The sequence below is a fragment of the Haemorhous mexicanus genome, chromosome 9 (genome assembly GCF_027477595.1).
Source record: "Haemorhous mexicanus isolate bHaeMex1 chromosome 9, bHaeMex1.pri, whole genome shotgun sequence".
Lineage (NCBI taxonomy): Eukaryota > Metazoa > Chordata > Aves > Passeriformes > Fringillidae > Haemorhous > Haemorhous mexicanus.
The window spans coordinates 7,146-78,829 of NC_082349.1; the positions used below are offsets into that span (position 1 = coordinate 7,146).

Consider the following 71,684-nt stretch of genomic DNA (forward strand, 5'->3'; position numbering starts at 1 on the left):
AAAGCGGTTAGGGTTAGAGTTGAAGTGAAGGCTTGGGCTAGAGTGAAAAACAAAAAGAGTACGAGCGAAAAAGACGGACCGAGTAAAAAGAGAACGCGGAGCAGAAAAGAAGGGAGAAGAGTTAAGGTTTAGAGGGGAAAGAAAGAAGGTGCAAATTATAGACGACGGACGGAAAAATGAATACGGTCAGAGACAAATAGTGAAATGGACAAACGGAAGAAAGGAAGCGTATGGAAACGGAGTTACAGAGGCGGAGGCGCAGAGCTAGAAAGGGTGAGAAACAGAAACAGAAGGTTAGAGACAGATGGAAATGAAGTCAAGTCAGAAATAGAAAAGTAAAGTGAGGAGCAAAAGGAAGAAATACAGTGGAAAAGAAAAAGACAAAACCACACCACAAGGAGGCAGGGGCCGGGGTGGGGGTAGGGGTAGGGGTTGTCTTTATTGGGGTTGATTCAACTTTATTAAATGAATATTTTTATTTACACTTCAGCAAAATACATGGAAACGGTCTATACAAATGCAAGTACGGATACAATCTATAGACACACTGGTAAAAGTCTAATTTACATACAGAGCAATACGGGGAAAGGCAGCAGCTGATGCCAACACAGAGCAATACAGAGCAATACAGAGCAATACGGGGAAATGCAATACAGAGCAATACAGAGCAATACGGGGAAATGCAATACAGAGCAATACAGAGCAATACGGGGAAATGCAATACAGAGCAATACAGAGCAATACGGGGAAATGCAATACAGAGCAATACAGAGCAATACGGGGAAATGCAATACAGAGCAATACAGAGCAATACGGGGAAATGCAATACAGAGCAATACAGAGCAATACGGGGAAATGCAATACAGAGCAATACAGAGCAATACGGGGAAATGCAATACAGAGCAATACAGAGCAATACGGGGAAATGCAATACAGAGCAATACAGAGCAATACGGGGAAATGCAATACAGAGCAATACAGAGCAATACAGAGCAATACAGAGCAATACAGAGCAATACAGAGCAATACAGAGCAATACAGAGCAATACAGAGCAGCACACTATGATAACCTTTTTCATTTTTTCATTACAGGTTGATTTATTGTTACAGGAAACCCAAAACAACAAAAGCACATTGAAAACAACGCTCATCCACCATTAACACCCCCTTCCAACACAAAATCACCGTCACTCTAAGCGCAACTGCTAAATTACACACTGGCAATCTTTGGTCCTCGGGAACGTGGTTCCCGGGAGCCACCAAAAAATCCTCCTGCCTGACGAAAACCCCGGCCCCTGGACGGTCCGCGCCCAAACTTTGGCGATGAACGTCGCCTCGCGGACCGACCGGGACCGAGGAAAAAAAAACCCAGCCGGGGGGAAAAAAAAAAAACCCCCCGGCTGGGGATTTTTTATTCTAAATTTAAAAATGAGTTGAAAAACCTGAAAGGCAAAAGTCATACAAGGTGTTAGAAACCTTCAACACACACACTTCCTTCAGCTTACACACAAAACCGCCCTCGCTCACACCTCAACAGCTCTGCTAACCCCTGGCACTCATTCGCAGCGCTCCTCAGGAACACGGTTCCCGGGAGCCTCCAAAAAAATCCTCCTGCCTGACGAAAACCCCGGTCCTTGGACGGTCCGCGCCCAAACTTTGGCGATGAACGTCGCCTCGCGGACCGACCGGGACCGAGGAAAAAAAAACCCAGCCGGGGGGAAAAAAAAAAAAACCCCCCGGCTGGGGATTTTTTATTCTAAATTTAAAAATGAGTTGAAAAACCTGAAAGGCAAAAGTCATACAAGGTTAAAACCCTTCAACACACACACACACACGCTTCCTTCAGCTTACGCACAAACCCACCATTGCTCACATCTTATTCACTCTGCTAACAACCGGCACACATTCGCACGGCTCCTGGGGAACGTGGTTCCCGGGAGCCTCCAAAAAATCCTCCTGCCTGACGAAAACCCCGGCCCCTGGACGGTCCGCGCCCAAACTTTGGCGATGAACGTCGCCTCGCGGACCGACCGGGACCGAGGAAAAAAAAACCCAGCCGGGGGGAAAAAAAAAAAACCCCCCCGGCTGGGGATTTTTTATTCTAAATTTAAAAATGAGTTGAAAAACCTGAAAGGCAAAAGTCATACAAGGTTAAAACCCTTCAACACACACACACACACGCTTCCTTCAGCTTACGCACAAACCCACCATTGCTCACATCTTATTCACTCTGCTAACAACCGGCACACATTCGCACGGCTCCTGGGGAACGTGGTTCCCGGGAGCCTCCAAAAAATCCTCCTGCCTGACGAAAACCCCGGCCCCTGGACGGTCCGCGCCCAAACTTTGGCGATGAACGTCGCCTCGCGGACCGACCGGGACCGAGGAAAAAAAAACCCAGCCGGGGGGAAAAAAAAAAAAACCCCCCGGCTGGGGATTTTTTATTCTAAATTTAAAAATGAGTTGAAAAACCTGAAAAGCAAAAGGTCATACACACAAGGTTAGATCCGGTCAGCATGCACTCACACGAGCGGAGACGAGCGGACGCAGACGGCCACGTGCTCTCACACTCTTCCAACTTGGATGCTCACTGCGGCCCTTACTTGAAACGCTGGAGAACGTGCTTCGATGCATCCTCTGGCTGCTGCTCCTCGATGTCAAATGGTAGATTCTGGGGAAAATCGGTAGCCTCGGGGACCTGCGAGACAAGAGGAAGTGGTCAACAGGGGGCTGACAACTAGGACTTGTCCCCGCTCCAGACCAATAAAATTTCTACCCACAGTCCCATAGAAGACAGATGAGTGGTAAAGTTTTTGTAACTGTTCTACCTAGCTGTGACTACGTGCCAGGGCAGGGCAGCTCCAATCGTAACAGGTACAAAATAAGTAAACACGATATAAGCCGACGCGTACGGTGCAAGTGTACGTATGGTGTAAGTACAGACGCTAAGTACATAAACTATAAGCCAACATAGGTACAGACACTATAAGCCAACATAGGTACAGACACTATAAGCCAACATAGGTACAGACACTATAAGCCAACATAGGTACAGACACTATAAGCCAACATAGGTACAGACACTATAAGCCAACATAGGTACAGACACTATAAGCCAACATAGGTACAGACACTATAAGCCAACATAGGTACAGCCACTAAAAGTACAGACACTATAAGCCAACATAGGTACAGCCAACATAGGTACAGACACTATAAGCCAACATAGGTACAGCCAACATAGGTACAGACACTATAAGCCAACATAGGTACAGACACTATAAGCCAACATAGGTACAGACACTATAAGCCAACATAGGTACAGACACTAAAAGTACAGACACTATAAGCCAACATAATTACAGACAATATAAGCCAACATAGGTACAGACAATATAAGTACATACACTATAAGCCAACATAGGTACAGACAATATAGAGTACATACACTATAAGCCAACATAATTACGGACAATATAGAGTACAGACAATATCGAGTTACGTGTAACTCGTTAAAAGAAGTTAGCGCCGAAGCGGTTAAGAGGACGCTCGAGAGGCTCGGTGGGCCTAGAGAAGGAAGCGGAGACCGCCGGTTGACCGTGGCCGTGGCTCCGGACCTGAAGGCGAACTCCTCGGGTGAAAGATCCGTGACGACGTCGAGTCGAAGGAGGCTGACGACGCAAAGTTTACGACAATGTGGAGATGGGTCGGAACTGCCCTGCCCGGCAAAGGCTGTGGTGAGGCTGAGGAGAAACCCTCTCCCTTTGCTTCCGGAGAGCCCGTCCCGCTACGGACCTCTGCGCTAAACTGACATCAAATTGCCCCCGTGATAGTAAAGGTTTTTCCCCTTCTCCCAACTACCGGCCGCGACACTTAGCTTTTGGAAGACGAGCGGACGAAATCCATCGTCGGTTGTACGTGGACGTCGGGACGTTCTCCGTGTTCGCTTCGGCGCTGCCGTTTCCGAACTTTGGCTGCGAACCTCCTCCGGGTACCTAAGACGATACGGAAAAGGTGACTATTGCCCTCAAAAAGAGTAATCCCCGGGACTCCTCTGCACCGCTGGCCCGGCTCACCTCAAATCCTGATTCTACTCCAGAGGCTGCTCAAAGGATACCTGCAAAAAGAAAAGGTACAGGCTTAGCATGCTGCTGCATAAAACTCACCTATGAGTCACCCTGCCTAAACACAGACTCACCTGCTCTCCTCTGTTCTTTGGCATGCCTGGAGCGGTGACAGCACCTGGAAAAAAGCAAAGCAGAAAAGCATGCTGAGATACTGAGAAAAGATAACCTCCCTAATCTGACAAGTATGCCATACTGATACCTTAAGCTTGTACCCACCTGACATCGGGCATGCTCGGCCAGGAGAGATGGCAAGTGGACCACCTAAAATAAAAAAATTAGGAGTAGATGTTTAGAGCTGCAGTGGAAACTGAGACCTCAGCAATACCTGCTTCTGGAAACTACTCAATGCTCACCTTGCCTACTTGGCCTTGACTGTGGCTCTCTGCCTTGACTTCCGAAAAAGACAAAGAACAGCGCTGTAACAGAGTCACCATTTACACTTCTGCTGCAGAGACAAACAGTGACGGACCTGCTCCGCGGGACTCCCAGACCCAGGATGGGGCCCTCGTGCACAGATATTATCCAGATGAATCTGAAAAACAAGTAAGAACAAACGTCAAAGGTCTCCAGGATAGCTTCCCAGCTGCAAACATCTTGTGTCCATCTACAAATGCCATCTAGAGTCCAACCACACCCCACATTACCAACTACAAGGCCCCGGGACTTCCCCTATTGCACCAGGCTATGCGGCAGGGCAGAGCGGCTCCGGCACAAATGCGTGCAGACACCCGTGACACAGGACGGGACGTGACAAACAAGGGGGACACAACACGGACAGAAATCTCTTGGCAAGGAAAATGACTGCAAGGACTGAGAGAATGAAGAATGAGATGACCGAGGTGAGACCGATGGAGAGCTGATGAGGCTCAGAGAAGCCTGGAGGAAGAAGATGCTAACTGAATGATTTATCTCAAGAACTGCCAAGATGGATGCCTGGGAATCCTACGGTCAGAATCCTCTGCCTAGAGCTCGCATTCTGACAAGTCCTAACCTGCCGTAATGGATCCCTTGCAGGGAGCGGCTTCCCGTACAGCTCGGGACAAGACCTGAGAAGACATCTGACTGGATGCTTCTAAAGAAGAGATGCGAGTCTGATGGCAGTCTGAGCTCCTAAGTCAAAAGTTCTATGGCATTGGTGCCAGAATAAAGAACGCGGATCACAGATGCCAAGAATGGTTTCTGATAGGCCCCTCAAAGGCCTGAGGTAATAGACATGACATATACAAAAAACACAGAATGCACGATAGACAAGTGACACGATACACACCGGACCTGCTCTGCCCTGTGCACCTTGGCACTCTGATCAAAAGCGATACTTTCCCTTTACAGGGCCTAAGGGGGCACTGCTTGGACATCCTCGTCTCCAAAGACAAATCGAAATCCCCTCCCTGTGAGTTGTGACCCAGACCCCGCTTTCATCCCCTCTGTGGGTCGTAGCCCTCTACTTATCTCTCGGACAGGTGGGCGTGCCGATCCGTGCTGGGTGGAAAGAAAGCGGACCCGCTGTCTGGGAAGTCCCTGCTGACACCAGGCTGTTGTCTCTGAGTCTGCCAAGAGAAAGGAAACCAAATGTGAGCACACAATCTTAGCAGCACGGCGGTCAAAACGTGACAATTTTCCCACTCACCGTTCTCCTGTGAGGGCACAGCTCCTCGGGCCGCACGCTTCAGGCCTGCTCGGCAGCTGACACCGTCATCACACCTGGGTTAAAGTGAAGACAAGGTGACCTGGCATTGCTGAGACCTGAATGGAGCCTCCTTCCTCCTCCCCGCCTCCTTGACTCACCGCAACTCCTTGGCCGTTCCTGAGGGCTGCCAGGATGGGACCATGAAATAGCAAAGTTGAAGGCTTCATCATCACAGACTCCTGTAATACTTCCACGGGGCTCACATTTGCAGGAAACCAGGTGCATCGGCCAGTTGGTGACGGGGGCTGGATGTACGCCGAGTCGATTGCCTAAAGTGCATGAACGAGAATGGATGCTTAGAGTTGCACCAGAAATTGAGACGTCAGCAATAACAACTGCTCCTGTACACTGCTCAATGCTCACCTTGCCCACTTGGCCTTGACTGCTGCTCTCTGCCTTGACTTGCTAAAAAAAAAAAAAAAAAGACAAAGAACAGTGCTGTAACAGAGTCAACATTTACACTTCTGCTGCAGAGACAAACAGCGAGTGACTGACCTGCTCAGGAGGATGCCTGCACCCAGGATAGGGCCCTCTGGGACAGATTTGATCCATATGAATCTGAAAGGAAAGTTAGGACAATAGTCAAACTGTTGAAAGATAACTTTACCTGCAGAGCTCCAGACATCGTGTGCCCATCTAGAGTCCAACCACACCCCACATTACAAACTACAAGGCCCCGGGACTTCCCCTATTGCACCAGGCTATGTGGCAGGGCAGAGCAGCTCCGGCACAAATGCGTGCAGACACCCGTGACGAACAAGGGGGACACAACACACACAGAAATCTCTTGGCAATGGAAATGACTGCAAGGACTGAGAGAATGCAGATTGAGATGACCAAGGTGAGACCGATGGAGAGCTGATGAGGCTCAGAGAAGCCTGGAGGAAGAAGATGCTAACTGAATGATTTATCTCAAGAACTGCCAAGATGGATGCCTGGGAATCCTACGGTCAGAATCCTCTGCCTAAGCTCGCATTCTGACAAGTCCTAACCTGCCGTAATGGATCCCTTGCAGGGAGTGGCTTCCCGTACAGCTCGGGACAAGACCTGAGAAGACATCTGACTGGATGCTTCTAAAGAAGAGATGCGAGTCTGATGGCAGTCTGAGCTCCTAAGTCAAAAGTTCTATGGCATTGGTGCCAGAATAAAGAACACAGATCACAGATGCCAAGAATGGTTTCTGATAGGCCCCTCAAAGGCCTGAGGTAATAGACATGACATATCCAAACACAGAGAATGCACAATAGACAAGTGACACGATACACACCGGACCTGCTCTGCCCTGTGCACCTTGGCACTCTGATCAAAAGTGACATTTTCCCTTTACAGGGCCTAAGGGGCCACTGCTTGGAAATCCCCATCACCAAAGCTGAATTAAAATCCCATCAAAGTGAATTGTGACCCAGACCCCCCTTTCATCCCCTCTCTGGGTCGTAGCCCTCTACTTATCTCTCGGACAGGTGGGCGTGCCGATCTGAGCGAGGGGGGAAGGAAAGCGGACGCGCCGTCTGGGAAGTCCCTGCTGACACCGGGCTGTTGTCTCTTAGTCTGCCAGGAGAAAGGAAACCAAAGGTCAGTGCATAATCTCAGCAGCACGGCGGCCAAAATATGACAGCATTGCTACTCACCCCTCTCCTAAGAACGCCCAGGTCCTCGGGCCACACGCTTCAGGCTTGCTTGGAGGCCATCGCCATTGTTGCAGGGTGCAGCTGGGTTAAAGTGGAGACAAGGTGATTTATCATTGCCGGGACCTGAGTGGAGCCTCCCTCCTCCTCCCCGCCTCCTCCACTCACCGCAACTCCTCCGCCGTTCCTGAGGGCTGCCAGGATGGGACCATGAAATAGAAAAGTTGAAGGCTTCATCATCACAGACTCTTGTAATACTTCCACAGGACTTGCATTTGCAGGAAACCCGGTGCATCAGCCGGCAGGTGACGGGGGCTGGATGTACGCTGAGTCGATTGCCTAAAGTGCACAAACAGGAATGAATGCTTAGAGCTGCACCAGAACCTGAGACTTGAGCAATAACAACTGCTCCTGTACACTACTCAATACTCACCTTGACCACTTGGCCTTGACTGCGGCTCTCTGCCTTGACTGGCTAAAAAAAAAACCACAAAAACCACAAAAACCACAAAAACCACAAAAACCACAAAAACCACAAAAACCACAAAAACCACAAAAACCACAAAAACCACAAAAACCACAAAAACCACAAAAACCACAAAAACCACAAAAACCACAAAAACCACAAAAACCACAAAAACCACAAAAACCACAAAAACCACAAAAACCACAAAAACCACAAAAACCACAAAAACCACAAAAACCACAAAAACCACAAAAACCACAAAAACCACAAAAACCACAAAAACCACAAAAACCACAAAAACCACAAAAACCACAAAAACCACAAAAACCACAAAAACCACAAAAACCACAAAAACCACAAAAACCACAAAAACCACAAAAACCACAAAAACCACAAAAACCACAAAAACCACAAAAACCACAAAAACCACAAAAACCACAAACAAAAAAAAAACAAAAACAAAAAAAAAAAAAAAAAAAAAAAAACACCAAAAAACAGTGCTGTAACAGAGTCACCATTTAAACTCCTGCTGCAGACACAAAGAGTAACTGACCTGCTCAGGGGAACTCCCTCACCTGGGATGGGGCCGTCTGGCACAGATTTAATCCATCTGAAGCTGAAACAAAAGGTAGGACAATAGTCAGTGTTGCAGGATCACTTAACTTGCAGAGCTCCAGACATCTTGTGTCCATCTACAAATGCCATCTAGAGTCCAACCACACCCCACATTACAAACTACAAGGACCCGGAACTTCTCCTATTGCACCAGGCTATGCGGCAGGGCAGAGCGGCTCCGACACAAATGTGTGCAGACACCCGTGACACAGGACGGGACGTGACAAACAAGGGGGACACAACACGGACAGAAATCTCTTGGCAAGGAAAATGACTGCAAAGACTGAGAGAATGAAGAATGAGATGATCGAGGTGAGACCGATGGAGAGCTGATGAGGCTCAGAGAAGCCTGGAGGAAGAAGATGCTAACTGAATGATTTATCTCAAGAACTGCCAAGATGGATGCCTGGGAATCCTACGGTCAGAATCCTCTGCCTAGAGCTCTCATTCTGACAAGTCCTAACCTGCCATAATGGATCCCTTGCAGGGAGCGGCTTCCCGTACAGCTCGGGACAAGACCTGAGAAGACATCTGACTGGATGCTTCTAAAGAAGAGATGCGAGTCTGATGGCAGTCTGAGCTCCTAAGTCAAAAGTTCTATGGCATTGGTGCCAGAATAAAGAACACAGATCACAGATGCCAAGAATGGTTTCTGATAGGCCCCTCAAAGGCCTGAGGTAATAGACATGACATATCCAAACACAGAGAATGCACAATAGACAAGTGACACGATACACACCGGACCTGCTCTGCCCTGTGCACCTTGGCACTCTGATCAAAAGTGACATTTTCCCTTTACAGGGCCTAAGGGGCCACTGCTTGGAAATCCCCATCACCAAAGCTGAATTAAAATCCCATCAAAGTGAATTGTGACCCAGACCCCCCTTTCATCCCCTCTCTGGGTCGTAGCCCTCTACTTATCTCTCGGACAGGTGGGCGTGCCGATCTGAGCGAGGGGGGAAGGAAAGCGGACGCGCCGTCTGGGAAGTCCCTGCTGACACCGGGCTGTTGTCTCTTAGTCTGCCAGGAGAAAGGAAACCAAAGGTCAGTGCATAATCTCAGCAGCACGGCGGCCAAAATATGACAGCATTGCTACTCACCCCTCTCCTAAGAACGCCCAGGTCCTCGGGCCACACGCTTCAGGCTTGCTTGGAGGCCATCGCCATTGTTGCAGGGTGCAGCTGGGTTAAGTGGAGACAAGGTGATTTATCATTGCCGGGACCTGAGTGGAGCCTCCCTCCTCCTCCCCGCCTCCTCCACTCACCGCAACTCCTCCGCCGTTCCTGAGGGCTGCCAGGATGGGACCATGAAATAGAAAAGTTGAAGGCTTCATCATCACAGACTCTTGTAATACTTCCACAGGACTTGCATTTGCAGGAAACCCGGTGCATCGGCCGGCAGGTGACGGGGGCTGGATGTACGCTGAGTCGATTGCCTAAAGTGCACAAACAGGAATGAATGCTTAGAGCTGCACCAGAACCTGAGACTTGAGCAATAACAACTGCTCCTGTACACTACTCAATACTCACCTTGACCACTTGGCCTTGACTGCGGCTCTCTGCCTTGACTGGCCAAAAACCACAAAAACCACAAAAACCACAAAAACCACAAAAACCACAAAAACCACAAAAACCACAAAAACCACAAAAACCACAAAAACCACAAAAACCACAAAAACCACAAAAACCACAAAAACCACAAAAACCACAAAAACCACAAAAACCACAAAAACCACAAAAACCACAAAAACCACAAAAACCACAAAAACCACAAAAACCACAAAAACCACAAAAACCACAAAAACCACAAAAACCGTGCTGTAACAGAGTCACCATTTAAACTTCTGCTGCAGACACAAAGAGTAACTGACCTGCTCAGGGGAACTCCCTCACCTGGGATGGGGCCGTCTGGCACAGATTTAATCCATCTGAAGCTGAAACAAAAGGTAGGACAATAGTCAGTGTTGCAGGATCACTTAACTTGCAGAGCTCCAGACATCTTGTGTCCATCTACAAATGCCATCTAGAGTCCAACCACACCCCACATTACCAACTACAAGGCCCCGGGACTTCTCCTACTGCACCAGGCTATGCGGCAGAGCAGAGCAGCTCCGACACAAATGCGTGCAGGCACCCGTGACACAGGACGGGACGTGACAAACAAGGGGGACACAACACACAGGCAGAAATCTCTCGGCAAGAGGAATGACTGCAAGGACGGAGAGAATGCAGATTGAGATGACCGAGGTGAGACTGATGGAGAGCTGATGAGGCTCAGAGAACCCTGGAGGAAGAAGATGCTAACTGAATGATTTAGTCCAAGAACTGCCAAGATAGATGCCTGGGAATCCTACGGTCAGAATCCCATACCTAAGCTCGCATTCTGACAAGTCCTAACCTGCCGTAATGGATCCCTTGCAGGGAGCGGCTTCCCGTACAGCTCGGGACAAGACCTGAGAAGACATCTGACTGGATGCTTCTAAAGTAGAGATGCGAGTCTGAGCTCCTAAGCCAAAAGTTCTATGGCATTGGTGCCAGAATAAAGAACGCAGATCACAGATGCCAAGAATGGTTTCTGGTAGGTCCCTCAAAGGCCTAAGGTGAAAGACATGTGACAGAGGATACCCAAACGACGCATAAGACACGATAGACAAGTGGCACAATACACACCGGGACTGCCCTGCCCTGTGCACCTCGGCACTCTGATCAAAAATGACACTTTGCTTTTATGTAACCTAAGAGGACACTTCACGTACACCTCCGTCTCCAAAGCGGACTCAAAAACTCCTCCTGGTGGGTCCCTGCCCAGCACCCCACTTTGGTCCCCTCTGTGGGTCATAGCTCTCTACTTATCTCTCAGACATCTGGGGATTCCGGTCCGTGTCAGGTGCACAAGAAGGCGGCCTCGACATCTGGGAAGTTCCGCTGGCACTGTTGTTCAACAACTTCCTGTTGTTACTTAGTCGGCTGCATTAAAGGAAACCAAACATCAATGCGTGATCTCGGCAGCACAGCGGCCAAAATCCAATAATTCTTCTACTCACCGTTCTCCTAAGAATGCCCGGCTCCTCGGGCCGCACGCTTCGGCCGCGCTCGGAGGCTTACGCCGTCCTCGCGGGGTACGCCTGGATTAAGAGGAGACGAGGTGATGTGGCGTTGCTGAAACCTGAGTGGAGCCTCACTCCTCCTCCCTACTTCCCCGACTCACCGCTACTCCTCGGCCATTGCCAAAGACTACCCGGGTGACACCTTTAAATAGAAAAGGCAGAGGCTTCGTTCCCGAGTCCCGTAATACTTCCAGAGGGCTCACGGGTGCAGCAAACCCAGCGCGTTGGCCGGTCGGTGACGGGGCCCGGACGTACTCCGAGCGGATCGCCTAAAGCGCACGAACGAGAACGGATGCTTAGAGTTGCACCAGAAAGTGAGACTTGAGCAATAACAACTGCTCCTGTACACCGCTCAATGCTCACCTTGCCCGCCTCACCTTGACTGCTGATATCCGGCTTTACTTCCTAAAAATAAAAAGAACGGTGCTGTAACAGACTCACGCTTCACACTCCCCCGGCAGAGACAAACGGTGACTGACTGACCTGCTCGGCAGAACCTCCTCACCCAGGATGGGTGGATGGATTTTTCCCTGGATTTCATCCTTCTGCATCTGAAAGAAAGTGAGGACTAAAGTCAAAGGGCTGCAGGCCAACTTCACAGCTCCAAACATCTTGTGTCAATCTAGGAATATCATCTAGACTCCAGCAATACCTCACAAACTGCAAGTCCCCGGGACTCGTCCTATTGCACCAGGCTATGCGGCAGGGCAGAGCGGCTCCGGCACAAATACGTGCGGACACCCGTGACACGGAACGTGACGAACAAGAGGACGTTAAACACGACACACTATGCTAGAAACGGTGTGACGCAAGGATGAGAGAAGAGTTCCTGGCAAGATTAATAATGGCAAGGACCGAGAGGATGCCAAAAGAGATGACTGATGCTAAGGTGATGGTAGATGGAGGAGGCTCGTCTAAGGAGCAGAAGAAAAGACTGGAACAGAGTGGCCTGTTAGAAGAACTGTCGGTCACGATGATCGAGGTGGCTCTGAGACAATGCTACGTTTGGAATGCTCTCCGTAGCATACAATGTTATAAGGCCCCGAGTGTTATGACTCGGGCTGGAAAGGATGGATGGTGATACGCCGCAAAACAAAGCCTCAAAAAACATCTGACTCGATGCATCTGAGATGTGACTAGGACAGGGCCGAGCCTGCCGGTGAAGAAACAAATGATATCGGCATTGTGCCGAGAAGTATGAGCGTTTGAAAACCTAGAGATGATGGCTGATGCTTGTAGTAAGAGCCTCGAGAGGAAAAGCAGAGCTATCTGATCAAAGGACCCCAAAGACACGCTAGGTAACATGGTACACCAGACAACACGACACAGACCGGAACTGTTCTGCGCTGCGCACCCGACAGCTGCTATCAAAAGTAGAGCCTCTCTCTCTTTAGCTGTTCTAAGAGGCCTCTTAGAGGACATCCTTTTACCCTCTACTAATTTTTACATCCGTTCCAGGAATTTCCAACCCCGTACTCGCCTATCCTCCCATCTACCGGCTGTGGCTCCTGACTTATCTTTTGGATGATCGGTGATGTGAATCCACATTGGACCTGAAACGAGTCTGCCTCTGAGGGCCCCGTGATCGCCTCTTAGCCTCTCGGTCAGCTACAATAAAGAAAACCAAAACCAATGTATGAGTTCGGTGTTATGTGGGCCGCATCCCAGCAAGTCAGCTACCTGCCCTCTCCTGAGTGTGCCTGGGTCCTTGATTCTCCAGGTTCATCCCGATTCCAAGGCTGCAGCCGTTATTATGAGTAGCACCTGCATTAGAGAAAAGCAAGGTTAAATGGCATTCCTAAGATTGCAATGAGTGACCTTGTGGGCTGTAAGGCATGTGAATGCCTCTGCTATGCTTCTGAAAAGCCTTGGGGGGGAGGTTAGGGGTGAAATAGACACCGTTTCTCCCGCTGCTGCCTTAACCCTCAACCCCAATAACCCCTAACCTGATACCTGCTCACCCTCCCGCTCCTAGGCACAATCCTCAACTCATCTGAAGCCTCATCTTCAAACATCATCTTGTACACTGGGCAGATCCCTCTTGTGATAGGATGGATCTGCCGAAAGAAATGTTGTATTTAAAACAACCTGGAATTTCTGCAAGCTGCACTCTTCCTAGAAAAAAAAAAAAAAACAAACAAGAACAAAACCATAATTAAAAATACGCTTTACTGCCCCTAAACACAAAACCCAAAAATGTAAACTTAAATACTCCCTGTAATCAATGCTGTTTTCTTCACAGTATCTTCAAAGCTGCTGCTGCTGCTGCTTTAGATACCCAGAAGCACCTGCTGAAAACAAGCTGAGATAGGCTGACAGAGTCTCTTCCCTGCAGTGAGAGGAGACCTCTTACCCTAGCACACCCCAGAGAGGGAATGAAGCCCCTTAGCAAAGGCTGGGGTTAATATACCCCTGATTGTGCCCGCCTCTCTTTCCCATGATGCCCGGGAAAAGGGAGGGGGCAAATCCCACCGGGTATAAAAGCCCTCAGAGCTGCTGCAGCTGTTTGGCTCCTCTGACTTGAATTTGAGGGGAGTAAAGGGCTTGTTATAGAAGAAAACTCTTCAGAGAAATTAACAGCGCTTTCTTTTTTGCTACGACTACTTGGAGCAGAAGAACAGAAAACTGGTAAGAAGTAAAACTTTGTGTTTAGGTAGTATAGCTAGATAAATTGGGTAATTTGCTGTTAACTTACATAATTAGTCCTTGGTGATTATTAAGTAGTACCTCACGTGTGACTAAGCCGAGTGGAGAAAATGACTAATGACATGAATAGTCAAAGTCTCCTTGGGACCTCTAATTAGAGCTATCTACATTGTAAACAAAAATAAGAGAAAAACTCTCCTGGGCAGCGTAAGGATTAAGTACGTACCAGGCTGACCCTTCTCTGAGATATCTAGTCTAAAGGCACAGAAAGAAGTGCCCAGAAATGAATATATAAATCCTTAAAATGCTGAAAAAGACAGAGCTTCCTTCAAGTGAACCCCTAAAAATGAAAAAAACAGGGCAGTTATCTCCACTGAAACTGATAAAATGGGCCAAAAAACTGCTTCTGCCCTTTAATTTATTCTCCAAAAATATTGTGAAAAGAAGGGTTCTCCTCAACTTAAATCTCTCCAGCAATGAAAAAAGAGAAATTTTTCCCTCAATCAAAACCCTAAACAAGGAGGGACAGCTGGAGAAGACTTGCAGGAGGCACTTGGGACCCACAAAGCAGCCCAACTTTGTGGTGGTGGCAGCTGGGGTCTGGGAGGCGTCCCGTGCAACGCGGAATTTTCAGCGTGCGGCCGGCCTCTCTGGGCACCGGGCCCCTGAACGACGGTGCCGGCCCTTTTTCCGAGTAAGCGAAACTGACTGTTCCGGGTTCCCGATGGCAGTTTGCAGGAGGCGCTTGGCATTATCAAAGCACCTTGAGTTGGCACTGGTGCTGGCTTGGGTCTGGGAGACATATTTCACAATGTGGAATTTCAGCAGGGAGCCGGCCACTCTGGGCTACAGGCCCCCGAACACCAACGTCAGCCCTTATCCCTGGCAAACAAAACTCACCGGCTGAGGTTCCTGATGTCAGTTTGCAGGAGGCACTTGACACTGTCAGTGCAGCCCAAGATGGCGCAGGTGCCAGTTTGGGTCTGGGAGGCATCCTGTGCGATGGGGAATTTCAGCAGACGGCCGGCTACTCTGGGCCGCGGGCCCCTGACCGTCCGTGCTGGCCCTTTTCCCTCGAAATCAAAACTCACTAGCCCAGGTTCCTGATGGCAGATTGCAGGAGGTGCTTGAGGCTGTCGAAGCAGCACGAGTTCCCAGTGATTACTGTGTGAATGCATTATACCAAAAGGTTTTGGGAAAGCTGCAAAAGGCAGTTCTCGGAGACAGCGGAACTGTGATTAAAAATAAGCGGTACCCTTGAGGTAGGTCAGCAGAGAAATTATTTAAAAATAGAAAAGTATGGACAAATAGAACAATGGTCTGTGTATTAATGCTTGTCTAGCATAACTCCCTAAGCTGCAGAGAAGCATTTCTAGGAAGATATTAGGAAGTTCTAAGCTTAATAATGGAGCTCTGTGCATTGTGTTTTAAGGCTTACAAGCAGGTATTGTATTTAAAATAAGCAAGCAATGTTTTAACCAAAGGTACCTGTGCTTATAGTGGCTCAATAGAACTACTGTCAATATGCTTTTGCTTTGTGTGTCTGGTCAAAAAACTGTTAAAGTAAGTTGTAACAATAAGTTCTTGGTCTACTGCCTGGGATGTGAGCTGCTGGCATCTTCCCATTGTCATAACCATGTAATGAGACTGATGCTGAAAAATAAAACAGCTCAAGGCACATTCCTAGCAGTCTCATCCTGTTTTTGATTTGTACATAGCCCCCAGCCGGTGATAGTGGCAGCTTGGGTCTGAGAGGAATTCTGAGCCGTGTGGAATTTCTGGAGGCGGCCACCCGCTCTGAGGCACGGACCCCTGAACACCAACTCTGGTCCTTTTTCCTGGGAAACGAAACTGTCCTAGGTTGACTATATGATGCTTTTATCCCCAATCGTCTCATTCCGTTTATGCTGAATAGTAAGTTTTGCACCTTTAAGACTTGCTCCAAGGATTGAGGAGGGGAGAGGAGGCGCGCAGTTTGTTTTCAGACACTGAACTCACTCCTACACATTCCTGCTTCTGGACTGTGTGTTTTCTGCGGATGAACAGACGGCGGGACAGGGCTCTTTTTTTCCTTGCTTTTTAGTTAGTTTAGCTAGCTGAGGCAAAGAAGTTCCCTGGACTGCGCTTTTTTTCCCTTTTTTCCCCTTTCTCTGGACCTGTTCACACCTGCTCTGGACTGAACAACCATAAGAGCACCAGCAGCTCGCCTCGGTGGGCCGGGCCGGGCCTGGGCCACGGCATTTCCAGCGCCGGAGGGACTGATGAGGGACTGAGTGAGCTGAACTGGAATCTGGGGAGGGGACTTTCTGGGTGTGTCATCTCCTTTGGAGCAGCAAGGGGTTTTATTGTTTAATATTAAGTTTTCTTGTTTAATAAATAGTTTTTTTCCACTTTTCTCCAAGGAAGTATTTTCTCCTGGACCGGTTGGGGGAGGGGTGGTAGAATCCGATTTCCTAGGGGGGCCCTTTGGGGGTTCTCTCCCAAATTTGCCCTGAACCAGGACAAGCACATCAATTGGCGCCCAACGCGTGGCTCGAGAAAGTGGAAAAAAGCATTATTGATTGCATGTTGGTTGTGCTTGCTCTGTAGTGAGTTAAAGCAGTCAGTAGCCATGTTGCTTGATTTCGTAATGTCTCTTGGGGTGGAGGCCTTCATGTGGTTCTGGTCTATAAGCCTTTTTGAGGTTTCAGTACCTTTCTGGTCACTAGGATTACTGTCCCTAAGACGTAAGTTTCACAGTACAGGGGCACGGATTGGAATAGCTATTTTGCTGGCCTTGGTGATAATGATTTATAGGGCATTTACAAGGTTGCTGGAGTCTGCTTACAATATGTATGGTGTATGGTTTCTTCGTCCTACCCCGCGTCCTAGTTCCGGCAGTATGTTTTGGGAATTCGTTAGTAATTGCACCCAGTTTGTTAGAGGAGGAGCAGGGAATGAGACTTTCCAGCCTTTCCTTTCCTTCTTCTCCTCTGAATCTGTTATGTCACTTTTTGAGAATGTTCAGTTTCCCCTGACTGTTAAGGAGACCATGTTTCTGGCATTTAATGTGGTAAGCTTCCTCTATATGGTCTGCAGCTTCTCTAGAATGAGGGCTGAGATGTCCAGAGGAGCTGACAAGACCCCTGACCCAGAAGTAGACTCAGGCATGAAAAATGATGAGTGGTGTGGAGAATGGGAAAATATGGGCCAAACCCTGAAGGAATTTTCTGATCCTGTAGACTGGGATTTTCCATGTGAACAAATTCAGAACCCAGCTGAGGTGGGAAAATACCTGAAAGAGAAATGCCATGGTGACTGTAAGGAAAAAAGTCTCATTGCAATAAGCTGGGCCCTGGCCTACGCTTATCGCACCCTGCTAGATACTGTAGGGCAGCAGACAGAGGCAGGCAGGCAGGGAGATAAAGCAGCAGCTACTCCAATCACTCAGGCTGCAGCCAACACTCCAGCTGCTCAGGCTGGAGCTGAACCAGACAGTAAGCCTAAGCCACTGGCAGTTGCTGCAGGAAAGAAGTACACAAGCAAAACCAATCGGCCAGTGACTGACGATGATGATCCAGGGGAAGGACCCTCACCACCAACTACTGATAAAAAGCCCAAAGTTAATGAAACTGATACAGCCTCAGAAGCCAATATGGAGTCCTATTCCCTGAAGGACCTTCGTGGCTTAAGGAAGGATTATACCCGGCGACCTGATGAATCTATAATTAGTTGGTTAGTCCGTCTCTGGGATGCTGCAGGTGAGGCTACAGTTTTGGATGGTAGTGAAGCCAGGCATTTGGGATCCCTGTCACAGGATCCTGTCATTGACCAAGGAATGATGAGGGGGGCTAACCCTCACAGCCTCTGGGCACGGGTCCTGGGAAGTGTTGCACAAAGATACCTGTGTGCAGACGATCTCTATATGCAGCAAACACAGTGGAAGACCATAGAGCAAGGGATCCAACGCTTGAGGGAAATGGCAGTGGCAGAGATTGTCTTCTCGGATTATGTAAACACTGTAAATCCAGACTTGGTACCATGCACTTCTGTAATGTGGAGAAAACTTGTACGACTCGGGCCACATGAATATGCTTCTGCTCTAGCAATAATGAAGCGAGATGACGGTGAGGAGACCGTGCTGGATATGGCAAAGAAACTCCGAGCGTATGCAGACGCTGTGCATGGCCCGACACGTGCCAGAATCGCAGCGGTGGAAACACGTCTGCAGAGGTTAGAGGATAAGATAGAGGAGAATCACAAGAAGCTCAGAGAGGAGATTAAGGAAGACCTTCTTCAAATCTCGGCAGTACAGATCAGAGGTTCTGGTGCCCAACGCAGACGCTCCCCAGATGGAGAGAGAAGGTACACCCCACGAGCTGAGCTGTGGTTCTTCCTGCGTGATTGTGGAGAAAACATGAGGAGATGGGATGGAAAACCTACTGCTGCTCTGGTACAACGGGTGCATGAACTGAAGACTCAGAGAGGAAGTTCCAAAAGGGAAGCAGCTCCAGTAGCCAGTAACCGAACTGTCATATATGATGATAATGACAATATTTTTGATGCCCTTGAAGGAACCTCCAAGACATATGTCCAGGGAAAGAAGGATAACCAGGCTTAGAGGGGCCCTGCCTCTAGCCAGGTAGAGGCTAGGGAAAACCGTGTTTTTTGGACTGTGTGGATTCGTTGGCCTGGCACATCTGAACCACAAGAATACGAAGCTTTGGTCGACACTGGTGCGCAATGTACATTAATCCCATCGAGACATGTGGGGGCAGAGTCTGTTTCTATTGCCGCTGTGACAGGGGGATCCCAGGATTTCACTTTGGTGGAAGCTGAGGTGAGCCTGACTGGAAATGAGTGGAAGAAACACCCTATTGTGACTGGCCCAGAGGCCCCATGCATTTTAGGCATAGACTTCCTCCAAAGTGGGTATTTCAAGGACCCAAAGGGATTCAGATGGGCATTTGGAATAGCTGCTGTAGAGGCAGAGGGCGTCAAGCAATTGAACACCTTGCCTGGACTGTCAGAAGACCCATCTGCAGTAGGATTTCTGAAGGTGGAAGAGCAACAGGTGCCAATTGCCACCTCGATAGTGCACCGCCGGCAGTATCGGACGAATCGAGATGCCGTGATCCCCATCCACAAAATGATCCGTGAGCTGGAGAGCCAAGGGGTGGTCAGCAAGACCCACTCACCCTTCAACAGCCCCATCTGGCCTGTGCGTAAATCTGAGGGAGAATGGAGATTGACTGTGGACTACCGTGCATTGAATGAAGTGACTCCACCACTGAGCGCTGCTGTGCCAGACATGCTGGAACTCCAGTATGAGCTAGAGTCCAAGGCGGCGAAGTGGTATGCCACCATTGACATTGCCAATGCATTTTTCTCCATTCCTCTGGCAGCAGATTGCAGGCCTCAGTTTGCTTTCACCTGGAGGGGAGTGCAGTATACCTGGAACCGATTGCCCCAGGGGTGGAAGCACAGCCCCACCATCTGCCATGGACTGATCCAGACTGCACTGGAAAAGGGTGAGGCTCCAGAACATCTGCAATACATTGATGACATCATTGTATGGGGGAAGACGGCAGCAGAAGTGTTTGAGAAAGGAAGGGAAATTATCCAGATTCTCCTGAAAGCCAGCTTCGCCATCAAAAAGAGCAAAGTCAAGGGACCTGCTCAAGAGATCCAGTTTCTGGGAGTGAAGTGGCAAGATGGACGGCGTCAGATTCCCACTGATGTCATCAACAAGATCATGGCAATGTCTCCACCCTCCAGCAAGAAGGAAACACAAGCTTTCCTAGGTGCCATAGGCTTTTGGAGAATGCACATTCCTGAGTACAGTCAGATTGTGAGCCCCCTCTACCTGGTCACCCGTAAGAAGAACAAGTTCCACTGGGGCCCTGAGCAGCAACAAGCCTTCACCCAGATCAAGCAGGAGATCGCTCATGCAGTTGCCCTGGGCCCAGTCAGGACAGGACCAGAGGTGAGGAATGTGCTCTACTCTGCAGCCGGGAACCATGGCTTGTCCTGGAGCCTTTGGCAGAAGGTGCCTGGGGAGACTCGAGGCCGACCGCTTGGATTTTGGAGTCGAAGCTACAGAGGGTCTGAAGCTAACTATACCCCAACAGAGAAGGAAATTTTAGCAGCCTATGAAGGAGTCCAAGCTGCCTCAGAGGTAATAGGCACTGAAGCACAACTCCTCCTGGCACCCCGACTACCAGTACTGGGGTGGATGTTCAAAGCAAAGGTTCCCTCTATGCACCATGCCACCAGTGCCACATGGAGCAAATGGATTGGTCTGATCACACAGCGCGCCCATATTGGAAAACTGAATCGCCCTGGGATTCTGGAAATAATTACAAACTGGCCAGAAGGTGAAAACTTTGGTCTTGCTGATGAAGAGGAAGAAGTGACACGTGCTGAAGAAGCTCCACCATACAATGAACTGCCAGTGGAAGAAACGTGCTACGCTCTTTTCACTGACGGTTCTTGTCGCATTGTGGGAATGAAACGAAAGTGGAAAGCAGCCGTATGGAGCCCCACACGACAGGTTGCTCAAGCTACTGAAGGAGAAGGTGGATCAAGCCAACTTGCAGAGCTCAAGGCCGTTCAACTGGCCCTGGACATTGCTGAGAGAGAGAAGTGGCCAAGGCTCTACCTTTACACTGATTCATGGATGGTAGCCAATGCTCTGTGGGGATGGCTGGAGAGGTGGAAAGAAGCTAACTGGCAACGTAGAGGAAAACCGATTTGGGCTGCCGATGAGTGGAAAGACATCGCTGCCAGGGTAGGGAAGCTACCTGTGAAGGTCCGCCATGTAGATGCCCATGTCCCCAAGAGCAGAGCTAATGAGGAGCACCAAAACAATGAGCAGGTAGACCGGGCTGCAAAGATAGAAGTGTCAAAGATAGACCTAGATTGGGAACACAAGGGAGAGTTATTCCTAGCTCGGTGGGCCCACGACGCCTCAGGTCATCAGGGTAGAGATGCCACCTATAAGTGGGCACGAGACCGAGGGGTGGATCTAACCATGGACAGTATTTCTCAAGTTATTCATGACTGTGAGACGTGTGCTGCCATCAAGCAAGCCAAGTGAGTAAAGCCCCTGTGGTATGGTGGGCGGTGGTCCAAGTACAGGTATGGGGAGGCCTGGCAGATCGACTACATCACACTGCCCCAAACACGCCAAGGCAAGCGCTACGTGCTGACCATGGTAGAAGCCACCACGGGATGGCTGGAAACCTATCCTGTGTCTCATGCTACTGCCCGGAACACCATCCTGGGTCTTGAAAAGCAAGTCCTGTGGAGACATGGAACCCCTGAGCGGATCAAGTCAGACAATGGGACTCATTTCAAGAACAGCCTTATCAACACCTGGGCTAGGGAACGTGGCATTGAGTGGGTGTACCATATTCCCTACCATGCACCAGCTGCAGGGAAAGTGGAGAGGTACAATGGACTGTTGAAAACAACTTTGAAAGCATTGGGTGGGGGATCTTTCAAAAACTGGGAGCAGCATCTGGCAAAAGCCACCTGGCTAGTTAACACCCGAGGCTCTACTAACCGAGTAGGCCCTGCCCAATCTGAGCCTTTGCATAGAGTAGATGGAGACAAAGTCCCAGTGGTACATGTCAGAGGTTTATTAGGGAAGACAGTTTGGATCAATTCTGCCTCAAGTACAGACAAACCCATTCGTGGGGTTGTCTTTGCTCAGGGACCAGGTTCCACATGGTGGATAATGCAAAGAGATGGAAGAACACGATGTGTACCTCAGGGAGATCTCATTGTTGGGTGAGACCTACGTGTAAATATCACTGTTTGCTAAATGTTACTACCATTGTCTGTGTATAGCTGTATATTGAATGTCTGATGTATGTGTTTATAGAGTTAGAATATATATATTAGTTTTAGTAGTAAGCTGACGATATGGGGATAAGGGGTGGAATGTCCTAGGTTGACTATATGATGCTTTTATCCCCAATCGTCTCATTCCGTTTATGCTGAATAGTAAGTTTTGCACCTTTAAGACTTGCTCCAAGGATTGAGGAGGGGAGAGGAGGCGCGCAGTTTGTTTTCAGACACTGAACTCACTCCTACACATTCCTGCTTCTGGACTGTGTGTTTTCTGCGGATGAACAGACGGCGGGACAGGGCTCTTTTTTTCCTTGCTTTTTAGTTAGTTTAGCTAGCTGAGGCAAAGAAGTTCCCTGGACTGCGCTTTTTTTCCCTTTTTTCCCCTTTCTCTGGACCTGTTCACACCTGCTCTGGACTGAACAACCATAAGAGCACCAGCAGCTCGCCTCGGTGGGCCGGGCCGGGCCTGGGCCACGGCATTTCCAGCGCCGGAGGGACTGATGAGGGACTGAGTGAGCTGAACTGGAATCTGGGGAGGGGACTTTCTGGGTGTGTCATCTCCTTTGGAGCAGCAAGGGGTTTTATTGTTTAATATTAAGTTTTCTTGTTTAATAAATAGTTTTTTTCCACTTTTCTCCAAGGAAGTATTTTCTCCTGGACCGGTTGGGGGAGGGGTGGTAGAATCCGATTTCCTAGGGGGGCCCTTTGGGGGTTCTCTCCCAAATTTGCCCTGAACCAGGACAGAAACTCACCAGCCCAGGCTCCTGCTGGCAGTTTGCGGGAGGTGAGGCACTAGGGACTGTCAAAACAGCGTGAGTTCCCGGAGCTGGCAGGTTGGGTCTCGGAGGCGTCCCACACCGTGTGGAATTTCGGTATGGGGCCACCCGCTCGGGACCACAGGCCCTTGAACTGAAAGGTGGGTCCTTTTCCCTGGGAAATGAAACTCACGAACCGAGGTACCTGAACTCAGTTTGCAGGAAGTGCTTAGGACTGTCAAAGCAGCCCAAGTTCCCGGTGGTGACAAGTTGGATCTGGGAGGCATCCTGTGGCATGTGGAATTTCAAGAGGTGGCCGCCCACTCAGGCTCACAGGCCCCTGAACACCAAGGCAGGTCCTTTTCTCAGGGAAGAAGAAACTCAGCAGCCCAGGTTCCTTGACGTCAGTTTGCAGAAGGTGCTTGGGACTGTCACAGCAGCAGAAATTCCCAGTGGTGGCAGGCTCGGTCTAGGAGGAATTCTGAGCAGTGTGGAATTTCAGGAGGTGGGTGCCCGCTCAGGGCCACGGGCCCCTGAACTGAAAGGTGGGCCCTTTTCCCTGGGAAACCAAACTCACCATCCCAGGCTCCTGATGTCATTTTGCAGGAGGCAATTGGGACTGTCAAAGCACTGTAAGTTCTACGTGGAGGTGGGTTGGGTCTGGAGGCATCCTGTGCCATGCAGACTTTCTGGAGGTGGCCGCCCACTCAGGGCCACAGGCCCCTGAACACCAAGGCGGGTCCATTACCCTGGTAAACCAAACTCACTAACCCGGGTTCCTGATGGCAGTTTGCAGGAAGCACTTGGCACTGTCAAAGCAGCCCGAGCTGGTACTGGAGGCAGATTTTATCTAGGAGGCATCATACACCACATGAAATTACAGGAGGTGGCTGCAGACCCAAGACGAATGCTGCCTCACCTGCCCGGGGATCCGCTCACCCGGCACGCTGCTCTCTGCCGAGGATTTTGTCTGGCGGCACCTGAAAGAATGGGAGGACAAAAGTCAGAGCGCTGCAGAATAACTTAAGAGTTCCAGACACCTTGTGTCAAGCTACAAATCCCATCTAGAGTCCAGCTACACCCTGCATTACCAATCCCCATGCCCCCAGACTTGTCCTATTACACCTACACCAGGCTGTGCAGCAGGGCAGAGCAGCTTCGGGCCAAATACCCAGACACCCGTGACAGAGAACAAGACAAACGAGAGGACACAACGGGGAGAGAAAGCTCTCGGCGAGAAGAATGCCAGCAATGACCGGGAGAAGGTGGGACGAGATGACCTGGGTGAGAGTGATGGCGAGCCTGTGAGGCTCAGAGAATCCTGGAGGAAGAAGATGCTGACCAAAGAACTTATCGCAAGCGGTGCAAAGATGGGCGCCAGAGAATCCTACCGTCACAATCCTCTACCTATCTTGCCATTTTTACAAGTCCTAATCAGCTAGAATGGATGGTTGCCATGCGCAGCTGTCGAGAATGGCTCAGAACAAGACCTTACAAGTAATCTGACTGGATGATTCTAAAGAGAGATGCTATGCCCATGCCTGGCCAGCCTCCTGAGTCAAGGCTTTGAAGGAATACGCACTGGGCCGAGGAACACAGATCTGAGTTACAAAAATGGACACCTGTGTTTCACATAAGCCCCTCAAAGGACTAAGGCAAAGGACGTGAGACGCACAAAAGACACGCAAGGCACGATAGACAAGTGACACAAGTGACACTCACCGGGACTGCTCTGCCCTGAGCACCTCAGCACCGGATGACTCTTCCTTTACGTGGCCTAAGTGGCCACCTCCTGCACAACCCCGCCTCCAAAGCTGCCACTCCAAAGGCCCTCCCAGCACCTCGCTTTCGTCCCCCTCTCAGGGGGCTCGTAACCCTCCACTTATCTCTTGGACGTCCGGGGATGACAATCCGCCTCCGCTGCCAAGGAAGGCCGCCTCACCCGCTGGGAATTTTCCGCAGTCATCGGGCTCTGGTCTCTTGGTCAGCTACAATCAGCAACACCAAATATCACTGCACCCTCTTAGCTGCACAGCGGCCAAAGCCCACCGAGCCTGCCACTCACCCTTCTGCTAAGAACGCCCGGCTCCTCGGGCCGCACGCTACGGCCACGCTCGGAGGCCGCCTCCGTCATCGCGGGCTCTGCCTGGCTCGAGAGGAGACGAGGTGATTCGGCATTGCTGAAACTTGAGGGGACCCTGGCTCCCCCTCATTACTTGCCCAACTTACAGCAACTCCTCGGCCCTTCCTGAAGGCTCTCCAGGCGACACCCTGAAATGGAAAAGGTCAAGGCTCCGTCACAGAGCCCTGTGCTACTTCCAGAGTTCCCACCAGAGTGACGAACCAGGTCTGTTGGCCTGTTTTTTAGTTTCAGCATAACATGCATGGACCATCTAAAACACACAAACAAAAATGGGTACTTAGAGTTGCAACAGAAACACCACTACCCCAAGCAGATAAATACATACATTTTTCAAAAACAAAACTAAAAAAAACACCAAAAAAACCCACCTCCCTTACCGACTTCCCCACTACCTAATGTAATAACAAAGACCCCATATCTAATCACCTTAATAAAACCTGTAAAATCTATGCCAAAAAAACCCTAAAACTAAAAAACCTTGCCTCTGACCAAATAAGAGGCAAAAAACCATGTCTTCTTAACTATACAATACCATTAACCTAACACATAAACCCCACAAAATTATAAAACCTTTCTGAACATCGTTACATGCTAATGTCATCACAACATATGAAAATCCACCTATTTCTAACATAAAACATCACAAAATTTTACTGCAGTGGTATCTTAAAACCTCACTAAAAGTAAAATTTCAAAATTCCATTACAACCTGAAAACTCATACATTCTAAACATGAACTTCCTCCAAAAGAAATATTTCTAAAACCCAAAAATCTTAAATCAATATTTAAAATAACTTAGAGGGAGTGTTGTAGTGTCATAAAACCTCCCAGTGTGACCACGCTCCCTCCGTGATGCCCACCCTGGTTACGTTGACAATCCGTGGAAGCTGTAGCGAGTGTGCGGTGTTCCAAGCTGGGAGAACAGCCCAGCAACTGTAGAAGGCCTTTGCTCTGAGGAAATACATAGTAAATATACTACCCACTAACTTTCTTTCTTTCTTTCTTTCTCTTTCTTTCTTTCTTTCCTCCTCCCTTCCTCCTTCCCTCCTTTCTTTCTTCAATTCTTCCTTTCCTTCTTTCCTTTCCTCCTTCCTTTCTTTCTTCCTTTCTTTCTTTCCTTCCTTTCTTTCTTTCCTTCTTTTCTTTCTTCCTTTCTTTCTTTCCCTGTAGTTCTAACTTTATTTTTCTTTTTAGCTTTAGAATAAAAAAAGCAGCAGTAGAAACTTTCAGGATACCTGGAAGTAAAAAAAACCCCAAACTATAATGATTTAAAGAATACAATTTACTGCCTGGGAGCCTGAAATTTTCTACTGCTGCACCAGACATGTAACATTTATTCCTTTTAATATATACTTTATAAGGCCCCAATTACTGCTCCAGCTGTCAGTAACGAATAGCAATATCCATTAACCACAGCACCAGTACTCCCATCTACATTACCAGTCAAATAATGACACAACTAAGAGGTAACTGCGTCATGATTATGTAATTGCATAAACCGGCAATCCATCATCACAGCTATCAGTCACCATCAAGCCCACCCCTCACAAAAACCTCGCCGCCGCAACTGCGTCCCGCCCCGGACCCATCTCCGGCGAGCCCGCACAGCGCTGCCTGCCGTCTGCCCCGGCACGCTGCTGGAAAAGCACCGCCCAATGACGTCACCGCGTCGACACGGCGCACCGCCCCGGCCGCGCCCCCAGCGCCTTAGGAAGGACACCGAAGCGTAGCCGAACTCCCAGCTGCCTGATCAAAATGCCCGCACCGACACCGCAGCCTAGAAACAATTTCCCGCCACGCTGCCCTCTGCAGACGAACCGGAATGCCACCACCGCCACCGGGGACCCGCGGAAGGCACGGAAAAAGCGCCACAAACCGAAAAAAACCCCGGCCCCGAAAGCCGCCATCTTCGTCCGGCATCACGTGACGCGGGCAGCCGTCGCCATCTTGTACGGCACCCCTTAACGGGCAAGGCGCCGCCATGTTGTACGGGACCCCGTAAATATAGCGCCGCCATCTTGTACGGAACCACGGAACGTGGGCGGCGGCCGCCATCTTGTACGGCACGCCGTGGCGGCCAAAGCGCCGCCGACTTGCGTGAAACCACGTGACGTCCCGGGCGCCGCTGTCATGTACGGCGCCAGGTGACGGCTAGGGCGCCGCCATCTTGTACGGTCGTAATGTTCGGCTGAGCTCGTTCGATTCGACCGAAGGGGGCGTCGTTCGGTTCTGTTCAATTAAACTCAGCTAAATTCGGCTTGGTTCGGCTCTTCATCTAAACTCGGCACGCTTCGGCTAAACTCGGTCATATTCGACTCTTCGTCTAAACGCGGCTAGTGTCGGATACACTCGGCTCTCATCGGCTACACTCGGCTACCATCGGCTCTTCGGCTAAACTCGGCTATTTTCGCCTTGTTTCGGTTCCTCGGCTAAACTCGGCTACTTTCGTACACACTCGGCTAATTTCGGCTACTCGGCTAAACTCGGCTATTTTCGGCTACACTCGGCTATCATCGGCTTTTCGCCTAAACTCGGCTATTTTCGGCTATTCCCGGCAATCATCGGCTTTTTGCCTAAACTCGGCAATTTCCGGCTAACCTCGGCTATTTTCGGCTCATCGGCTAAACCCGGCTCTTTTCGGCTACAGTCGTCTAGATTCGGAAGAATTCGCTGCGGCTCGGCTCCCCGAGGGCGGGAAAGCGAGCGAGAGGACACCGGCTGGGAGAGGCGTTTACACAGATGCCCGTTAGAAACCCGCCGAAATACGCCCGCCCGCGGCGCCGATGAGCCCACAGACCGTGTCCGCGGCACTCGAAATGCCACAGAAAACCTCGCCGGGGCCGCGCCGGCGTCGGGGTGCCGTGCAGGCACCCCGGCAAGACGGACCGGGGTGGGGGGGGAGGGGAGGGCGTCTCTTCAACTTTCCCGCCCTTTTTGCCACCACCTTGGGAAAGTCAAGCGACTCCGCGACATCCGCGGCGTGCTACTCCCAACGTGGCGGCCGTGGGGCTGCCTGTTGGTGCGGGGCTGCAGTACCGCGCTCTGCCCACGAGGCGGCAGCACCGCCGCCCACCCCAGCCGGGGGCAGCCGCGAGCCTTGGGGCTGCGGGCAGGGAAGGCGGCGAAAGAGAACAGGGGCGGCCCCCGCCAAAAACTCCTCTGAAATAAATGCCAAAAAACAAGCCGGAAGAAGAAAAAAAAACCCAACAGGATCAAACCCACCCCCCCCCCCCCCAACAATTTATTTTTTAAAATATTTAAATATGTTGAAAATATTTTTTATATTTATATTCACATTTCTATTTATAATGTATATTAATGGATAATGTTTAGCTATACATTTTTATTTATAAATAAATGTATATTCTATATTACATATTTTCCTATTTCTTAGATTTATTTATGTATTTTTATACACATTTTTACATATTGATTATATATTTCTGTGTTAGGATTTTTACTTCTGTAACACTTATAGTATTTAAAATAAATCTCCTGCTTCTACCGAAATAAAAGCCAAAAAAAACCACATTAATTTCAACTGTATTCAATTTTTTTTTTAAATTCTATTTTTCACATTTATATTCACATTTATATTTATAATTTATCTGGCCCTATAATGTTATTTATATTCTATATTACATATCTTCATTTTACTTACATATATTTATATTTAAATTTATATTCAGAGTTTAGTAATATATCTTTATATATTTATTATACACTTCTATATTTAGATTTACATTTCTATAATACATATATTATTTAAAATAAAAGCCATGCCTCTAATCAAATAAAGACCAAAGACACCCCTTTATTTAAACCATATTTAAAATTTAAAAAATAATTTTACTTTTCAAAATTCTATTCACATTTACATTTATAATTTTATTTATTATATTTATTGATATTATAGATATTAGAGAGAATACCTTTTAATATAATAATAGATATATTATTTTTATATTAGATATTTCTAGCACTTCATTTATATTAAATATTTATAGGTATCACTACATATATTACATATTTGTATATTTTCATTTCTATGTTTATATTATTTATATTTATATTATATATAAAAACCCTAGCCTATAACCTAATAAAAATCAAAAAAATACCCAATGTATTTTGACTATGTTTAAATATTTTTGTATTTACAATCTATATTTACATATCTTTGTATTTATATAATAGACTATAATTTTTATATATTATATGTTAAACAATATACTGTACATATTATAGTTTTATATATTTATTTATTTGTTCACTGATCTTATGTTTACAGCTTTAATTTTATATTTCTTTTTAAATTTATATTTAATTCTATTTTTATCTGTATATTAAACCATATAAATGCACCTGATACATCAGAACCACATAAATCCTGTGCCTTGGTCAGCACCGGCACAAAGGGCACGCTCGTCCCATTGCAGCACATCAAAACAAAACCTATTTCTACTACTAACAAAGAACAAAGGTCCCACTACATTTCACCCTAATAAAATCTCAAACCTAACTGTAAATAAATTTAGAAATCCCACTATAACTGGCCCAAAACCCCCATCCATTCCAATCCTAAACTTCCTCCCAAACCAGTATCTCAGAAACCCAAAAAACTCAAAATCACATTGAAAATGAAATAACTGCTAATAAAAACAAAAACCCATGAAAAAATAAACCAAACCGACTCACTGAACTCAAAACTGTGCAACTGACCCTAAACATTACTACAAAAAGCCCCCAAAGCTCCACCTTTATGCTAACTCACAAATAAGAACCAATAATCTACAAAGTTATCTTAGAAATTTAAAAAAACTCATAAAAAGCATAAAAATAAAAAATGTAAACTATTAAAATAATAAAAAATACCACTACCCAAAGTAAAAAAAAAAATGTTGCCTATAAAAACCCACCATAAAAATGCCTCTGTCCCCAAAGATAAAACCAAAAAAACCCCATCACACCAGAAATAAATCGGAACTTGGGAACGCTAAAACCATAACACTTCAAGAAGTACACCATATCCCTTATCATACACCAACTACAAACAGCATAAAACAATACAATCAATTCTTAAAAACCACCTTAAAGCCACTACATTAAAAAAAACAATTCAAAAATTAAAAACTGCATTTAACAAAAGCCATCTAATAAATTAACACCCAACACTCCAGCAGCCGAGCTACCCCTACCAAATCTCTATGTTTATACATCCAATAAACAAAACCAAAATCCCAACAATACCTATCAGAAGTCTATTAAAGGAACCTATTGAATATAATCCTACCTCAAATAAAAACCAACCCATCCATAAAGTTAGCTTCACTCAAAAAACAAATTCCGCAGATTTCATAATACCAAGAAATAAAACAACACACCATATACCACCAACGAATACAATATTGAATGAAAGAAACCACTTTTTTTGCTTTTTTTTTTTTTAACTTCTTTTATTAGCTAGAACAAAAGATTTTGCCAGGACTGTAACAACAACTTCCTCTTCTCCTCCTTCCTCTTCTTCTGAAACATCCCATCTCATTCCCAAATTCCTTACAACTTCTGAGTTGAAATCCAAGCAAAAAGCAAAACTCGTGCACGTGTGCGTCGGATGCTCCTGCCAGATTCTCCATTTCACCCCACGTCTTCTTACACGTTCAGTCTTCATGCTGACCTGCTGGGATGAGTTTCGCAGATGAATTGGCACATGTGAAGAGAGGATTTCACTCCCTCCCTCCTTCCCTCCCTCCCTCCCTATCCAGGTGCTGTGTAAGAGCCAGGGGGGTCAAGGCTGTTCAGAACCATAGGATCCTTTAGGCTGGAAAAGCCTTCTAAGGTCACCGAGCCCAGCTGTTGCCCCGGCACTGCCAAGCCCCTCCCAAATCAGGTCCCTAAACACCCTTTAAATGTCTCCAGGGATGGGGGCTTCCCTGGGCAGCCTGCTCCTAGGCCTGACCACACCTTCAGTGAAGAAATTTTTCCTCAAATCCAACCTAAGCCTTCCCTGCTGCAACTTGAGGCCATTTCCTTTTGTCATGTCGCTTCTTACTTGGGAGATCTCGGTACTTAAACCTTACCTGCTTCTTCCCTAGGAGGTCTCTGGCTTGGCTGGATGAGAGGAGAAACACTCCCAGCATCGGAATGGGAGCTCAGGAGGTCCCACAGCAACGCAGAGGGAGCGGCAGTCCTCACACGTCAGTTCTCAGTGCTTGGCTCTGCTTTTCCTCCCAGATCTCTGGCAGATCTCTGGTGAGCGCTTCAAAATTGGCTGTTTGGAAGAGGGAGGAAAAAGAGGTTAGCCAAGGTTTTTATCCAGACTCCTCTGATGTCTTTGCCTGCTTTGCCTCTTCCAGACTTCCTTCTGCTAAGAAAACAGCTGCCTTTGGACTTCTAGGGGGAACTTTCATGTAATGCTTGAAAAGGAGCTACAGAAAAGCGCCTCATTTTTAAAGACTCGGCCGAGAAGACAGACAACTGCAGCTTCTCCATCCCCACTGCCTGCAGAGCTGGCAGGCACCAGGCCAGCTCTGCTCCTCCTTCAAGTTGTTCCCAAACCTGCTGAAGAACTGAAGGCTACTTTGGTGTTCCATCGCTCTGCTTTTCACCAAAACGATCTTTCGGTGCTGCTATCCCTCCACGGGAAGGGTCTTTCTTTCTCGCACGCTCGGTGACACGAGGCTGCACGAAGCTGCAGCGGCCTCTGCTCCGGGTGGGAAGGGCTTTCTGCCTCCTCTGGCACCTGGCTGGCACAGGTTGCCCAGAGATGCTGCGGCTGCCCCACGGCTGGAAGTGTTCAAGGCCCATTGGTGCTCTGGGATGCGGCTACAATCAGCAACACCAAATATCACTGCACCCTCTTAGCTGCACAGCGGCCAAAGCCCACCAAGCCTGCCACTCACCCTTCTGCTAAGAACGCCCGGCTCCTCGGGCCGCACGCTACGGCCACGCTCGGAGGCCGCCGCCGTCATCGCGGGCTCTGCCTGGCTCAAGAGGAGACAAGGTGATTTGGCATTGCTGAATCTTCAGGGGAGTCAGGCTCCTCCTCCTTACTTCCCCAACTTACAGCAACTCCTCGGCCCTTCCTGAAGGCTCTCCAGGCGTCACCTTCAAATGGCAAAGGTCACGGCACCATCACAGAGCCCCGTACCGCTTAGCGAGTTCCCACGAGAGCGACGAACCGGGTCTGTCGGCCACTCGCTGACGGGGTCTCGGCGTGATACCCGTGGACCGCCTGAAGCACACAAAGGAGAATGGAGGCTGAGAGATGCAGCAGAAATTGAGACCTGCGCAATAACCACTGCTTCTATCCAGGGCCCGCTGCTCACCTTGCCCGCTTACCTTGACTCCTCAGGTTCGGCTTTATGTCCTAAAAATAAAGGCAAAGAACAACGCTGTAAACACACAGTCACCATTAACGCCGCCCCTGCGAAGGGAAACGGTGCCTCACCTGCTCAGGGGAACCACTCACCCGCCACGGGGCGCTCCGCCACGGATTTCATCTGCCAGCACCTGAAAGAATGGGAGGACAGGGGTCAGAGGGCTGCAGGATAACTTAGGCCTTCCAGACATCTTGTGTCAATCGACAAATGCCATCTAGAGTCCAGCTACACCCTGCATTACAACTCCCCAGGCCCCAGGACTCGTCCTATGATACCTACACCAGGCTGTGCAGCAGGGCAGAGCAGCTTCGGGCCCAATACCCAGACACCCGTGACACAGAACAAGACAAACGAGGGGACACAACAGGGAGAGAAAGCTCTCGGCGAGAAGAATGCCAGCCAGGGCCCAGAGAAGGCGGGACCAGATGACCTGGGTGAGAGCGACGGTGAGCCCGTCAGGCTCAGAGAATCCTGGAGGAACAAAGACGCTAACAGAAGGACTTATCGCAAGCGGGGCAAAGATGGGTGCCCCAGAATCCTACGGTCAGAATCTCCCCCTATCCTGGAATTTGTACAAGTCCTAACCAGCTAGAAGGGAGGGATCGTTGCCATGCACAGCTGTCGAGAACAGCTCAGAACAAGACCTGAATAGAACCATCCGGTCAGATGTCTTAAGAGAGATGCTACGCCGTTGCCTGTCCAGCCTCCTGAGTCAAGGCTTTGAAGGAACACGCACTGGGCCGAGGAACACAGAGATCTCAGTGGCAAAGATGGACACCTGGGCTTCGGATAATCCTTTGTGGGGCACGAGGCAAAAGACACAGAAGGCACGATACACACAGAAGGCACCATAGACAAGTGACACAAGTGACACGCACCGGGACTGCTCTGCCCTGAGCACCTCAGCACCGGGTAACTCTTCCTTTACGTGGCCTAAGGGGCCACCTCCTGCACAACCCCGCCTCCAAAGCTGCCACTCCAAAGGCCCTCCCAGCACCTCGCTTTCGTCCCCCTCTCAGGGGGCTCGTAACCCTCCACTTATCTCTTGGACGTCCGGGGATGACAATCCGCCTCCGCTGCCAAGGAAGGCCGCCTCACCCGCTGGGAATTTTCCGCAGTCACCGGTCTCTGGTCTCTTGGTCAGCTACAATCAGCAACACCAAATATCACTGCACCCTCTTAGCTGCACAGCGGCCAAAGCCCACCAAGCCTGCTACTCACCCTTCTGCTAAGAACGCCCGGCTCCTCGGGCCGCACGCTACGGCCACGCTCGGAGGCCCCCGCCGTCATCGCGGGCTCTGCCTGGCTCAAGAGGAGACAAGGTGATTTGGCATTGCTGAATCTTCAGGGGAGTCAGGCTCCTCCCCCTTACTTCCCCAACTTACAGCAACTCCTCGGCCCTTCCTGAAGGCTCTCCAGGCGTCACCTTCAAATGGCAAAGGTCACGGCACCATCACAGAGCCCCGTACCGCTTAGCGAGTTCCCACGAGAGCGACGAACCGGGTCTGTCGGCCACTCGCTGACGGGGTCTCGGCGTGATACCCGTGGACCGCCTGAAGCACACAAAGGAGAATGGAGGCTGAGAGATGCAGCAGAAATTGAGACCTGCGCAATAACCACTGCTTCTATCCAGGGCCCGCTGCTCACCTTGCCCGCTTACCTTGACTCCTCAGGTTCGGCTTTATGTCCTAAAAATAAAGGCAAAGAACAACGCTGTAAACACACAGTCACCATTAACGCCGCCCCTGCGAAGGGAAACGGTGCCTCACCTGCTCAGGGGAACCACTCACCCGCCACGGGGCGCTCCGCCACGGATTTCATCTGCCAGCACCTGAAAGAATGGGAGGACAGGGGTCAGAGGGCTGCAGGATAACTTAGGCCTTCCAGACATCTTGTGTCAATCGACAAATGCCATCTAGAGTCCAGCTACACCCTGCATTACAACTCCCCAGGCCCCAGGACTCGTCCTATGATACCTACACCAGGCTGTGCAGCAGGGCAGAGCAGCTTCGGGCCCAATACCCAGACACCCGTGACACAGAACAAGACAAACGAGGGGACACAACAGGGAGAGAAAGCTCTCGGCGAGAAGAATGCCAGCCAGGGCCCAGAGAAGGCGGGACCAGATGACCTGGGTGAGAGCGACGGTGAGCCCGTCAGGCTCAGAGAATCCTGGAGGAACAAAGACGCTAACAGAAGGACTTATCGCAAGCGGGGCAAAGATGGGTGCCCCAGAATCCTACGGTCAGAATCTCCCCCTATCCTGGAATTTGTACAAGTCCTAACCAGCTAGAAGGGAGGGATCGTTGCCATGCACAGCTGTCGAGAACAGCTCAGAACAAGACCTGAATAGAACCATCCGGTCAGATGTCTTAAGAGAGATGCTACGCCGTTGCCTGTCCAGCCTCCTGAGTCAAGGCTTTGAAGGAACACGCACTGGGCCGAGGAACACAGAGATCTCAGTGGCAAAGATGGACACCTGGGCTTCGGATAATCCTTTGTGGGGCACGAGGCAAAAGACACAGAAGGCACGATACACACAGAAGGCACCATAGACAAGTGACACAAGTGACACGCACCGGGACTGCTCTGCCCTGAGCACCTCAGCACCGGGTAACTCTTCCTTTACGTGGCCGAAGGGGCCACCTCCTGCACAACCCCGCCTCCAAAGCTGCCACTCCAAAGGCCCTCCCAGCACCTTGCTTTCGTCCCCCTCTCAGGGGGCTCGTAACCCTCCACTTATCTCTTGGACGTCCGGGGATGACAATCCGCCTCCGCTGCCAAGGAAGGCCGCCTCACCCGCTGGGAATTTTCCGCAGTCACCGGTCTCTGGTCTCTTGGTCAGCTACAATCAGCAACACCAAATATCACTGCACCCTCTTAGCTGCACAGCGGCCAAAGCCCACCAAGCCTGCCACTCACCCTTCTGCTAAGAACGCCCGGCTCCTCGGGCCGCACGCTACGGCCACGCTCGGAGGCCGCCGCCGTCATCGCGGGCTCTGCCTGGCTCAAGAGGAGACAAGGTGATTTGGCATTGCTGAATCTTCAGGGGAGTCAGGCTCCTCCCCCTTACTTCCCCAACTTACAGCAACTCCTCGGCCCTTCCTGAAGGCTCTCCAGGCGTCACCTTCAAATGGCAAAGGTCACGGCACCATCACAGAGCCCCGTACCGCTTAGCGAGTTCCCACGAGAGCGACGAACCGGGTCTGTCGGCCACTCGCTGACGGGGTCTCGGCGTGATACCCGTGGACCGCCTGAAGCACACAAAGGAGAATGGAGGCTGAGAGATGCAGCAGAAATTGAGACCTGCGCAATAACCACTGCTTCTATCCAGGGCCCGCTGCTCACCTTGCCCGCTTACCTTGACTCCTCAGGTTCGGCTTTATGTCCTAAAAATAAAGGCAAAGAACAACGCTGTAAACACACAGTCACCATTAACGCCGCCCCTGCGAAGGGAAACGGTGCCTCACCTGCTCAGGGGAACCACTCACCCTCCACGGGGCGCTCCGCCACGGATTTCATCTGCCAGCACCTGAAAGAATGGGAGGACAGGGGTCAGAGGGCTGCAGGATAACTTAGGCCTTCCAGACATCTTGTGTCAATCGACAAATGCCATCTAGAGTCCAGCTACACCCTGCATTACAACTCCCCAGGCCCCAGGACTCGTCCTATGATACCTACACCAGGCTGTGCAGCAGGGCAGAGCAGCTTCGGGCCCAATACCCAGACACCCGTGACACAGAACAAGACAAACGAGGGGACACAACAGGGAGAGAAAGCTCTCGGCGAGAAGAATGCCAGCCAGGGCCCAGAGAAGGCGGGACCAGATGACCTGGGTGAGAGCGACGGTGAGCCCGTCAGGCTCAGAGAATCCTGGAGGAACAAAGACGCTAACAGAAGGACTTATCGCAAGCGGGGCAAAGATGGGTGCCCCAGAATCCTACGGTCAGAATCTCCCCCTATCCTGGAATTTGTACAAGTCCTAACCAGCTAGAAGGGAGGGATCGTTGCCATGCACAGCTGTCGAGAACAGCTCAGAACAAGACCTGAATAGAACCATCCGGTCAGATGTCTTAAGAGAGATGCTACGCCGTTGCCTGTCCAGCCTCCTGAGTCAAGGCTTTGAAGGAACACGCACTGGGCCGAGGAACACAGAGATCTCAGTGGCAAAGATGGACACCTGGGCTTCGGATAATCCTTTGTGGGGCACGAGGCAAAAGACACAGAAGGCACGATACACACAGAAGGCACCATAGACAAGTGACACAAGTGACACGCACCGGGACTGCTCTGCCCTGAGCACCTCAGCACCGGGTAACTCTTCCTTTACGTGGCCGAAGGGGCCACCTCCTGCACAACCCCGCCTCCAAAGCTGCCACTCCAAAGGCCCTCCCAGCACCTCGCTTTCGTCCCCCTCTCAGGGGGCTCGTAACCCTCCACTTATCTCTTGGACGTCCGGGGATGACAATCCGCCTCCGCTGCCAAGGAAGGCCGCCTCACCCGCTGGGAATTTTCCGCAGTCACCGGTCTCTGGTCTCTTGGTCAGCTACAATCAGCAACACCAAATATCACTGCACCCTCTTAGCTGCACAGCGGCCAAAGCCCACCAAGCCTGCCACTCACCCTTCTGCTAAGAACGCCCGGCTCCTCGGGCCGCACGCTACGGCCACGCTCGGAGGCCGCCGCCGTCATCGCGGGCTCTGCCTGGCTCAAGAGGAGACAAGGTGATTTGGCATTACTGAATCTTCAGGGGAGTCAGGCTCCTCCCCCTTACTTCCCCAACTTACAGCAACTCCTCGGCCCTTCCTGAAGGCTCTCCAGGCGTCACCTTCAAATGGCAAAGGTCACGGCACCATCACAGAGCCCCGTACCGCTTAGCGAGTTCCCACGAGAGCGACGAACCGGGTCTGTCGGCCACTCGCTGACGGGGTCTCGGCGTGATACCCGTGGACCGCCTGAAGCACACAAAGGAGAATGGAGGCTGAGAGATGCAGCAGAAATTGAGACCTGCGCAATAACCACTGCTTCTATCCAGGGCCCGCTGCTCACCTTGCCCGCTTACCTTGACTCCTCAGGTTCGGCTTTATGTCCTAAAAATAAAGGCAAAGAACAACGCTGTAAACACACAGTCACCATTAACGCCGCCCCTGCGAAGGGAAACGGTGCCTCACCTGCTCAGGGGAACCACTCACCCGCCACGGGGCGCTCCGCCACGGATTTCATCTGCCAGCACCTGAAAGAATGGGAGGACAGGGGTCAGAGGGCTGCAGGATAACTTAGGCCTTCCAGACATCTTGTGTCAATCGACAAATGCCATCTAGAGTCCAGCTACACCCTGCATTACAACTCCCCAGGCCCCAGGACTCGTCCTATGATACCTACACCAGGCTGTGCAGCAGGGCAGAGCAGCTTCGGGCCCAATACCCAGACACCCGTGACACAGAACAAGACAAACGAGGGGACACAACAGGGAGAGAAAGCTCTCGGCGAGAAGAATGCCAGCCAGGGCCCAGAGAAGGCGGGACCAGATGACCTGGGTGAGAGCGACGGTGAGCCCGTCAGGCTCAGAGAATCCTGGAGGAACAAAGACGCTAACAGAAGGACTTATCGCAAGCGGGGCAAAGATGGGTGCCCCAGAATCCTACGGTCAGAATCTCCCCCTATCCTGGAATTTGTACAAGTCCTAACCAGCTAGAAGGGAGGGATCGTTGCCATGCACAGCTGTCGAGAACAGCTCAGAACAAGACCTGAATAGAACCATCCGGTCAGATGTCTTAAGAGAGATGCTACGCCGTTGCCTGTCCAGCCTCCTGAGTCAAGGCTTTGAAGGAACACGCACTGGGCCGAGGAACACAGAGATCTCAGTGGCAAAGATGGACACCTGGGCTTCGGATAATCCTTTGTGGGGCACGAGGCAAAAGACACAGAAGGCACGATACACACAGAAGGCACCATAGACAAGTGACACAAGTGACACGCACCGGGACTGCTCTGCCCTGAGCACCTCAGCACCGGGTAACTCTTCCTTTACGTGGCCTAAGGGGCCACCTCCTGCACAACCCCGCCTCCAAAGCTGCCACTCCAAAGGCCCTCCCAGCACCTCGCTTTCGTCCCCCTCTCAGGGGGCTCGTAACCCTCCACTTATCTCTTGGACGTCCGGGGATGACAATCCGCCTCCGCTGCCAAGGAAGGCCGCCTCACCCGCTGGGAATTTTCCGCAGTCACCGGTCTCTGGTCTCTTGGTCAGCTACAATCAGCAACACCAAATATCACTGCACCCTCTTAGCTGCACAGCGGCCAAAGCCCACCAAGCCTGCTACTCACCCTTCTGCTAAGAACGCCCGGCTCCTCGGGCCGCACGCTACGGCCACGCTCGGAGGCCCCCGCCGTCATCGCGGGCTCTGCCTGGCTCAAGAGGAGACAAGGTGATTTGGCATTGCTGAATCTTCAGGGGAGTCAGGCTCCTCCCCCTTACTTCCCCAACTTACAGCAACTCCTCGGCCCTTCCTGAAGGCTCTCCAGGCGTCACCTTCAAATGGCAAAGGTCACGGCACCATCACAGAGCCCCGTACCGCTTAGCGAGTTCCCACGAGAGCGACGAACCGGGTCTGTCGGCCACTCGCTGACGGGGTCTCGGCGTGATACCCGTGGACCGCCTGAAGCACACAAAGGAGAATGGAGGCTGAGAGATGCAGCAGAAATTGAGACCTGCGCAATAACCACTGCTTCTATCCAGGGCCCGCTGCTCACCTTGCCCGCTTACCTTGACTCCTCAGGTTCGGCTTTATGTCCTAAAAATAAAGGCAAAGAACAACGCTGTAAACACACAGTCACCATTAACGCCGCCCCTGCGAAGGGAAACGGTGCCTCACCTGCTCAGGGGAACCACTCACCCTCCACGGGGCGCTCCGCCACGGATTTCATCTGCCAGCACCTGAAAGAATGGGAGGACAGGGGTCAGAGGGCTGCAGGATAACTTAGGCCTTCCAGACATCTTGTGTCAATCGACAAATGCCATCTAGAGTCCAGCTACACCCTGCATTACAACTCCCCAGGCCCCAGGACTCGTCCTATGATACCTACACCAGGCTGTGCAGCAGGGCAGAGCAGCTTCGGGCCCAATACCCAGACACCCGTGACACAGAACAAGACAAACGAGGGGACACAACAGGGAGAGAAAGCTCTCGGCGAGAAGAATGCCAGCCAGGGCCCAGAGAAGGCGGGACCAGATGACCTGGGTGAGAGCGACGGTGAGCCCGTCAGGCTCAGAGAATCCTGGAGGAACAAAGACGCTAACAGAAGGACTTATCGCAAGCGGGGCAAAGATGGGTGCCCCAGAATCCTACGGTCAGAATCTCCCCCTATCCTGGAATTTGTACAAGTCCTAACCAGCTAGAAGGGAGGGATCGCTGCCATGCACAGCTGTCGAGAACAGCTCAGAACAAGACCTGAATAGAACCATCCGGTCAGATGTCTTAAGAGAGATGCTACGCCGTTGCCTGTCCAGCCTCCTGAGTCAAGGCTTTGAAGGAATACGCACTGGGCCGAGGAACACAGAGATCTCAGTGGCAAAGATGGACACCTGGGCTTCGGATAATCCTTTGTGGGGCACGAGGCAAAAGACACAGAAGGCACGATACACACAGAAGGCACCATAGACAAGTGACACGCACCGGGACTGCTCTGCCCTGAGCACCTCAGCACCGGGTAACTCTTCCTTTACGTGGCCGAAGGGGCCACCTCCTGCACAACCCCGCCTCCAAAGCTGCCACTCCAAAGGCCCTCCCAGCACCTCGCTTTCGTCCCCCTCTCAGGGGGCTCGTAACCCTCCACTTATCTCTTGGACGTCCGGGGATGACAATCCGCCTCCGCTGCCAAGGAAGGCCGCCTCACCCGCTGGGAATTTTCCGCAGTCACCGGTCTCTGGTCTCTTGGTCAGCTACAATCAGCAACACCAAATATCACTGCACCCTCTTAGCTGCACAGCGGCCAAAGCCCACCAAGCCTGCTACTCACCCTTCTGCCAAGAACGCCCGGCTCCTCGGGCCGCACGCTACGGCCACGCTCGGAGGCCGCCGCCGTCATCGCGGGCTCTGCCTGGCTCAAGAGGAGACAAGGTGATTTGGCATTGCTGAATCTTCAGGGGAGTCAGGCTCCTCCTCATTACTTCCCCAACTTACAGCAACTCCTCGGCCCTTCCTGAAGGCTCTCCAGGCGTCACCTTCAAATGGAAAAGGTCAAGGCTTCATCACTAAGGCCTATATAACCTCCCGTGTTCCCACGAGACTGACAAAGTGGGTCTCTTTGCCGCCTTTTTATTCTCGGCATAACATGCATGGACCATCTAAAACATGCAAACAATAATGGTTGCTTAGAGCTGCATCAGAAACACCACTACCCTAGGTAGACAAATATATAAATTTTAAACAACAAAACTCAAAAAAAACCCACCAAAAAACCTGCCTCCAGTTACTCATAACCACACTACCTGATATAATAACAAAGACCCGATGTGCAATCCTCTTAATAAAACCTGTAAAATCTGTGCCAAAAAATCACTAAAACTGAAAAAACCTTGCCTCTTACCAAATAAATGCCAAAGAAACATGTCTTTTGATCTATAAAAAATCATTAACCTAACACGAAAAAAACACAAAAAGATAAAACCTTACTGAACAGCATTACACGCTAATTTCATCACAACATATAAAAATCCACCTATTTTTAACCTAACAAAAACATCACCAAATTTTACTGCAATAAATCCTTGAAAATCTCACTAAAAATAAAATTTCAAAATTCCATTTTAACCTGAAAACTCATACATTAGTTATACATACTAAACATGGACTTCCTCCAAAACAAATATTCCTAATACCCAAACATCGCAAATAAAGATTTAAAATAACTACTAAAGAGCCAAAAGCCATAAAACAATTAAAAACCCAACCTCAACTATCTAAAACTGTCTATAATATCTCTTCTTAAAAAACAGCCCCACAAATACCAATTACCACCTCAACAATACACCACCAGCAACACCCAACAACTCAAAATGCTGTCATCCCCATCCAAAAGATACATCATAAACTAAAACACCAAAAAAAAAAAATCAATCAGCAAAACCCACTCACCCTTCAACAAACCCATTTAGCCTACACACATAACCAAAACAAATAAAAATTAACTATAAAGTATCACACCTTAATTAACTCCACCATTAAACACTGCTGTACCAAACTTAATTTAAAAAAATCACAAGAACCAAGTTACAAGTGGTAAATAACACCAACAAATAAACCAACACGCTATATACCACCAAAAAATGAATAAAAGCCACATATAAATGCCACTATTTGTTAAACAGCACTGCCATTAAATATATTTACCTGTATATATAAATGTATGCATACAATAAAAATATATTAATTTGAGCATTAAAACAACGATATAAGAAAATAAAACGTCCTAAAGTGATAATATAATAGGATATCCTCTATCATCCTCACCCAAATTCTCTCTGAACTATATTGCTGACCACAAACAATAGTAAAAAAATCAATTTTTTACTTATTCTACCTTACGTCTCATGTTTAAGCCAAAACGAAAAATTTGGCCAAAACTGTAATTTCTTCTTCTAAAACTATTCAACTTTACTGCGATACAGAAAACCAAACCACCACCAAAAACCTGATGAAAAGATGCTGGTCACACCCCATGCACAATTCCGTCCGCCCCTGCCGCTGCACGGACGCAGCAACGTAAAAACGGACACCCGGAGGTCTCACGACACAGTGCGAAACGCGTGGAACACTGTTTCCATAAGACGCCCACGGTATTATTTAAAGCTGTGGCTCGCTTGCAGAGCAACACCAACAAAGCCCACAAACAAAAAGCCCTCGTGGTCGGCGCTGGGTTTTTTTCCCCCTTCTTCCTTTCAGTGACTTTGGCAAGCATGCTCCGAAGCTGACAAGCCACAAGCGTCCCCGAGCGCCCCTTGCCGGGACTCGCTCCCGGCTGGCGCCGCTCCGCGGGGCGGGCGGCACCGGGAAGGCCACTCGATCCACGGGAACGGCGGCACCCGGTGCCCCAGGGCGGCCCGGGGATCCCGGCACCGGAACGAGCGCGGCTGCCGGCAGGACAGCGGCTCCTGCGGCACGCAGGGGCAGCGCCGAGCCGGGAGACTTCCGCCCGCTCCCCCCGGCCCGGCGGGGCCGGCACCGGGCCCAGGGGGCCCCGGCGGCGCCCGAGCCCCGCGCCCGGAGCGGGCAGAGCGGCCGGCACCGGCCGGGCCAGCGCAGCGCCCATGCCGCCTCTCCCGCCCGCCGGCCCGGCACAGCTGACCCGGCTCCGCACGGCTCGCACCGGCGCGTCCCACCTCCACGCCACCCCGGCGCCGCCCCGCCGGGATTTTCCGGCACGCGGTCACTTCCAGGGCCTGGAGAGGGGCGCGCAGGCCTGTTCCGACGGGGGTCGGGGGTTGCAGCCCTGTTCCGACGCCGCTCGCCCGCCCCCGCCGGCTGCCCCCGGCCCGTGGAGCGCTGCGATCGCGCCCCTGCCGACCGCCGAAACTGGCCCCGCCGGGCCTCCCTCGCCGCTGCCATTCACCCCAGTCATCGTGTCCCGTTGCACTCCTGAATCTCCTTCCCTCTTACCCTCTATTTACAGACACCGCCACGCTCGCCGCTCGCTCCCGCCCCTCGCCTTCCCTCGACGGGCAGCGGTCCTTCCCCCGCCCCCCCGGCACCCAGCGGCGCGGGGCAGGGCGCTGGCTCGGGGGGGGCTGCAGTACCGCTGCCTGTCCACAAGGCGGCAGACGGACCGCGGTCCTCGATTTTCCCGCCCTTTTCCTCGCCATCTAGAAAAGGTCAAGCGAATCCGCGACACCCGCGACACGCCACTCCCAAGATGGCGGCGGCCACGTGACGACGCCGGCAGAGAGGCGTTTACGCAGATACCTTTCAGAAACCCGCCGAAATACAAGCGCTCGCTGCGCCGCTGAGCCCACAGCCAGTGTTCGGGGCACTTTAAACGCCACAGAAAATCCCGTCGGAGCCGCGCCGCTGTCGGGGTGCCGTGCAGGCAGCCCGCTTAGACCGACCGGCGGGTCTTCAATTTTCCCGCCCTTTTTGCAACCACCTTGAGAAGGTCACGCGAGAGTCCGCGACATCCGCGACATGCCACTCCCAACATGGCGGCCGCGGGGCTGCCTGCCGGCGCAGGGCTGCAGTACCGCGCTCTGGCCACAAAGCGGCAGCACCGCCGAGCACCCCAGCCGGGGCGGCGGGCAGGGAAGGCGGCCAAAGAGAACAGGGGCGGCCCCCGCCGAAAACTCCTCTGAAATAAAGGCCAAAAACCTGCCTCTAACCCAACGAGAACCAAGGAAGCCCGCTTCCTTTAAAAACATATTAAACTATATTTTAGATTATATTCTTCATATTTATGATCAGATGCATGCATATTATAGACATTGATGTGTTATGTAATTTATATATGATGTCTATTCCTATTATTTATATTGATTTTCAATAAATATCTTTATATATTGATTGTACATTTCTATATTTAGATTTATATTTCTATAATACTTCTATTATAAACAAAAGCCCATCTCTAAAGAAATAAATACCAAAAAACCCTTCTTTTAACTATATTGAAATATTTTTATATTTACACTTTCTATACTTATATTCACATTTATATTTATAGTTTCTTTTGATTTATTATATTTATAATCATATAAATTATGTAAAAAACTCAAATATATTTAAATGAACATTTGCATATGTATCTTATCTACTGCTACAACCTTTTTTCTTATATTTTTATTTTAATATAAATCTCAATGTATTTATGATATATTTCTATATTTAGATTTCTACCTTTATACTATCTGTATTAATAATTTTTATAATCAAAACCCTGCCTATTGCCAAATAAAAACCAAGACCCCCCCCTTTATTTAAACTACTTTAAAATATGTTTATATTTATATTTTTCATATTTATATTTATAACTTGATATATATTATATGATATCATATTGATGAACTATATTTATATATGTTTCCTATAATTAATTATATTAAGATCTTCACAGTATTACTTCTATTATGCATTCTATCGATTTCTATTATTTTATGTTTATGAATATTTTATATTTTTATATTTGTCTACATATATTTGTAATACATTTCTATATCTATATTTTGTATGTATTTGTTTATATTTACAATCTATATTTATATATTTCTATAAACATATAAAATACTCTATAAGAAACAATATACCATTGTAATATATAAGGACTTATGTTACATGTTTTATTTTTATATATTCTTTCTGCATTCAAAATTCAAGTTTTTATTCTCATTTCTATACATATATTTGTTTTGTTTAAATATAGTTTTAATTTTACATTAAAAATCTAATTCCTAAAAAATTACAAAACAAACAGCATCAAATATCCACAAATATCGTCGAAAAACATCAAAATACCCCCACCAGCCAACCAACTGCCAGCAAAAAACCCCCACATTATGCTCTTTTCACTAACAATTCCTATTACACCAGAAAAATGGAACGAAAAGAAAAAAATAAACCCTATGGAAAAACACAGGAATTCACAAAAACTACTAAAAAAAAAAATCATACCAACTTACTAAACTATAAACCCTACCGCTGACCGTGAATATTACTAAAAAAAACCAACCAAACAAAAAAAAAACCACAGAAACAAAAACCACAACACTACCTCTACAGTAACTCAAAGAATAACCAGTACTCTATAAAAATAACTAAAAACCCAGAAGTAATGAACGATATAAAAAAACCCCTCAACCAATAAAGAATAAGAAAATAACTACCCAAAAAAAAAAACGACCTAATGAGACCCACCATAAAAACCAAAGTAATAAACAACAACGAAAAAAAAACCAAAACAACTTCAATTGACAACAAATAAATTAATCCTAACGGATAAAAGCCATAAACCCTACACTCCAATCAAACAGACCAAAAAAGTAAAAGCCCCGTAAGATAATAAACAAAACTGCAATTATAAGTATTAAAACACCCTCACCTATTAACTACATGACGCCACCTGAAACCCACCAAAAGAAACGCTACACACTCACGCTACTAAAAGCCACCACAACAGAATTAAACGCCTAACCTCTACTTCACGCTACGACCCATAAAAACCATCGCACACCTTTAGAAAACATCGCACACCCCGGCAAAAAAAAAAAAAAAAAAAAAAAAAAAAAAAAAAAAAAAATCCGACAACAAAACTCCATTCAAAACAAACCTTTATCGTCACCACCTGAACCGAGATCCACAGCATTCAGGAAAAACACCCTATCCCTCAGCATCCAGCAACTGCAAACAGAACGAACCGATGCAATCGATTCCCAAAACCCGCCTCGAAACCACGACGTCCAAGAACTTTCAGCAATCGAAGCCCGCGCTGCCGGCACGGACGGAGCGCGGCTGCCGGCAGGACAGCGGCTCCTCCGGCGCGCAGGGGCGGCGCCGCCCCGGAGCCCCCCGCCCGCTCCCCCGGCCCGGCGGGGCCGGCACCGGGCCCAGGGGGCCCCGGCGGCGCCCGAGCCCCGCGCCCGGAGCGGGCAGAGCGGCCGGCACCGGCCGGGCCAGCGCAGGGCCCGGGCCGCCTCTCCCGCCCGCCGGCCCGGCACAGCCCCGCTCGGCTCCGGCACGGCTCGCACCGGCGCTGCCGCGGCAGCCCCGCCGCGCCAAATTCCCCGTCCGCCTCAGCGAGCGCCCGGGCGGTGCCGGGAGGGCTCCCGAGCGGGAACGTTCGGGGCCGGGCCACGGGCAGAAGAAGCGCCCTCGAATGCAGCGGCACGGCCCGATCGCAAGCCTGCGAACGCTGCGAGAGCTGGAGGTGCCCGCAATTGTACCCCGAAACTGACGCCGCGGGCGGGGCTCACCTCGCTTCAACAAGGGCGAATAAATGTGTGCTCCCCTTCATTTTCATCCCCTGTAATAACAGAAAATAAGGGGTTCTCCTCAAATGAAAGCCTTCAACTGATGGCAAAGATGGTTGTCCCTCCTTCTCAATTCGAACCCTTGAGAAGGAAGGACAACAGGGCTGCCCCCTCAATTTAAACCTTAGGATGATGAAAATGGGGTGGCTACCTTCAAATCAAACTCACAATACGACCACGATATTTTTCCAATTCCCCTTAAAACAGAACGCAGGGATTCCCTGTCGCCCCTGTGATACCCCTAACAGCCGGGAAAAGGCAGGTTTTCCTTCAATCAACACCCTTAAATCCACAAGTGAAGGCAGATCCCCCCCCGGTTCAAACATGGACAATGAAAGAAAAGTAGCTGCTTCCCTCTCCTTAATTTCTTTTGTCCTCATAAGCTCCATTTTTTTTTTTTTTTTTTGTTCCTGGGGAACCGGGGAGGGACTGGCAAGATGAAATTGAGAATGGAAAGGACAAAAGTCCCCGCTCCGAGTCCACACGGGCTCACCTGTTCGGCTGCCGCTTCCCGGCACAAAGCTCTGTCTCTCGGCACCTCCTTTAAGCAACGCTCCACGTATCCAAGCGCGCATCCTGGTGTTCCCCCAGACCCCGGGAGAAGCTCTCACCGTCCTTCCATGAGACAGCCCCGGGAACCCCCCATGAACCCCGCTACTCAGCAGCAGCACCATGCAAAAGGGAGCTGAGGCAAACCCTCCCCCTAAAACAGACCCCGGCAGGAGCCGGCCCCTCCTCATCCTCACACTCACACCTGGGGCTGCTCCGAGCCCTCATCATCGCCACACTCACACCTGGCGCTGGTGCCACTCTCCAACAGCGCCTCTCGGTGACCAGCGCAGAGCCCGCTTCTCACAGACCCAGAGCAAACAGAAATCTGCTACGGGTGTTGGCTTTTCTCAGTCCCTCTGGTTCCACAACTAAAACGCGTTCGTGCGCTGATGGCATTGAGAGAAAGCTTTCCAGGGGAGAGAACTGTCATTCAGGTAGCACACTTTGATACACCTTCAGAAAAAGCAGAATCAGCGCCAACTCCTAAGACCCCTGCTGAGGAACCCAGCCCTCCTTGGGACACCCAATGCACCTCGAAAAAGGAGGGGAAAAGTTCTTGTGCTGAACGCGGCGCGGTTCGTCTAAACTCGGTCCTATTCGGTTCTTCGGCTACACTCGGCTATTTCCGTCTACACTCAGCTATTTTCGGTTCTTCGGCTCCGCTCGGCTATTTTCGTCCACACTCAGATATTTTCGGTTCTTCGGCTAACTTCGGCTATCGTCGGCTAACCTCGGGGGGCTGCAGTACCGCGCTCTGCCCACCAGGCGGCAAAAAAGAAAAAAAAAGTCAACAAAGAACAACCCAAGCCTTTCTTTTAAACAATATTTAAATATATTTTATTTTCAAGTTTTTCATGTTTATACCCAAATTTCGATTTATAATGTATATTGATGCATAATGTTGATTTCTATATTTATAATTTTCTATTGATATATAAATTTATACTCTACATTTAATCGATTCCTATTACTTAGATTTATTAATATATTTTACATATTGATTATATATTTCTGGTTAAGATTTTATAATTCTGTAACAATCATATGATTTCAAATAAAACCCCTGCCTCTACCCAAATTAAAGCCAAAAAGAACCCCTTTCTTTTGAACTTTATTTAATTTTTTTTAAATGACATTTTTCATATTTATACTCCCATTTACAGTTTAAATGTATATTCATGTATAGTGTCATTTGTGTTCTATATTACATCTCTTCCTATTATATTTATTTCTATTTTATATTTCTCTATCTATATATTTATATCCTGATTATATATTTCTATATTTAGAAATAGACAAAAATAATATCTATATTCATATTATTTAAAACAAAACCCCTGCCTCTAACCCAATAAAAACGAAAAAAAACCAAAAACCCACCAGCCCTTTGTTGTAAAAAATATTTAAATTTTTTTTTTTTAGATTTATATTCATTTCTATTTAAAATGTATATTGATGTATAACGTTTATTTGTACATTTATGTTTATCGTTTTCTATCTGTATATAAATTTATATTCTATATTACATACATTCCTATTGTTTATATTTATTTATATATTTTTATATATGTTTTTATATTGATCATATATGTCTGGTTAAGTTTTTTACTTCTGTAACACTTCTATTATTTAAAAAAATAAACCTGCCTCGAACCAAATAAAAGCCGAGAAGAACCACTTTTTTTTTAACTGCATTTAATTTTTGTTTTACTTATGGTTTTTATATTTAGACTCACATTTACATTTCAAATGTATAATAATGTATATATTAATTATTTGTGCTCTCTATTACATCTCTTCCTATTATTTCTATTGATTTATACTTTATATCTACATTTATATCCTGATTATATAGTTCTATATTTAGAAATATAAACCAATAATATCTATATTCATATTATTTAAAATAAAAGCCCTGCCTCTAACCAAATAAAAACGAAAAGAACCCTTTCTTTTAACCTATATTTACATATCTTTATATTTACATTTTTCATATTTATATACACATTTATACTAAATAATTATTATGCCGCCTAATATTATTTATATTCTAAATTACACCTCTTCAACTTACTTACATATATTCATATTTAAATTTAAATTTATAGTTTAGTTACAGGTGTATATCTTGATACATTTATTTTGTCTTTCTATATTTAGATATAGAAAATATTTCTAAAATATTTACATTATTTAAAATAAAACCCTTGCCTGTAACCAAATGAAAACCAGAAACACCCCTTTATTTACAACGTATTTAAAGATTTAAAAAGAATTTTGTTATGCATAATTATATTTATATGTACATTTATAATTTTTATTCGTTATATTTATAGATGTGATATATAGTCTAGAGAAAACCTTTTGATCTATCAGATATATTATTTTTATAATAGGTATTTCTATAAGTTTAATTTATTTATATTAGATATTTACAGGTATCGGTATATATAGTATATATTTGTATAGTCGGATTTATATTTTTATATTATTGATATTTATATTATTTTTCAAAAACTCCAGCCTATAACCTAATAAAAACCAAAAAAGCCCCAATTTATTTTAAACGACATTCAAATATTTTTCTGTTTACGATCCCTATTTCTATCTCTTTGTACAGATCTCTATCCCTCTACCGCCCTTTTTGCGGTCGCTTCCAACGCCTGGGGATGGGCAGGGCGCTGGCTCGGGGGGGCTGCAGTACCGCTCTCTGTCCACAAGGCGGCAGACTTACCGGGAGGGGCGCTCTTCGATTTTCCCGCCCTTTATGCCGCCACCTTGAGAAGGTCAAGCGAGTCCGCGACATCCGCGACACTCCACTCCCAACATGGCGGCCAAACGAGGACCCCCCCCCCACCGTGAGGCGTTTACGCAGATGCCTGTAAGAAACACGCCAAATTACAACCGTCCGCGACTCAACTGAGCTCACAGCCCGCGTCCGAGGCACTTGATACGCCACAAAAAATCCCGCCGTGGCCGCGCAGGCGTCAGGGTGCTGTGCAGGCAGTCCGGTTAGACGGACCGCGGGGCCTTCAATTTTCCCGCCCTTTTGCACCGCCATTTTGAGAAGGTCAGAGAAAGTCCGCGACATTCGCGACACGCCACTCCCAACATGGCGGCCGCAAGAAGCCCCAGCAGCAGAGAGAGGCGTTTACGCAGATGCCTGTCAGAAACACGCCGAAAAGCGCCCGCCCACCGCGCCGCTGAGCCGACAGCCCGCGTCCGGGACACATGAAACGCCACAGAAAATCCTGCCGGGGCCGCCCTGGCGTCGGGGTGCTATGCAGGCAGTTCCAATAGACAGACCGCGGGTCTTTTCAACTTTCCCGCCCTTTGGGCCGCCACCTTGAGAAGGTCAAGCGGCTCCGCGACACCCGCCGCACGCCACTCCCAACATGGCGGCAGCGGGGACGCCTGCCCGTGCCGGGCTGCAGTACCGCGCTCTGCCCACAAGGCGGCAGCACCGCCGCGCGCCCCAGCCGGGGGCAGCCGCGCGCCTTGGGGCTGCGGGCAGGGAAGGCGGCGAGAGAGAACAGGGGCGGCCCCCGCCGAAAACTCCTCTGAAAGAAATGCCAAAAAATAAGCCGGGAAAAAAAACCAAAAACCCCCGTCTCTAACACCTAAAGAACCAAAATAAAGACGCCTTTCTTCTAAAAAATATTTAAATACATTTTATATTTTTATTTTTCAAATTTATATTTATTTTTAGATTTATAATGTATATTGATGTATAATTTGATTTTTAATCTATATTAGATCTAGTCCTATTTTGATATTGATATTTCTATTTTTATACATATCTTTATATATCGGTTATATATTTCTGTATTTAGATTTATATTTCTATAATGCTTATATTATTTAAAATAAAACCCCTCGTCCACCCAAATAAAAGCTAAAAAGAACCCCTTTCTTTTAAAAAGTATTTAATTTTTAAAATTTATATTTCTCATATTTATATTCACATCCTAAATGTATAGTGATGTATAGTGTAATTTTTATTCTATATTACATCTCTTCCTATTAATTATATTTATTCATATTTTGTGGTTTTATATATTGATTTTATATTTATATATTTATAACGATAAAAAATAACATATATATTCATATTTTTTAAATAAAACCCTTGCATCTAACCAAATAAAAACCAAAAAGGGCTCTTTCTTTAAACCATATTGAAATATTTTCATGCTTCTATTTTTCATTATTATATGCACATTTTCTTTTATAGTTTATATCGGTTTATTACAGCTATTAACTTATATAATGCACATCAGAACGTAATAATATAATTTATATTTATATTTATATCATATGTACCGCTAATACTTACATTATTTTAAAATTACAGTTTTATATATATATTTGTGTAGTTATGATATATTTCATGCTTAGATATCTACCTTTATTTATATTTATACTTTTATAATAAAAGCTCTGCCGGTTACCATATAAAAACAAAAAATACCTTCATTTTAAACAATATTTTAATATTTTTTTAGATTTATATTTTTGATATTTAATTTCTTAAGTGGTTTTATACTATATAATAATATAGTCACCTTTTTTTTTTACTATATTAGATTATAATATATTCAGTGTTCTAATATATGTGCTATATTTAGCTATGTAATATATATTACATATTAAATGATATATACAGTAAAATTTGTATCAATTCCTAATTTTTTGTTTATTTATATTTACATACATCGTATAGAAATGTATACATTTATACACATTGTATATATTTATATTTATTTGCAGGCCACTTTTCCTCTCGATGCAACCTATTCTACTTTCAGTCACAATACACAGCCCCTTCAACCACGGGCCTAAAGGTGTTTCGGCGCAAGAACACGACAGTGTCTGTGCCAGCCCTATGGTTCCTATGTCGTGTTCAGCCCCGATCCCAGACAGGCAATGATGAGTGTTCAGGCCCAGTGATTTCAGCCCTTTCAGCTGTTAACCCACAAGCGTTATTTCACTGGAAGTGCTCTTCTTCCAGCTGCAGCTGCACGATTCTCCAGCTTCAAAGGGCAGCATCTTGGCCTTGGCTCCAGCTCTGAAAGGCTTCAGCCCCCGGCCAAGGGTCTCAAAGCCCACCCCAGAATCAATATGCCAGCCCCCCATGATTTCAGCTCCAGATCATCAATCCCCAACCACGGTGCCAGCCCCTGCATAAGTCCACCTCGATGGCCACAGCCCCATCTACAGGTCTAGTATCTTTTCCATTTTCATTCCAAATCCCAGGCTCTCAGTGTTTTCTGCTCCATCCCAGGAGGTGCCATCCCTGGCCCAGGCAATATCCTGGCATCGACGGGGCTTTCAGGCGCAAAGTGTAAGCCCCCTTTTCCTCTCCACAGCACCTATTCTAATTTGAGTCACAATACGAAGCCCCTTCATCCGTGAAACGCGCTTAAAGGTGTTTCGAGGCAAGAAGACTATGGTTTCTGTGCCAGCTCTACGGCTGCTGTGCCATGTTCAGCCCCGATGCCAGACAAGCAATGAGACCAGGCCCAGTGATTTCAGCCCTTTCAGCTGCTGACCCACAAGCTTTATTTCACTGCCAGCGCTCTTCTCCATCTTCAAAGGGCATCATCTTGTCTGTGGCTCCAGCTCTGCAAGACTTGAGCTCCAGCCCAAGGGCCTGTAAGCCCAGCCCAGCATCAATATGCCAGCCCCCCCATGCTTTTACCTCCAGCCCAACAATCTTGTGACACTGTGACAGACTGTGCCTCTTTTCGCCTCAAGGCCAAGAGCCCCATTCTCAGCATAATAAGATCTTTTACGTTTTCAGTTAGAGCCCCAGCCCCACAGTGATTTCCGCTCGATCCCTAGAGGTGCCATCACAGACCTAGGCGATCTCCTAGCATCAGCGGGGCCTTCTGGCGCAAGGCTGCAGCCCCCTTTTGCGCTCCACACAACCTATTTTACGTTCACCATAGCACGGGCCCCACAGTGATTTCGGCAGAAAAACACTACGGTGCCTGTGGCAGCCCTGTGGCTCCTGTGCCGTGTTCAGCCCCGATCCCAGACAAGCAATGATGAGTCCAGGCCCAGTGATTTCAGCCCTTTCAGCTGTTGACCCACAAGCTTTATTTCACTGCCAGCGCTCTTCTCCATCTTCAAAGGGCAGCATCTTGGCTTTGGCTCCAGCTCTGCAAGACTTGAGCTCCTACCCGAGGGTTTCTAAGCCCACCACAGCATCAATATGCCAGCCACCCATGCTTTTACCTCCAGCCCAACAATCCTCAGACACTGTGATAGACTGTGCCTCTTTTTGCCTCAAGGCCAAGAGCCCCATTCTGAGCATTATAAGTTCTTTTCCGTTTCCATTTAGAGCCCCAGCCCCACAATCCAATTTCCAGCCGCACAGCGATTTCAACTCGAACCTTAGAGGTGCCATCACAGACCTAGGTGATCTCCTACCATCAGCAGGGCTTTCTGGCGCAAGGCTTCAGCCCCCTTTTGTGCTCCACACAACCTATTTTACGTTCACCATAGCACGGGCCCCACAGTGATTTTGGCGGAAAAACACTACAGTGCCTGTGGCAGCCCTGTGGTTCCTGTGCCGTGTTCAGCCCCGATCCCAGACAAGCAATGATGAGTCCAGGCCCAGTGATTTCAGCCCTTTCAGCTGCTGACCCACAAGCTTTATTTCACTGCCAGCGCTCTTCTCCATCTTCAAAGGGCAGCATCTTGGCTTTGGCTCCAGCTCTGCAAGACTTGCGCTCCAGCCCAAGGGCCTGTAAGCCCAGCCCAGCATCAATATGCCAGCCACCCATGCTTTTACCTCCAGCCCAACAATCTTGTGACACTGTGACAGACTGTGCCTCTTTTCGCCTCAAGGCCAAGAGTCCCATTCTCAGCATAATAAGATCTTTTACGTTTTCAGTTAGAGCCCCAGCCTCACAGTGATTTCCGCTCGAACCTTAGAGATGCCATCACAGACCTAGGCGATCTCCTACTATCAGCAGGGCTTTCTGGCGCAAGGCTGCAGCTCCCTTTTGCGCTCCACACAACCTATTTTACGTTCACCATAGCACGGGCCCCACAGTGATTTTGGCGGAAAAACACTACGGTGCCTGTGGCAGCCCTGTGGTTCCTGTGCCGTGTTCAGCCCCGATCCCAGACAAGCAATGATGAGTCCAGGCCCAGTGATTTCAGCCCTTTCAGCTGCTGACCCACAAGCTTTATTTCACTGCCAGCGCTCTTCTCCATCTTCAAAGGGCAGCATCTGTCTGTGGCTCCAGCTCTGCAAGACTTGAGCTCCAGCCCAAGGGCCTGTAAGCCCAGCCCAGCATCAATATGCCAGCCCCCCCATGCTTTTACCTCCAGCCCAACAATCTTGTGACACTGTGACAGACTGTGCCTCTTTTCGCCTCAAGGCCAAGAGCCCCATTCTCAGCATAATAAGATCTTTTACGTTTTCAGTTAGAGCCCCAGCCCCACAGTGATTTCCGCTCGAACCTTAGAGATGCCATCACAGACCTAGGCGATCTCCTACTATCAGCAGGGCTTTCTGGCGCAAGGCTGCAGCTCCCTTTTGCGCTCCACACAACCTATTTTACGTTCACCATAGCACGGGCCCCACAGTGATTTTGGCGGAAAAACACTACGGTGCCTGTGGCAGCCCTGTGGTTCCTGTGCCGTGTTCAGCCCCGATCCCAGACAAGCAATGATGAGTCCAGGCCCAGTGATTTCAGCCCTTTCAGCTGCTGACCCACAAGCTTTATTTCACTGCCAGCGCTCTTCTCCATCTTCAAAGGGCAGCATCTGTCTGTGGCTCCAGCTCTGCAAGACTTGAGCTCCTACCCGAGGGTTTCTAAGCCCAGCCCAGCATCAATATGCCACCCCCCCCATGCTTTTACCTCCAGCCCAACAATCTTGTGACACTGTGACAGACTGTGCCTCTTTTCGCCTCAAGGCCAAGAGTCCCATTCTGAGCATTATAAGTTCTTTTCCGTTTCCATTTAGAGCCCCAGCCCCACAGTACAATTTCCAGCCCCACTGTGATTTCCACTGGATACCTAGCGGTGCCATCACAGACCTAGGTGATCTCCTAGCATCAGCAGGGCTTTCTGGCGCAAGGCTGCAGCCCCCTTTTGCGCTCCACACAACCTATTTTACGTTCACCATAGCACGGGCCCCACAGTGATTTTGGCGGAAAAACACTACGGTGCCTGTGGCAGCCCTGTGGTTCCTGTGCCGTGTTCAGCCCCGATCCCAGACAAGCAATGATGAGTCCAGGCTCAGTGATTTCAGCCCTTTCAGCTGCTGACCCACAAGCTTTATTTCACTGCCAGCGCTCTTCTCCATCTTCAAAGGGCAGCATCTTGGCTTTGGCTCCAGCTCTGCAAGACTTGCGCTCCAGCCCAAGGGCCTGTAAGCCCAGCCCAGCATCAATATGCCAGCCCCCCCATGCTTTTACCTCCAGCCCAACAATCTTGTGAAACTGTGACAGACTGTGCCTCTTTTCGCCTCAAGGCTAAGAGCCCCATTCTCAGCATAATAAGATCTTTTACGTTTTCAGATAGAGCCCCAGCCCCACAGTGATTTCCGCTCGAACCTTAGAGATGCCATCACAGACCTAGGTGATCTCCTAGCATCAGCAGGGCTTTCTGGCGCAAGGCTGCAGCTCCCTTTTGCGCGCCACACAACCTATTTTACCTTCACCATAGCACGGGCCCCACAGTGATTTTGGCGGAAAAACACTACGGTGCCTGTGGCAGCCCTGTGGTTCCTGTGCCGTGTTCAGCCCCGATCGCAGACAAGCAATGATGAGTCCAGGCCCAGTGATTTCAGCCCTTTCAGCTGCTGACCCACAAGCTTTATTTCACTGCCAGCGCTCTTCTCCATCTTCAAAGGGCAGCATCTTGTCTGTGGCTCCAGCTCTGCAAGACTTGAGCTCCTACCCGAGGGTTTCTAAGCCCAGCCCAGCATCAATATGCCAGCCCCACAGCGATTTCCACTGGATCCCTAGAGGTGCCATCACAGACCTAGGTGATCTCCTACCATCAGCGGGGCTTTCTGGCGCAAGCCTGCAGCCCCCTTTTGCGCTCCACACAACCTATTTTACGTTCACCATAGCACGGGCCCCACAGTGATTTTTGGCAGAAAAACACTACGGTGCCTGTGGCAGCCATATGGTTCCTGTGCCGTGTTCATCCCCGATCGCAGACAAGCAATGATGAGTCCAGGCCCAGTGATTTCAGCCCTTTCAGCTGTTGACCCACAAGCTTTATTTCACTGCCAGCGCTCTTCTCCATCTTCAAAGGGCAGCACATTGGCTTTGGCTCCAGCTCTGCAAGACTTGAGCTCCTACCCGAGGGTTTCTAAGCCCAGCCCAGCATCAATATGCCAGCCCCACAGCGATTTCCACTGGATCCCTAGAGGTGCCATCACAGACCTAGGTGATCTCCTAGCATCAGCGGGGCTTTCTAGCGCAAGGCTGCAGCCCCCTTTTGTGCGCCACACAACCTATTTTACGTTCACCATAGCACGGGCCCCACAGTGATTTTGGCGGAAAAACACTACGGTGCCTGTGGCAGCCCTGTGGTTCCTGTGCCGTGTTCAGCCCCGATCCCAGACAAGCAATGATGAGTCCAGGCCCAGTGATTTCAGCCCTTTCAGCTGCTGACCCACAAGCTTTATTTCACTGCCAGCGCTCTTCTCCATCTTCAAAGGGCAGCATCTTGGCTTTGGCTCCAGCTCTGCAAGACTTGAGCTCCTACCCGAGGGTTTCTAAGCCCACCACAGCATCAATATGCCAGCCACCCATGCTTTTACCTCCAGCCCAACAATCTTGTGACACTGTGACAGACTGTGCCTCTTTTCGCCTCAAGGCCAAGAGCCCCATTCTCAGCATAGTAAGATCTTTTACGTTTTCAGTTAGAGCCCCAGCCTCACAGTGATTTCCGCTCGAACCTTAGAGATGCCATCACAGACCTAGGCGATCTCCTACTATCAGCAGGGCTTTCTGGCGCAAGGCTGCAGCTCCCTTTTGCGCTCCACACAACCTATTTTACGTTCACCATAGCACGGGCCCCACAGTGATTTTGGCGGAAAAACACTACGGTGCCTGTGGCAGCCCTGTGGCTCCTGTGCCGTGTTCAGCCCCGATCGCAGACAAGCAATGATGAGTCCAGGCCCAGTGATTTCAGCCCTTTCAGCTGCTGACCCACAAGCTTTATTTCACTGCCAGCGCTCTTCTCCATCTTCAAAGGGCATCATCTTGTCTGTGGCTCCAGCTCTGCAAGACTTGAGCTCCAGCCCAAGGGCCTGTAAGCCCAGCCCAGCATCAATATGCCAGCCCCACCATGCTTTTACCTCCAGCCCAACAATCTTGTGACACTGTGACAGACTGTGCCTCTTTTCGCCTCAAGGCCAAGAGTCCCATTCTGAGCATAATAAGATCTTTTACGTTTTCAGTTAGAGCCCCAGCCCCACAGTGATTTCCGCTCGAACCTTAGAGATGCCATCACAGACCTAGGTGATCTCCTAGCATCAGCAGGGCTTTCTAGCGCAAGGCTGCAGCCCCCTTTTGTGCGCCACACAACCTATTTTACGTTCACCATAGCACGGGCCCCACAGTGATTTAGGCAGAAAAACACTACGGTGCCTGTGGCAGCCCTGTGGTTCCTGTGCCGTGTTCAGCCCCGATCCCAGACAAGCAATGATGAGTCCAGGCCCAGTGATTTCAGCCCTTTCAGCTGCTGACCCACAAGCTTTATTTCACTGCCAGCGCTCTTCTCCATCTTCAAAGGGCAGCATCTGTCTGTGGCTCCAGCTCTGCAAGACTTGAGCTCCTACCCGAGGGTTTCTAAGCCCAGACCAGCATCAATATGCCAGCCACCCATGCTTTTACCTCCAGCCCAACAATCCTCAGACACTGTGATAGACTGTGCCTCTTTTTGCCTCAAGGCCAAGAGCCCCATTCTGAGCATTATAAGTTCTTTTCCGTTTCCATTTAGAGCCCCAGCCCCACAGTACAATTTCCAGCCCCACTGTGATTTCCACTGGATACCTAGCGGTGCCATCACAGACCTAGGTGATCTCCTAGCATCAGCAGGGCTTTCTGGCGCAAGGCTGCAGCCCCCTTTTGCGCTCCACACAACCTATTTTACGTTCACCATAGCACGGGCCCCACAGTGATTTTGGCGGAAAAACACTACGGTGCCTGTGGCAGCCCTGTGGTTCCTGTGCCGTGTTCAGCCCCGATCCCAGACAAGCAATGATGAGTCCAGGCTCAGTGATTTCAGCCCTTTCAGCTGCTGACCCACAAGCTTTATTTCACTGCCAGCGCTCTTCTCCATCTTCAAAGGGCAGCATCTTGGCTTTGGCTCCAGCTCTGCAAGACTTGAGCTCCTACCCGAGGGTTTCTAAGCCCACCACAGCATCAATATGCCAGCCACCCATGCTTTTACCTCCAGCCCAACAATCTTGTGACACTGTGACAGACTGTGCCTCTTTTCGCCTCAAGGCCAAGAGTCCCATTCTCAGCATAATAAGATCTTTTACGTTTTCAGATAGAGCCCCAGCCTCACAGTGATTTCCGCTCGAACCTTAGAGATGCCATCACAGACCTAGGCGATCTCCTACTATCAGCAGGGCTTTCTGGCGCAAGGCTGCAGCTCCCTTTTGCGCTCCACACAACCTATTTTACGTTCACCATAGCACGGGCCCCACAGTGATTTTGGCGGAAAAACACTACGGTGCCTGTGGCAGCCCTGTGGCTCCTGTGCCGTGTTCAGCCCCGATCGCAGACAAGCAATGATGAGTCCAGGCCCAGTGATTTCAGCCCTTTCAGCTGCTGACCCACAAGCTTTATTTCACTGCCAGCGCTCTTCTCCGTCTTCAAAGGGCATCATCTTGTCTGTGGCTCCAGCTCTGCAAGACTTGAGCTCCAGCCCAAGGGCCTGTAAGCCCAGCCCAGCATCAATATGCCAGCCCACCCATGCTTTTACCTCCAGCCCAACAATCTTGTGACACTGTGACAGACTGTGCCTCTTTTCGCCTCAAGGCCAAGAGTCCCATTCTGAGCATAATAAGATCTTTTACGTTTTCAGTTAGAGCCCCAGCCCCACAGAGATTTCCGCTCGAACCTTAGAGATGCCATCACAGACCTAGGTGATCTCCTAGCATCAGCAGGGCTTTCTAGCGCAAGGCTGCAGCCCCCTTTTGTGCGCCACACAACCTATTTTACGTTCACCATAGCACGGGCCCCACAGTGATTTTGGCGGAAAAACACTACGGTGCCTGTGGCAGCCCTGTGGTTCCTGTGCCGTGTTCAGCCCCGATCCCAGACAAGCAATGATGAGTCCAGGCCCAGTGATTTCAGCCCTTTCAGCTGCTGACCCACAAGCTTTATTTCACTGCCAGCGCTCTTCTCCATCTTCAAAGGGCAGCATCTTGGCTTTGGCTCCAGCTCTGCAAGACTTGAGCTCCTACCCGAGGGTTTCTAAGCCCAGCCCAGCATCAATATGCCAGCCCCACAGCGATTTCCACTGGATCCCTAGAGGTGCCATCACTGACCTAGGTGATCTCCTAGCATCAGCGGGGCTTTCTGGCGCAAGCCTGCAGCCCCCTTTTGCGCTCCACACAACCTATTTTACGTTCACCATAGCACGGGCCCCACAGTGATTTTTGGCAGAAAAACACTACGGTGCCTGTGGCAGCCATATGGTTCCTGTGCCGTGTTCATCCCCGATCGCAGACAAGCAATGATGAGTCCAGGCCCAGTGATTTCAGCCCTTTCAGCTGCTGACCCACAAGCTTTATTTCACTGCCAGCGCTCTTCTCCATCTTCAAAGGGCAGCACATTGGCTTTGGCTCCAGCTCTGCAAGACTTGAGCTCCTACCCGAGGGTTTCTAAGCCCAGCCCAGCATCAATATGCCAGCCCCACAGCGATTTCCACTGGATCCCTAGAGGTGCCATCACAGACCTAGGTGATCTCCTAGCATCAGCGGGGCTTTCTAGCGCAAGGCTGCAGCCCCCATTTGCGCTCCACACAACCTATTTTACGTTCACCATAGCACGGGCCCCACAGTGATTTTGGCGGAAAAACACTACGGTGCCTGTGGCAGCCCTGTGGTTCCTGTGCCGTGTTCAGCCCCGATCCCAGAGAAGCAATGATGAGTCCAGGCCCAGTGATTTCAGCCCTTTCAGCTGCTGACCCACAAGCTTTATTTCACTGCCAGCGCTCTTCTCCATCTTCAAAGGGCAGCATCTTGGCTTTGGCTCCAGCTCTGCAAGACTTGAGCTCCTACCCGAGGGTTTCTAAGCCCACCACAGCATCAATATGCCAGCCACCCATGCTTTTACCTCCAGCCCAACAATCTTGTGACACTGTGACAGACTGTGCCTCTTTTCGCCTCAAGGCCAAGAGCCCCATTCTGAGCATAATAAGATCTTTTACGTTTTCAGTTAGAGCCCCAGCCTCACAGTGATTTCCGCTCGAACCTTAGAGATGCCATCACAGACCTAGGCGATCTCCTACTATCAGCAGGGCTTTCTGGCGCAAGGCTGCAGCTCCCTTTTGCGCTCCACACAACCTATTTTACGTTCACCATAGCACGGGCCCCACAGTGATTTTGGCGGAAAAACACTACGGTGCCTGTGGCAGCCCTGTGGCTCCTGTGCCGTGTTCAGCCCCGATCGCAGACAAGCAATGATGAGTCCAGGCCCAGTGATTTCAGCCCTTTCAGCTGCTGACCCACAAGCTTTATTTCACTGCCAGCGCTCTTCTCCATCTTCAAAGGGCAGCACATTGGCTTTGGCTCCAGCTCTGCAAGACTTGAGCTCCTACCCGAGGGTTTCTAAGCCCAGCCCAGCATCAATATGCCAGCCCCACAGCGATTTCCACTGGATCCCTAGAGGTGCCATCACAGACCTAGGTGATCTCCTAGCATCAGCGGGGCTTTCTAGCGCAAGGCTGCAGCCCCCATTTGCGCGCCACACAACCTATTTTACGTTCACCATAGCACGGGCCCCACAGTGATTTTGGCGGAAAAACACTACGGTGCCTGTGGCAGCCCTGTGGTTCCTGTGCCGTGTTCAGCCCCGATCCCAGACAAGCAATGATGAGTCCAGGCCCAGTGATTTCAGCCCTTTCAGCTGCTGACCCACAAGCTTTATTTCACTGCCAGCGCTCTTCTCCATCTTCAAAGGGCAGCATCTTGGCTTTGGCTCCAGCTCTGCAAGACTTGAGCTCCTACCCGAGGGTTTCTAAGCCCACCACAGCATCAATATGCCAGCCACCCATGCTTTTACCTCCAGCCCAACAATCTTGTGACACTGTGACAGACTGTGCCTCTTTTCGCCTCAAGGCCAAGAGCCCCATTCTGAGCATAATAAGATCTTTTACGTTTTCAGTTAGAGCCCCAGCCTCACAGTGATTTCCGCTCGAACCTTAGAGATGCCATCACAGACCTAGGCGATCTCCTACTATCAGCAGGGCTTTCTGGCGCAAGGCTGCAGCTCCCTTTTGCGCTCCACACAACCTATTTTACGTTCACCATAGCACGGGCCCCACAGTGATTTTGGCGGAAAAACACTACGGTGCCTGTGGCAGCCCTGTGGCTCCTGTGCCGTGTTCAGCCCCGATCGCAGACAAGCAATGATGAGTCCAGGCCCAGTGATTTCAGCCCTTTCAGCTGCTGACCCACAAGCTTTATTTCACTGCCAGCGCTCTTCTCCATCTTCAAAGGGCATCATCTTGTCTGTGGCTCCAGCTCTGCAAGACTTGAGCTCCAGCCCAAGGGCCTGTAAGCCCAGCCCAGCATCAATATGCCACCCCCCCCATGCTTTTACCTCCAGCCCAACAATCTTGTGACACTGTGACAGACTGTGCCTCTTTTCGCCTCAAGGCCAAGAGTCCCATTCTGAGCATAATAAGATCTTTTACGTTTTCAGTTAGAGCCCCAGCCCCACAGTGATTTCCGCTCGAACCTTAGAGATGCCATCACAGACCTAGGTGATCTCCTAGCATCAGCAGGGCTTTCTAGCGCAAGGCTGCAGCCCCCTTTTGTGCGCCACACAACCTATTTTACGTTCACCATAGCACGGGCCCCACAGTGATTTAGGCAGAAAAACACTACGGTGCCTGTGGCAGCCCTGTGGTTCCTGTGCCGTGTTCAGCCCCGATCCCAGACAAGCAATGATGAGTCCAGGCCCAGTGATTTCAGCCCTTTCAGCTGCTGACCCACAAGCTTTATTTCACTGCCAGCGCTCTTCTCCATCTTCAAAGGGCAGCATCTGTCTGTGGCTCCAGCTCTGCAAGACTTGAGCTCCAGCCCAAGGGCCTGTAAGCCCAGCCCAGCATCAATATGCCACCCCCCCCATGCTTTTACCTCCAGCCCAACAATCTTGTGACACTGTGACAGACTGTGCCTCTTTTCGCCTCAAGGCCAAGAGCCCCATTCTCAGCATAATAAGATCTTTTACGTTTTCAGTTAGAGCCCCAGCCTCACAGTGATTTCCGCTCGAACCTTAGAGATGCCATCACAGACCTAGGTGATCTCCTACCATCAGCAGGGCTTTCTGGCGCAAGGCTGCAGCTCCCTTTTGCGCTCCACACAACCTATTTTACGTTCACCATAGCACGGGCCCCACAGTGATTTTGGCGGAAAAACACTACGGTGCCTGTGGCAGCCCTGTGGTTCCTGTGCCGTGTTCAGCCCCGATCCCAGACAAGCAATGATGAGTCCAGGCCCAGTGATTTCAGCCCTTTCAGCTGCTGACCCACAAGCTTTATTTCACTGCCAGCGCTCTTCTCCATCTTCAAAGGGCAGCATCTTGGCTTTGGCTCCAGCTCTGCAAGACTTGAGCTCCAGCCCAAGGGTTTCTAAGCCCAGACCAGCATCAATATGCCAGCCACCCATGCTTTTACCTCCAGCCCAACAATCCTCAGACACTGTGATAGACTGTGCCTCTTTTTGCCTCAAGGCCAAGAGCCCCATTCTGAGCATTATAAGTTCTTTTCCGTTTCCATTTAGAGCCCCAGCCCCACAGTACAATTTCCAGCCCCACAGTGATTTCCACTGGATACCTAGCGGTGCCATCACAGACCTAGGTGATCTCCTAGCATCAGCAGGGCTTTCTGGCGCAAGGCTGCAGCCCCCTTTTGCGCTCCACACAACCTATTTTACGTTCACCATAGCACGGGCCCCACAGTGATTTTGGCGGAAAAACACTACGGTGCCTGTGGCAGCCCTGTGGTTCCTGTGCCGTGTTCAGCCCCGATCCCAGACAAGCAATGATGAGTCCAGGCCCAGTGATTTCAGCCCTTTCAGCTGCTGACCCACAAGCTTTATTTCACTGCCAGCGCTCTTCTCCATCTTCAAAGGGCAGCATCTTGGCTTTGGCTCCAGCTCTGCAAGACTTGCGCTCCAGCCCAAGGGCCTGTAAGCCCAGCCCAGCATCAATATGCCAGCCCACCCATGCTTTTACCTCCAGCCCAACAATCTTGTGAAACTGTGACAGACTGTGCCTCTTTTCGCCTCAAGGCCAAGAGTCCCATTCTGAGCATAATAAGATCTTTTACGTTTTCAGATAGAGCCCCAGCCCCACAGTGATTTCCGCTCGAACCTTAGAGATGCCATCACAGACCTAGGTGATCTCCTACCATCAGCAGGGCTTTCTGGCGCAAGGCTGCAGCCCCCTTTTGCGCGCCACACAACCTATTTTACCTTCACCATAGCACGGGCCCCACAGTGATTTTGGCGGAAAAACACTACGGTGCCTGTGGCAGCCCTGTGGTTCCTGTGCCGTGTTCAGCCCCGATCCCAGAGAAGCAATGATGAGTCCAGGCCCAGTGATTTCAGCCCTTTCAGCTGCTGACCCACAAGCTTTATTTCACTGCCAGCGCTCTTCTCCATCTTCAAAGGGCAGCATCTTGGCTTTGGCTCCAGCTCTGCAAGACTTGAGCTCCTACCCGAGGGTTTCTAAGCCCAGCCCAGCATCAATATGCCAGCCCCACAGCGATTTCCACTGGATCCCTAGAGGTGCCATCACAGACCTAGGTGATCTCCTACCATCAGCGGGGCTTTCTGGCGCAAGCCTGCAGCCCCCTTTTGCGCTCCACACAACCTATTTTACGTTCACCATAGCACGGGCCCCACAGTGATTTTTGGCAGAAAAACACTACGGTGCCTGTGGCAGCCATATGGTTCCTGTGCCGTGTTCATCCCCGATCGCAGACAAGCAATGATGAGTCCAGGCCCAGTGATTTCAGCCCTTTCAGCTGCTGACCCACAAGCTTTATTTCACTGCCAGCGCTCTTCTCCATCTTCAAAGGGCAGCACATTGGCTTTGGCTCCAGCTCTGCAAGACTTGAGCTCCTACCCGAGGGTTTCTAAGCCCAGCCCAGCATCAATATGCCAGCCCCACAGCGATTTCCACTGGATCCCTAGAGGTGCCATCACAGACCTAGGTGATCTCCTAGCATCAGCGGGGCTTTCTAGCGCAAGGCTGCAGCCCCCATTTGCGCGCCACACAACCTATTTTACGTTCACCATAGCACGGGCCCCACAGTGATTTTGGCGGAAAAACACTACGGTGCCTGTGGCAGCCCTGTGGTTCCTGTGCCGTGTTCAGCCCCGATCCCAGACAAGCAATGATGAGTCCAGGCTCAGTGATTTCAGCCCTTTCAGCTGCTGACCCACAAGCTTTATTTCACTGCCAGCACTCTTCTCCAGCTTCAAAAGGCAGCATCTTGGCTTTGGCTCCAGCTCTGCAAGACTTGCGCTCCAGCCCAAGGGCCTGTAAGCCCAGCCCAGCATCAATATGCCAGCCCCACCATGCTTTTACCTCCAGCCCAACAATCTTGTGACACTGTGACAGACTGTGCCTCTTTTCGCCTCAAGGCCAAGAGTCCCATTCTGAGCATAATAAGATCTTTTACGTTTTCAGTTAGAGCCCCAGCCCCACAGCGATTTCCACTGGATCCCTAGAGGTGCAATCACAGACCTTGGCGATCTCCTAGCATCAGCAGGGCTTTCTAGCACAAGGCTGCAGCTCCCTTTTGCGCTCCACACAACCTATTTTACGTTCACCATAGCACGGGCCCCACAGTGATTTTGGCGGAAAAACACTACGGTGCCTGTGGCAGCCCTGTGGTTCATGTGCCGTGTTCAGCCCCGATCCCAGAGAAGCAATGATGAGTCCAGGCCCAGTGATTTCAGCCCTTTCAGCTGCTGACCCACAAGCTTTATTTCACTGCCAGCGCTCTTCTCCAGCTTCAAAGGGCATCATCTTGTCTGTGGCTCCAGCTCTGCAAGACTTGAGCTCCTACCCGAGGGTCTCTAAGCCGAGCCCAGCATCAATATGCCAGCCCCCCCATGCTTTTACCTCCAGCCCAACAATCTTGTGACACTGTGACAGACTGTGCCTCTTTTTGCCTCAAGGCCAAGAGCCCCATTCTCAGCATAATAAGATCTTTTACGTTTTCAGTTAGAGCCCCAGCCCCACAGAGATTTCCGCTCGATCCCTAGAGGTGCCATCACAGACCTAGGTGATCTCCTACTATCAGCAGGGCTTTCTGGCGCAAGGCTGCAGCTCCCTTTTGCGCTCCACACAACCTATTTTACGTTCACCATAGTACGGGCCCCACAGTGATTTTGGCGGAAAAACACTACGGTGCCTGTGGCAGCCCTGTGGCTCCTGTGCCGTGCTCATCCCCGATCCCAGACAAGCAATGATGAGTCCAGGCCCAGTGATTTCAGCCCTTTCAGCTGCTGACCCACAAGCTTTATTTCACTGCCAGCGCTCTTCTCCATCTTCAAAGGGAAGCATCTTGGCTTTGGCTCCAGCTCTGCAAGACTTGAGCTCCTACCCGAGGGTTTCTAAGCCAAGCCCAGCATCAATATGCCAGCCCCAAAGCGATTTCCACTGGATCCCTAGAGGTGCCATCACAGACCTAGGTGATCTCCTAGCATCAGCGGGGCTTTCTGGCGCAAGGCTGCAGCCCCCATTTGCGCTCCACACAACCTATTTTACGTTCACCATAGCACGGGCCCCACAGTGATTTTGGCGGAAAAACACTACGGTGCCTGTGGCAGCCCTGTGGTTCCTGTGCCGTGTTCAGCCCCGATCGCAGACAAGCAATGATGAGTCCAGGCTCAGTGATTTCAGCCCTTTCAGCTGCTGACCCACAAGCTTTATTTCACTGCCAGCGCTCTTCTCCAGCTTCAAAGGGCAGCATCTTGGCTTTGGCTCCAGCTCTGCAAAGCTTGAGCCCCCGCCCAAGGGTCTCAAAGCCCACCCCAGAATCAATATGCCAGCCCCCCATGCTTTCAGCTCCAGATCATCAATCCCCAACCACGGTGCCAGCCCCTGCATATGTTCACCTCGATGGCCACAGCCCCATCTACAGGTCTAGTATCTTTTCCATTTTCATTCCAAGTCCCAGGCCCTCAGTGTTTTCTGCTCCATCCCAGGAGGTGCCATCCCTGGCCCAGGCAATATCCTGGCATCGACGGGGTTTTCAGGCGCAAGGTGTCAGCCCCCTTTTCCTCTCCACACAACCTATTCTAATTTCAGTCACAATACCCAGCCCCTTCATCCGTGACACGGGCCTACAGTTCTTTTGGCGGAAGAACACTACGGTTTCTGTGCCAGCCCTAGGGTTCCTGTGCCATCTTCAGTCCCGGTCCCAGACACGCCATGATTTTATCTCTTGTCCCGCAATCCCTGGCAGCTTCACAGATTCTGCCTCTTTTCACACAATTCAAAGAGCCCCATTCTCTGTCTCATAGTTTCTTTTCCATTTTCATTTAAAGTCGCAGCCCCGCCATCCCCTTCCCAGCCCCACAGTGATTTCCACTAGATCTCTGCGGCGCAGTAGGGCAGTAGGTAGTATCCTGCCATCGACGGGGTATTTAGGCGCAAGGCTGTAGCCCCCTTTTCTGTTCTGCATAACCCGTTCTACCTTCAGTCACAACACCCAACACCAGCATCGGTATGAGAGGCCTACAGAGAGTTTAGCACCTAAATCCTACCATCTCCATGTTAGCCCTACAGCTCCCATCCCATGTGCAATCTCAATCCCAACCCCACAGTTCCCCTTTCCCAGCCCCAGTGATTTCAGCTGTTGACCCACAAGCTTTATTTCACCACCAGCTCTCTCCTTCCATCTCTAGCTGCCCCAGACAAATCTGCTCCGGGTTGAGACAACTGGGTTTTGGATTTGGGTGCAGTTGTGAGGTTTTACCTTCAGGTCCAGAAACACTATTCTCACCCCATTCTGGCAGACGTTATTGTATTTCCAGCTTTATCGTTTTGTATCCTAATCTATGATTACTCTCCAGATGTATAGTGAGTATCCCTTTGAGCAGTGATTGATGCTGCAGCACTGCAGTCCCCACCCCGGCCCCAGTGATTTTAGCTCCAGTCCCACAAGCTTTATTTCACTTCCAGTTCTTCTGTCCCAATTCTTCCTCAACATCTCTCCAGCAGTGCCACATAATGCTACTTGTGCTCCTCAGGGCAGGATCTTTGTTTTAGCTCTAGCTCTTTGTGGTTTGAGCTCAGATCACAGCCCTTACAGCAATTTCAGCTCCGACCATGGAGTTCACCTCCCAGCTCCACATTCCCTATCCCAGCCCCACAAAGGGTTTTACCCCAAACCCTACCATATTTCTGTCTCCTCCAGCTCTGCTGCCTCGGCTCCAGCTCCTCCGCTTTCTACTGCCTGCAGCTAAAAGCTGCTTCTGCTTCTCACTTGGGGCTGTTGATAAGGTCACAAATCAGTTCCTGCCATCATTTCAATGTCTCTAGAAGCTGTCCCACCCACCCACCCACCCACCCATCCACCCTAATGGGATCCCAAGTTTGGGGACGCTTGAGGCCTGAAGCCCAACATCTACCTTCCCCCTCACCCTAGGCCTCAGCCCAGCACCTGCACTAAGACCCCCTGACCTCCCCCCAGGCAGCTCCAGGGGCTGGGAACAGCCCCTGGGCTCCTGCTCCCCCATCCCAAACGGCACCCTTGGGCTGGTTCTTGGGCCCTCGAGGCCTCTGAGCCCCCACACACTCAGCCTCTACTTGGTACCAAGGGGAACCCCCAGGCACGTCCTGCAGGCCCTGCGCTGCCGCTCCATGCCCTTCTCCCGGTGGCATTTATCCAGCCCCAGCATTCCCACTGCTCCACCCTGTTTCGGGCCTGGCTCATGCCAAAGTCCTTATTCCACACCCTGGGGCTTTATGTCCCCACTGATCTCACAACTGGTGTTTCAGCCCCAATCCCACAACTCCTACTGAATTAACATCAGGTATCTAGTAAAGAAAACACATCAAACAAAAAAAAAACCAAAAAAAAAAAAAACCAAAAAAAAAAAAACCGAGCAAAATGATAAAACAACGCAATAAAGAAAGAAATCATTGTTATTACAAGTAAAAACAAAATAAAGTAATTAAAACGCAAAAAGCCAGTTTTATTCCCGGTATTCGGAACGTTACTTTAAATCCAAAAACGGCGAAATGTCTAGTTGCCGCCCAGCAGTTAACAGCAGCCGGGCCCCGCCTGCACCACTCCAGCCCCCGGCTACCCGAACCGCGCAGGGTGCGGCGGGGAGAACTGGACAGCGCCAGCCCTCAGATACTGCCGCAGGCGTCCCATCCGTGCTCACCGGCGCTCCCCGGATCAGCTGCCGCGGAGGTGCCGTCCTGGCGCAGCGTCGCTCCTCGAATCGCGCAGGAGCACCTCTCGTCGCTCCCAGCTTCACCGCCGAACTGACGCCGGTGCCGCCCCAACGCACGTTATTTATCCCCCAGGGCCGGGCCAGCCAGCCAATCACAACCCGAGGCAGCGCCGGCCCCACCAATCCCAGCCCGCCCCTTCCCTCCGCACTCGGCTCCGAGACCCCCCGCGGTCCCCTCAAGCCGGGCTCGCGCCGCCGCCATTGCCGGGGCCGAGTCCGCCCGCTCCCAGCCCTCTGCCCGCTTCCCTGGGAGAAATCCCGGCAAGGACCTCAACTGGAAGCTCCCGCCCGCCCTTCCCGGCCTCATCAGCGCCTGCCGAGACTGCGGCAGCGGGGACACAGCTCCGCCGGCTTCCAAAGCGGCGGTGGCGTGAGCGGCGCTTCAGGCGTACGGGGGAGTACGCCTGAGGCGTACGGGAGGCTGAGAGGCCTGGCCGCGACTGAGCGGGCTGTCATTGGAGGGACCGCGCCCGGATTGAAAGGGCGTCTGTCATTGGACAGGGCGGAGAAAGGCGGGCCGGGATTGGCAGGCTTGGGAGCCGTGAGGCGGCGGCCCATAGGAGCGCGGGGTGGAGCCCAGGCTGCACTTTGGTAGCGCAGATTCCATTTTGACAACATTGCATTCTTTTGGGATTGGGAATCCTGACCACATAAGAGATCTGAAAATTGGTATTTTTCAGTTTGATATTTTGAAATGGGGTCCTTTTGTTATTTTGGAACTTGATATTCTGGTATTTTGAAATGGAATAATTTTGGTGTTTTGGAACTTGGTATTTTAGTGTTTTGAAACTGTTATTTTGATATTTCTGAACTTGCTGTTCTGGTATTCTGAAATCGGGTTACTTTTGTATTTTGGAACTTGGGTTATGTTAAAATTCTGGTATTTTAATTTGTGTGATTTCGAAACGTGGTTTTCTTTGGTATTTTGGAATTTGGTTTTCTATTATTTTGAAACTAGGGCTCAAAACTAGGGTTTTGAACAAAAATACACCTAGGGTTGTATTGTGGAACCTAGTTTTTTGTAGGCGGAGTATTTGGTATTTTTGTACCTGAGCTTCTAGTATTTTTGTAACCTAAGGTGGGGGTTTTTTGGCAACCTGTGATTGGCAGGGGTTTGGGGCATCCTAGTTAAGTGTCCTGGCTTCATTTGCCTTCTTCCACCACAATTAAGCTGGCATGGGAACTGTTAAATCACAGACTATACAATGAGATGCTTCCTGAAACAGAAATAAATTTTAGCTGCCACAAGAAAACCAAGAAAAGACCATACAGGAAGTAATTCCATTTTAATAGTCTCCAACTCTCCAACATGTGAAAGGAAAAATTGAGTAAGTGCGGCAGTATAGAGGCATTACCAAAAGAAGCAGTGTTAGTCAGCTTCTCAACATTGCTTTTAAGTATTTTATGGGAAAAACATTTGGCCTAAAACTTCTTATGCATAAGTTGTTGGGGGTTATAGAAGATGGAACCTGACCCTTGGTAAATTGCATGAGAACCACAGCTTAAAGTTACTCAATGTCTTCTGGTCTCACAGGATGAGGCAGAGGTATAACTGATTTCTTCTCTGTATCTCTGGAAAGAGCTTTTCTCATATCTATAGTAACAGGAAAAAAATGTTATTATAGTAATGCAGTCCTTGTACAAAGCCATATTAAGTGAATTCTCCGTTAAAATAAGATAATTTTTAATCAAGAAAATTTCCCAGAATCATAAGACTATCTCAAGTTTGAAAGGACCCATAAGGGTGCAACTCCCTGCTCTGCTCCACACAGTACTACTAAAATGATACCGTATGATTAGGAGCATTGTGCAGATATTCCTTGAACTCTGATGGGCTTGGTGTCATGACCCTTTCCCTGGAGAGATCATTGCAGTTACCAACCAAACTCTCGGTGAAGAGCCTTCTAACACCCACTCTGAACATTCCCTGACACAGCTTTGCTCCATCTCCTCATGTCCTGTCACTGGTCACCGGAGGGAGGAGATCAACACCCCTCTCTGAAGTCCTTGGAAGTTACAGACTGTGAAAAGTGCATGCATCAGCTTTCTCTTCTCCAAGTGGCACAAACTCATGGACATCAGCTGTTCCTCCTAAATCTTGCTCTTGAGACCTCTCATCATCTTGGTTGCTGTCCTCAGGACACACTGCTGTCCTTAATGTTGCTCAATGGCAATGATATCAACTGATATAAAACACTGCATGAAACTCAGCCAAATAGAAAGGAAATGACAAGCTAAAAGAGGCAAATATATGACTAAAGTCACATGCGGCAATGGTAGGTGTCTGTCTGAGCCCTTGTATTTCACAGCGCTCCTACGTATCAAATAAACAGTGCAAGAACAGAAATGATACACAGCCTCACCATGTAACCCTTTGGGAGGATAATTTTAAGAAGGATTTAGAAAGAGGAAGCACTTGGTAGTTCACTTTTGTTAACATAATTAAAATTAACATACTTCAATGTCCATGTTCCTTCCCTTTTAAATTGAAAATGTTACCCAATTCTTTGTCATTGCGGAATGCTGACAATTGTTAATTTATACATAGACATCTGAGAAAAACAAAGTTTCAAGTCCCTGTTCCGGGATGAAAGGAACAAAGCACTGACATTCCTTCTCATTTATTCTTGTTCTGTGTTTGATTTTGCCAGAGATGCTACAAAATGTGTAAATGGCAAGATTAAGTTTTGTAACTGATATAATCTTAATTAGGAAAAGTTACAAAAATACAAAAATCCCATTAATCAGCAACTATCTGAAATTGTTTCATATAATTGTTTCAAATTGTTTCATGGTTTTTTTATAGGTTTCATATCAAAAAATAGTAAGAGTCTTACAAACAATCCCAGCAACTTTCAACATGAGAATAGTTCTGTTCAATTTGAGACCAAACAAGAACTTACCATAAGCATCTTCATCTGGCTCCCCACTACTAGCTGAGTAGTACTCTAAGACTGTCCGGTACACACTGTAGCCTAGTTGCTTATACATATTTACAGCAACCTGATTTGATACTCTCACAAAGAGATC

The 71,684-nt window shown here is 49.4% G+C and overlaps 1 protein-coding gene and 5 long non-coding RNA genes across 7 annotated transcripts in view; all 6 read right to left on the reverse strand.

Annotated features, from left to right (window-relative positions):
• Positions 1-457: 457 nt before the first annotated feature.
• LOC132330805 (uncharacterized) lies at positions 458-6,040 on the reverse strand. 2 transcript variants are annotated; one of them, XR_009487444.1, is made up of 7 exons: positions 5,913-6,040; positions 4,481-5,828; positions 4,344-4,388; positions 4,199-4,242; positions 4,077-4,117; positions 3,618-3,995; positions 458-2,698 (listed from the first exon to the last, which is right to left on the reverse strand). It is a non-coding gene; the product is annotated as an uncharacterized LOC132330805 (long non-coding RNA). The 2 variants fall into 2 exon arrangements; XR_009487443.1 differs by lacking the exon at positions 458-2,698 and having other exon boundaries at positions 3,210-3,995.
• A 26,091-nt stretch (positions 6,041-32,131) lies between these two features.
• LOC132330762 (uncharacterized) lies at positions 32,132-33,230 on the reverse strand. The gene is made up of 3 exons (XR_009487417.1): positions 32,458-33,230; positions 32,349-32,376; positions 32,132-32,241 (listed from the first exon to the last, which is right to left on the reverse strand). It is a non-coding gene; the product is annotated as an uncharacterized LOC132330762 (long non-coding RNA).
• Positions 33,231-33,832: 602 nt separating this feature from the next.
• Positions 33,833-37,235, reverse strand: LOC132330763 (uncharacterized). The gene is made up of 9 exons (XR_009487418.1): positions 37,177-37,235; positions 37,013-37,093; positions 35,860-36,935; positions 35,751-35,778; positions 35,476-35,643; positions 35,312-35,392; positions 34,159-35,234; positions 34,050-34,077; positions 33,833-33,942 (listed from the first exon to the last, which is right to left on the reverse strand). It is a non-coding gene; the product is annotated as an uncharacterized LOC132330763 (long non-coding RNA).
• Positions 37,235-38,333, reverse strand: LOC132330764 (uncharacterized). Its single transcript, XR_009487419.1, has 3 exons — positions 37,561-38,333; positions 37,452-37,479; positions 37,235-37,344 (listed from the first exon to the last, which is right to left on the reverse strand). It is a non-coding gene; the product is annotated as an uncharacterized LOC132330764 (long non-coding RNA).
• Positions 38,334-38,883: 550 nt separating this feature from the next.
• On the reverse strand, positions 38,884-39,692 carry LOC132330765 (uncharacterized). The gene is made up of 3 exons (XR_009487420.1): positions 39,262-39,692; positions 39,153-39,180; positions 38,884-39,045 (listed from the first exon to the last, which is right to left on the reverse strand). It is a non-coding gene; the product is annotated as an uncharacterized LOC132330765 (long non-coding RNA).
• Positions 39,693-69,921: 30,229 nt separating this feature from the next.
• LOC132330806 (N-alpha-acetyltransferase 20) overlaps positions 69,922-71,684 on the reverse strand; it is a 4,518-nt gene continuing 2,755 nt past the window's right edge. Inside the window, exons 5-6 of the mRNA XM_059853508.1 lie at positions 71,558-71,684; positions 69,922-70,248 (exon numbers count right to left, since the gene is read on the reverse strand). The exon at positions 71,558-71,684 is cut by the window's right edge and continues 19 nt beyond it. Coding sequence (XP_059709491.1) covers positions 70,163-70,248; positions 71,558-71,684 — 213 coding nt within the window. The 3' untranslated portion in view covers positions 69,922-70,162. The remainder of the gene's footprint in view (positions 70,249-71,557) is intronic.